Source organism: Salvia miltiorrhiza, chromosome 4 (genome assembly GCF_028751815.1).
Source record: "Salvia miltiorrhiza cultivar Shanhuang (shh) chromosome 4, IMPLAD_Smil_shh, whole genome shotgun sequence".
Classification (NCBI taxonomy): domain Eukaryota; kingdom Viridiplantae; phylum Streptophyta; class Magnoliopsida; order Lamiales; family Lamiaceae; genus Salvia; species Salvia miltiorrhiza.
In genome coordinates this window covers 17891769-17963857 of record NC_080390.1, presented here as the reverse complement: position 1 = coordinate 17963857, position 72089 = coordinate 17891769, and the positions used below count along the sequence as shown (strand labels likewise).

The window sequence follows — 72089 nt, the reverse complement described above, 5'->3', positions numbered from 1 at the left end:
AGTTTATCAATTGAAATAACACAAGTAAGAATATGAAACTGAAAGCTATAAACAACACAGAGACTTTTACGTGGTTCGGAAAAACCCATTCCTACATCTACGGTCGGTTGATCAGACCAACAATCCACTCCGGAAGTGCTTAACAGGTGCACTGCAAACCAAATCGTGTGCTTGCCGGGTGCACACAACCGTACCACTGAAGAAAACCCTTCTTCAGTACCCACGCTTCACTCGCGTCGGATTTCTCTTGCTCAGCACAACCCGTGCTAAGACTTCTCACTTAGAGTCAGAGTACCTTCCTGAACTCCGAATCACTCAAACACTCTTTTGGGGGTGAGGTTTGAACGAGTGCCAACTATACTACAAAGAACAAGTTCTTTGAAGCAAGTTTGACCTTTGACTTCTGGGTAAACAGAAGTTTGCCTAAGGTCTAAGAGAATATGTGTAATCAGCAGTGACTGATTTTGGCTTTGGAATTCTCTTCTTCGATTCAAGCTTTGGGGAGGTTAAACTTTAGGCTGAGTAGCAATTTCGGCAGAGCTTCAGCGTATGTCGTTGAATCGGTGAAGGTTGAAGTGATCCTCGAGCGCTATTTGTAGGAGAACTCTGGAATAGATCCGTTGGCGTAGAACGTCATCAAGATTTCTTCCGTTGGAGAGAAATTCGAATTGGGGCTGAGGCTTCACTCTTCGAGGTTCCTTGTCTGGGTGGAAACGGCTCTCTTGATGGACAGGAGATGTGACGTCTCTGAAAAGTAACCACCAGATAGGAATGACCTCTGCAGAGGTAAGATCCTGAGATCTCTGCATTTAATGCAGCTGTACTTTGTGAGTACGTGGCTTCCTCTGAACGTTGGAAGATCAGTCCGAGGAGGAATGTTCAACTGATACTTGACTTTAGTATCAGTCCTTTGCGCGCATTAAGTAATCAGTTCCTAACTAATTCTTCAACTGATACTTCAGTTGGTATCTGCAGTCTTCAGTCTTCAGTCCTTCGTTCTTCAGTCTTCAGTCTTCAGTCTTCAGTCTTCGACACCACAAGCTAAACGAGAACCGAACTCTAACACTTGAGTTCAAAATAATTCTAGTCTATTACAAATACGACCTATGAATTTTGGTATCATCAAAACAAGGATTAGGATATTCCACAAGGTTCCCAACACTCTGGTTCATGAACTGCTGCACTCTGGCTTCAGAGCTGCTGCGCTCTCCCTCTAGAGTTGGTTCTGGTTCTGAGCACTTTGGGCTTCGGCTCTGGCTCTGGGCAGTCTAAGTTTCGGCTCTGACTCTGAGCATTCTGTGCTCTGTCTCTGGAGATGTCTGAGCTTTGCTCTGTCTTTGAGCTCTACTCTGGCAGTGAGCTCTGCTCCGTCTTCGAGCTCTGCTCTGGCTGCGAGCTCTGTTCTGCTAGTGAGCTCTGCTCTGGCGTGTGAGCGGTCTCTGCTCTGTCTTTGAGCGGTCTCTGCTCTGTCTTTTGAGCGGTCTCTGCTCTGGCCAGAAACTGTCGCTGCTCTGTTTTTGCCAAGGCTGCGGAAGAAGTAGCGCTCGTATCTCGAAGCTAACCCTAGGGGTTCCCAAACCCTAGTTTTCAAAGATGGGCCTGATGGAGCTGTTTCGGGCTGTGTTTATGTTTTTGAGTTTTTTTTTCTGCTTTAACACGTAAAACCCTAGTATCACGAAGAACTTTTTTCTTTTATTATGTTCTTTGCATGTCGTGGTGTTAATCATTTATGCTTTTTGCCTGCTGTTTTGTCTTTGCTTGTTAATGTGTGTTTGTTAACTGCGCTTAAACAAGCATGCTAAGTTTATCATTTTCTTAAGCATTTTTAGAATTCTGCGAGCATGTTTTACGTGTTGCGTTCTAGAAGAGCATGTTTAGGATTATGTATTGAGCATGATCAAACCTTTTGAAAGAAAAAGACTAAGCTATTTTAATAACTTTTATGGTGTTTAAAAATTATTTTAGACATCCACAAGCGGTCTCTAGACAAAGTGATTGGTGATGTGAGTAAACGTCCACCCGCGTGGCTTATTTCATATTTGTTCTTTCATAAGTTTGTCAGATGAGGTTTCTATAAAAATATTTAAATCCATTAAAGTAGTGGGAGTTATGCAGTAAACCTAAGTAGTGGGAGTTATGCAGTAAAAATATTTGTTCTTACTTGTATGATTTTCACGAGTACTTTGGAGAATGGAATTAAATAAGATAACCAAGAAATTAATTGTCAAGGTTAAATTGTGGTCATTGCTTAGATATCATATCAAGTACAATGTACAACTCCCCGCGGAGTCCCTTCTTGATTATGATATGGTCTAGTTAAGGTCCAACTATTAATTTCCTTTGTCAAAAGGTCAAGTTGACATGGATGAAAATTAAACGACTAGGTAAATAGTCTGGTTGAGGAGTTCGTGTGTAAACGTCCACACGCGTGGCTTGCATATGAGATTCTTTGGGCGGTTGGAGGTTTCAATCAATATTGTTTTATCAAAGGGTTACAATATTATTGTTACGAATTATGTGCTTCATGTTCTTACTTGTTTATTTTGTTTTACATTCAGATATGTCTATGTTTTCTATAATTTCTATTCTTGCAAACAATCCTCTCACCGGTCTGAACTATGTTGAATGGAAACGCCATCTTATGTATATTCTTGACGCTGAGGAGCACAGTTTTGTGCTTACTACACCACGTTCCGCGGCCCTTACTATGAGTCAACTGATGTGGAACGAGAGGTGCATAGAAGGTGGCACAAGTCAAATAATATGGCCAAGTGCTATATTATGACGACTATGTCACAAACTTTGCAACTCCAGCATCAGATCATGAATGACGCGGCTGACATCATGTTGAACCTCACTGAGGTTTATGGGGGAGTCCGAGAGATCTGCTCGCTTTAACATAATGAGAGAAATCTTAGCATGTAAGATGAGCGAGGGCAGTTCTGTACACGAGCATGTCATGCACATGATAAATCTTTTTGACAGGCTCGAGTTACTCAGAGGAGGTATCGAAGGGGATGTCAAAGTCGATATCATCCTGAATACTCTCCCCAAGGCTTTGGAGAACTTTCGTCTCAATGCCATTATGAGCAAGGCCAACTATACTCTTAACGAGCTGTTGAATGCTTTAGTTATGGCAAAGAGAGTCATGGGCAATGGGAAAGAGGTACTTGTCGCTGCCAAGGGATCTGCTTCTTTGTCGAAAGGCGGGAAAAAGAAGTGGAAAGGTCCGAAGGGCAAGGGAGGCAAGAAATCTAGTAGGAGTAGCAAAGTGGGTGGCCCTATCGGCGGCGTGAAGAAGCCAATGGGAAAGGGAAAGTGCTTCAAGAGCGGCAAGACTGGGCACTAGAAGAAAGATTGTCCGGTGCTCAAGGCAAAGGGACAAGGTACGTCACAAGTTTTAGTAACTGAGACATGTTTAGCTTCGTTTTCTACTCATTCTTGGGTAGTGGATACGGGGGCAACTGACCATGTTTGTTACACCTTGCAGGGCTTCAAGCCGACAAGGGAGCTGAGAAGTGATGAAATCACCATCTCCATGGGCAAACGTCGAACCGACTTACAGTTTGAGTGTGGGGATAAAGTCTTTTTGAAGGTTTCTCCCTCTAAAGGAATTACAAGATTTGGCGTAAAGGGTAAGCTTAGACCCCGTTTTATAGGACCCTATGAGATCCTAGGAAGGGTGGGCCCCGTAGCTTACAGGCTGGCGTTGCCGCCAAACCTTGGCAATGTGCATAATGTGTTTCATGTGTCGCAGTTGAGGAAATATGTTTATGATCCAAAGCACGTGATCCAAAGGAACGACGTTATTCTTAGCCCAGATATGAGCTATGAAGAGAGACCCGAATCTATTCTAGATCGAAAACTTCAGGTACTAAGGAATAAGTCGATACCCTTAGTAAAAGTCCTTTGGAAGCACCATGATCAAGAAGAGGCGACATGGGAACTCGAGTCTAGCATGAAGGAGAAGTACCCAGAATTATTCCTTGAGGTACAAATTTCGGGACGAAATTTCTTTAAGGGGGATAGTATGTCATATCCCGGCTTTTAATCACTGATTAAAGGCCTAATTATTAATAAGTAGGGTTCGGCATCCATTAATAATAAAACTGGTTTGATTTATCTGATGTATTTTAATCGTTATACATGTGTTTTGATGTGCTTAGTTCTTATTAATATTTGAATCCGTTTGAGATTTAAAAATATTTTTATCATTATAGTGCATAAAGTTTAATTAGTGGGTTGAGCGATTCCCCTGGCGGAGTGTGATTCCTCTGGCGGAGTGTGATTCCTCTGGCGGAGTGTGATTCCCCTGGCGGAGTGTGATTCCTCTGGCGGAGTGTGATTCCCCTGGCGGAGTGTGATTCCCCTGGCGGAGTGCGATTCCTCTGGCGGAGTGCGATTCCCCTGGCGGAGTGTGATTCCTCTGGCGGAGTGCGATTCCTCTGGCGGAGTGGGATTCCTCTGGCGGAGTGGGATTCCTCTGGCGGAGTGCGATCCCTCTGGCGGAGTGCGTTTCCTCTGCTCTGCCGAGTTTTGATTCCTCTGCTCTGGCGAGTTTTGATTCCTCTGCTCTGCCGAGTTTGATTCTTCTGCTCTGGCGAGTTTTGATTCCTCTGCTCTGGCGAGTTTTGATTCCTCTGCTCTGGCGAGTTTTGATTCCTATGCTCTGGCGAGATTTTCATTTCTCTGCTCTGGTGCGGAACTGACGTGAGAGAGAGATGAGTCAAAGCAAGTGGATAAACATAGTTAACGGATAAGATATTTTATGCAAATGGATAATTAAACATGTGTTATTTATCCATTACTTGATGGCTAAGTAAATGGGGTTATATAAATAACACCCTTCTCTTTCATTCCTCATAACAGACGTCCTTTTCCTCTCTCTTTCCTCTTTCTTCTCTCTCTTCTCTCTCGACTGTCTTCACCCAATACCATTGATGAGTTAGTAAAAAGCTTCACAAGCAACTTGTATGCCATAACCACCGATTAAATCAAGCTGAAAACACTTTTAGATCCATAGAACAAAAGCTGGGTTGAAGGTTCGAGCTAGGAATCAAGAAGGTGGAGTTATACTTTTCTCTACACAAATCATAAAAGTAAGCTTCTAAACACATGAATCTACTTATATCTAAGCTTTGTGAGCATGTAAATGGAGGATCAAAGCATGAAAATAACTCCTAATTCAAGCTGGTAAATTTCGAAAATTACTAGGGTTGGAAAGTTGAAGTTCGTAAAGAAAGTGAAAATTGAGTGGTTATATGAGTTCTTGAGCATGCTATAATGTTAAGTGATGGTTTAGATTGATGATTAGAAGTGATGAAATGAGTTTTGGTATGAGTTTGTTGTTGAGAATTATGATGTTATACTCAGGTTAGAAATGTTTTTGAAATATATGAGTTTTAAGTACAAATTGGAGAATTTCGTAGGCTTACTGACCTACTGTGATCGACGGTTTGTAGATGTCTAATAGCTTTGAAAATTTTATAGCAAGTCCATACATGAGTCTTGAGTACCCTGGTAAACTTTCAAGCCATTCCAACTTTGTTTGATATTTCTTTAAAATACAATACCTAAACTGCACATTACTACCGAGAATTTCAGAGAACAGGGGAAAGAGTCATTCATTTCAGTGGCTTCCTCTGTGATCTAGCTTTCCAAACTTTTATGGTATTAACCTTATTGTGTTAGCTAAATATCCACCAAAGTTGAGCCCAGTCTGACAACGTTTACTATTTTTCAAAAATCCAAGTTTGCGATTGCTCAAAACTGCCGAACATGGTAGATCGTGGTAAAAACGTCATATCTCTCAAACCACTTGGAGTTTCGACTCTACGTTTTTGAAACTAGACACGAAGATCTTTCTTTTGGTATGAGTCTCGAGTCTAGGAGACTTCGGAGTCAGAACAGATTAAATTTTGAAGTTGAGCCAGTGTAAAATCAGAGCATGTTTTGATGATGTTTGATTGTGATTCTTATGTGCCTTATGTGTTAGTGTTGCCTATGTGTTTGAATGAGATTAAACGAGGTATGATGGTTTTTGACTATCTCTAATGGAACGAATTATGGATGCTAGAACCCTAAAACACTAAAATATACCCTAGACACGTAGAATTAGACTTTGTCTTGTGACAATTTTCTTCGCGAACTTACCGACTCTTCATCAATAAAGGTCCGGGCGACAGGAAGTGAAGTCGAAGAAGAAGCGACTCCACGCTAGCTTAAAAACGTTTGAGGTGGGCATTACTTTTACTACGTATATAGAGATCCCCTGCGTGACGTAGGCCTCATATACGAATATATTTGCATGACAAGTTTTAACCGTTATTCAGCTTTTATGAAATGCTTATATGTTCAATGCCATTATGAAAATGAAAATGTTTATGAAATGAAATGAAAAGTTTACGAAATGATTGACTGCCAAAAATGTTTATGTTTTTATATGTATCCTATCTGTGTTGGTTCGCCAACTTTAAATGAAATCCAATTGGGATCCTATGCTAGACAAAGGTCGCTAGCTAGGGTTAACGTGTACACTCATGGAGACCGCGAGTCGCTTGCGACCGGTCTAGGCGTCCGTGGTAAGGAGGCCTCCTTCCCGGCGCGTGACAGAAAAGAACAGATATGGATCATATGAAGGAAAATGATCGGCCGATTGACTTTATGAAAATGAAAGAAATGTTTTAGTAAGCGCAGGCTATTCAAGAAAACCCATGTGTGTTACTATTGGCAGTTCAATTTATATATGTATGTATGTTATTTTTTTCGGCTTATGCCACTGGGTATTTTTATACTCAGCCCTGCATGTATTTCTAAATGTGCAGGTTGAGCAGGCGATGGAATGGATCGGTGTTGAGCGGATTTCCTTTTTATGGTCATGTAATGAAACCTTGAGTATGCATCTCCATATGCATAACTCACACGTTTTTCCGCTGCAAACACTCTGACTTATTTATCAGTTCTACTTGAACTTATCACTACTTCAGCTTGTTTAATTTCCATTTGAGGTCTAGTCGTTATGGCAAGCTCGTTTGTAAACTACCCAAGCGGTTATATATATATATATCACTAGTTTGTTGTTGTTAATATTGATTACTTAACAAACCCCCTTTAGATTCTATTTTACATTGTTCACCCCAAGTCATAACCCCGGTTAACCCGTCATTGGGATAGTGGGCTGTGACATAATGGTATCAGAGCAGTTCGTTCGCTCTGGCCCTAGAAACCTTACTCTAAAAGCCAAGTCTAGTTTGATTCACTAGACATACGTGGGTTCATAAGACACCGCTCAACACTCCATTGCATCGTGCTCAATCAAGGAAAGAAGGTAACTATAGTTCAACGTTTTAAAGATGTTATTGTTCTAAGATGTTTTATGAATATGTTTATGTAAAGAGCATGCTGTGATGAAATGTTGAATGATTTGCCTTTCATGACATATCATTGCAGTTATGATGTAATGATATGAAGAATGATAGAGAATTGACACATGCTTTCCCAGAAAACATAGATTGTTGTAAGTGGCATGATCACTATTCTAAAAGAACATAGACTACTAGATTAGTAGGATATCTCTACAATCTAGATTCTTAAGGTAATGATTTAGAAGAATGAAAGAGGAATGAAAAGACATGTACGCATTGAAGGAAAAGCACGGAATGATAATACAAGACGAATTCAAGGCAAACACTGCATCAAGGGTTTGAGCATAGTCTCTACGTTCGAATGTGTACATGCGATGGAACATCAAATTGACTTTTACTACACGATAGATATTATGAATAGTTGTCCACGGCTTTCTAAGTTCGGGACGATGTTTCCCGTGTGACTGGGAGGTGATGATATTGGACCTGGCCAGTCCACATGATCCAAATCTCAATAGACGTCTTTTGGGTTGAAAACCCATGTGTTTCAACAGTTTCTACAACACCTTGCTTGTTGATGTAATGATTTTGAGCCTTTCAACTTTTGAGTTGTTATAGTATGTTTCCTTGATGGATAAAACTAAGAAGTATTAGTATACTGACCTAGTATATCACCCAAACCATAACTTTGCAAATTGATTAGTATGATAGTATGACCCTTATAGATTATTATCGTTACCGTTGTACTACACATCAGAAGTTATTGATGATCGTCTTGGTCTTTGAAGCACACAATGCCTCCCAGAAGAGCCCCAAGAAACAACATGGGTGCAGGAAATGAACCCCCACGAAGGGTTGAAGAACTTTTTCTTAAACAGAGCCCGCCAACATTCAACGGGACCGGCAACCCGACTGATGCCGAAATCTGGATTAGGGCGATGGAAAGGATTTTCGACTTTCTTCATTGCACTGACCAAGAGAGACTCTCTTGTGTTGCATTCCAACTCACTGGGTCGGCAGATTTTTGGTGGGAAACCAAGAAGAGGACAATGACCCCCGAACAACTGGAAAACCTGACTTGGGAAGACTTCAAGATGGAGATTTATGATAAATACATCCCCAAGAGCTACAGAAAGAAGAAGGAGATAGAGTTTTTCAATCTACAGCAAAACAAGATGTCCGTGACGGAATACGATCGCGCATTCTGCGACATGTCTCGCTATGCCCCTCATTTGATCGACACTGATGAAAAGATGGCCGAGAAGTTTCGTTCAGGCCTTAGGCACGAGATCAAGATGGCACTTGCTAGTCATGGTAATCTCACCCACTCTGAGGCACTTAGCAGAGCTCTGGATGTTGAGGCAGCTATGCCTGAAGACCGCTCAACCCAGACTCAAGCTCCGGGAAACAACGATCGTGGGAAGAGAAAATGGGAAGGCAACAACAACAATAATAGGGGTTACTACAACAACCAAGATAACAAGAGGCCATGGCAAGGAAATATGATGCCACAAGGGCAGTGGCAAGGACGACCAGTCAATCCAGGATCAGCTGGAAACAATCAGGGCCAGCTCAGGGCACCTTTGTGTCCCAAATGCTCCTAGTCACATCACGGCATATGCTTGGCTGGTAGCAATACCTGCTTTAAGTGTGGCCAGAAGGGCCATTTTGCCAGAGACTGCCAAGGAAAATCACAGGGAGGAATGAGAGGGCCGAATCAGCCAGGCCAAGTACAACCACTCAGGGCTATTCAAGGTCAACAGCTACTCTATCCACCACCACAACAACAGCATCGACCTATGGCACGTCCACCGCAAATTTCACAAGCAAGAGCCTATGCCCTGCACAAGAATAAGCAAGAAAACAACCAAGGGAATTTGGCAGGTATGGGCACATTACTCGACACACCTGTTATACTTCTGTTCGACACAGGTGCCTCGCATTCTTTTATTGCAAGTGCATGTGTAAAAACTTTAAAGCTCCAACCTGAAAAGACTAATCAGGACTTGAGAATTTCTTCACCAATAGGAGGGATGGCAGTAGTAACACATGCTTGCTCGAACCTAGAGCTAACCATAGGATTGTTTAAGGTTATAGCGAATAACTTACACGTCATATCGATGGAGGACGTTGATATAATCCTGGGGATGGACTGGCTAGCGGAGAACTATGCCACGATATTGTGTCAAGAACGGAGAATCGCTTTCCACTTTCCAGGAAGGGACGCTTTAAGTTTCCACGGAATATGCAGGAGGAACAGAATGCCGATTATTTCAGCTTTACAGGCAAGAAAGATGATGAACAAGAAAGATTGCCAAGCCTTCCTCGTATACCTGAACGGGGAAGTTGAGACCGAAAAGACAATGGAAGATGTAGAGATCGTGCGGGATTTTCAAGATGTTTTCCCAGAAAATTTGCCAGGTTTACCACCTGACAGACAAGTAGAATTCACCATCGATCTAGAGCCAGGAGCGGCGCCAGTATCAAAAGCACCGTACAGAATGGCTCCGAAGGAATTGGAGGAGTTGAAGATCCAATTACAAGAGTTGCTGGACCTAGGCTTCATCAGGCCTAGTGTGTTCCCATGGGGAGCGCCGGTGCTGTTTGTCAAGAAGAAAGATGGCACCTTGAGGTTGTGCATCGATTATCGAGAGCTGAACAAGCTAACGCTTAAGAACAAGTATCCATTACCCAGAATCGATGATTTATTCGACCAACTCAAGGACGCGAGTGTTTTCTCCAAAATCGATTTGAAGTCTGGGTATCATCAATTAAAGGTTAGAGATGAAGATATACCCAAAACGGCATTCCGAACAAGATATGGTCACTACGAGTTCGTAGTTGTGCCGTTCGGACTAACAAACGCGCCAGCTGTATTTATGGATCTCATGAACAGAGTATTTCATCCTTATTTGGATAAGTTCGTCGTGGTGTTTATTGATGATATTCTCGTCTACTCCAGGAATGAAGAAGAACACAGGGAACATCTGAGAACTGCGTTGCAAACGCTAAGGGATGAATGCCTTTATGCCAAATTCAGCAAATGTGAGTTTTGGCTCAAAGAAGTTACATTTCTGGGACACATTGTGTCTTCAGAAGGTATCAAGGTGGACCCCGCCAAAGTGGAAGAAGTACAAGGGTGGAGGTCGCCAACTACCCCAAACGAGATCAGAAGTTTCTTGGGATTGGCTGGCTATTATCGAAGATTTATTGAGGGATTTTCCAAGATAGCAAGGCCGATGACGCAGTTGCTCAGGAAAGGAATTAAGTACAATTGGACTAACGAGTGCGAAGAGAGTTTTCAACTGCTCAAAGAGAAGCTAACTACGGCGCCAGTGCTAACAATTCCGGAACTAGACAAGGAGTATGTGGTCTACACGGATGCATCAAAGAATGGACTAGGATGCGTTTTGATGCAGGAAGGCAAAGTGATTGCATATGCATCGCGGCAACTTAGGCCAGACGAATTGAATTATCCGACCCATGATCTGGAGCTAGCGGCGGTAGTGCACGCACTAAAAATCTGGAGACATCATCTATATGGTGTCAGGTGTGAGATTTACACCGATCACAAAAGTCTAAAATACTTTTTCGAGCAGAAGGATCTCAACATGAGACAGCGAAGATGGCTCGAATTAGTGAAAGACTATGATTGTGGTATAAATTATCACCCAGGAAAGGCAAATGTAGTAGCCGACGCGTTGAGCCGCAAGGTCCCATCGAAACTGGGATACATCCTTACAAAGGAAGAAGAGCTCATACGAGATTTTATTAGGATGAGATTAGAGGTGATAAAACCACCTGCTACAATAGCGGGGGTGGTCGCGATTATACCGAATTTGAGGAAAATGGTGGTAGAAGCTCAGAGGAAAGATGAAAAGTTGGAGAATTTACGAGTAAAGATAAGAGAAGGAAATCTCAAGAACTATCACGAAGAAGTCGATCATGCTATTTTCTTTGAAAAGAGAATATGCATCCCTCATGATGAAGAACTCAAAAACAAGATCATGAGCGAAGCCCATGACACTCCTTATGTTGCCCACCCAGGAAGCACTAAGATGTATCAAGATCTAAAAGAGAATTTCTGGTGGGAAGGAATGAAACGAGATGTGGCTTTATTCGTTGAAAAGTGCCTAATCTGCCAACAAGTAAAGGCTTTACACCAACGACCTTACGGTGAGTTACAACCTTTGGAGATTCCAGAATGGAAGTGGGACGATATTGCAATGGACTTTGTTACAGGATTTCCAAAAACAAGACGGGGTAACACGGCGATATGGGTCATTATTGACAGACTCACGAAGAGTGCACACTTTCTGCCTATCCCTATCACGTATGGATCAGATAAGTTAGCCCAACTCTATATCAAGGAGATCGTGCGTTTACATGGGGTGCCGAAGACAATCACGTCCGACAGAGACTCTAAGTTTACCTCCAGATTCTGGATAAGCTTGCAAAAGGAATTGGGGACAAGGCTGAATTTCAGCACAGCTTTCCACCCGCAGACCGACGGTCAGTCCGAAAGGACAATTCAAACGCTAGAAGATATGTTAATGACTGTCGTACTAGACAGAGGAGAAGATTGGGAGCGTGTGTTGCCACTAATCGAATTCGCTTACAACAACAGCTATCAAGCAACTATCGCCATGGCACCTTATGAGGCGTTATACGGGAAGAAATGTAGATCGCCGCTTTACTGGGATGAAGTGGGCGAGAGAAGAATCTTGGGGCCAGATACAGTAGGCGAGATGATCGAAATCGTCCGTCAGATTTGACAACGTATTAAAGAGGCCCAGGATAGACAAAAGTCTTATGCCGACAAACGTCGAACCGACTTACAGTTTGAGTGTGGGGATAAAGTCTTTTTGAAGGTTTCTCCCTCTAAAGGGATTACAAGATTTGGCGTAAAGGGTAAGCTTAGACCCCGTTTTATAGGACCCTATGAGATCCTAGGAAGGGTGGGCCCCGTAGCTTACAGGCTGGCGTTGCCGCCAAACCTTGGCAATGTGCATAATGTGTTTCATGTGTCGCAGTTGAGGAAATATGTTTATGATCCAAAGCACGTGATCCAAAGGAACGACGTTATTCTTAGCCCAGATATGAGCTATGAAGAGAGACCCGAATCTATTCTAGATCAAAAACTTCAGGTACTAAGGAATAAGTCGATACCCTTAGTAAAAGTCCTTTGGAAGCACCATGATCAAGAAGAGGCGACATGGGAACTCGAGTCTAGCATGAAGGAGAAGTACCCAGAATTATTCCCTGAGGTACAAATTTCGGGACGAAATTTCTTTAAGGGGGATAGTATGTCATATCCCGGCTTTTAATCACTGATTAAAGGCCTAATTATTAATAAGTAGGGTTCGGCATCCATTAATAATAAAACTGGTTTGATTTATCTGATGTATTTTAATCGTTATACATGTGTTTTGATGTGCTTAGTTCTTATTAATATTTGAATCCGTTTGAGATTTAAAAATATTTTTATCATTATAGTGCATAAAGTTTAATTAGTGGGTTGAGCGATTCCCCTGGCGGAGTGTGATTCCTCTGGCGGAGTGTGATTCCTCTGGCGGAGTGTGATTCCCCTGGCGGAGTGTGATTCCCCTGGCGGAGTGTGATTCCCCTGGCGGAGTGTGATTCCCCTGGCGGAGTGCGATTCCTCTGGCGGAGTGTGATTCCTCTGGCGGAGTGCGATTCCTCTGGCGGAGTGGGATTCCTCTGGCGGAGTGGGATTCCTCTGGCGGAGTGCCATCCCTCTGGCGGAGTGCGTTTCCTCTGCTCTGGCGAGTTTTGATTCCTCTGCTCTGGCGAGTTTTGATTCCTCTGCTCTGGCGAGATTTTCATTTCTCTGCTCTGGTGCGGAACTGACGTGAGAGAGAGAGGAGTCAAAGCAAGTGGATAAACATAGTTAACGAATAAGATATTTTATGCAAATGGATAATTAAACATGTGTTATTTATCCATTACTTGATGGCTAAGTAAATGGGGTTATATAAATAACACCCTTCTCTTTCATTCCTCATAACAGACGTCCTTTTCCTCTCTCTTTCCTCTTTCTTCTCTCTCTTCTCTCTCAACTGTCTTCACCCAATACCATTGATGAGTTAGTAAAAAGCTTCACAAGCAACTTGTATGCCATAACCACCGATTAAATCAAGCTGAAAACACTTTTAGATCCATAGAACAAAAGCTGGGTTGAAGGTTCGAGCTAGGAATCAAGAAGGTGGAGTTATACTTTTCTCTACACAAATCATAAAAGTAAGCTTCTAAACACATGAATCTACTTATATCTAAGCTTTGTGAGCATGTAAATGGAGGATCAAAGCATGAAAATAACTCCTAATTCAAGCTGGTAAATTTCGAAAATTACTAGGGTTGGAAAGTTGAAGTTCGTAAAGAAAGTGAAAATTGAGTGGTTATATGAGTTCTTGAGCATGCTATAATGTTAAGTGATGGTTTAGATTGATGATTAGAAGTGATGAAATGAGTTTTGGTATGAGTTTGTTGTTGAGAATTATGATGTTATACTCAGGTTAGAAATGTTTTTGAAATATATGAGTTTTAAGTACAAATTGGAGAATTTCGTAGGCTTACTGACCTACTGTGATCGACGGTTTGTCGTGAAGGAATATTAAACTGAATTAACGTTCCGCTTTGCCCGATGATCGTTTCTTGGATTATTATTAATTTATCATACAACGATTAATCCTAACATGCTCCTATGAATTTAACAGCTACACGTTGGAGTTCAGAAATACCTGAAGAATTCAGAAGAATTCGCAGATTCGCATCTGAACAGACTAGTCAGCTTCAAGCCTTCGTTTGAAGCCTCAAACGTCCTCAAATCGTATTTCGCCCAGAAATACGACTTCTTCGTCTTGGAGAGAGCTTTCCGTGGCCGCCTGATTCGTCTGAATCGGAGTTCTGTGGAGGAAGGTATGGCGGTTTTACGGAGACTGCCAGAACTTGGTTTCCTGCGAAAATCTGACTCCAGCTCTGATCTTCTCGACTGTATCCCGCTCAGCTTTCACCGTTGGATGGACAACGATCTATGAAAGTCCCAAGAGAGAAATAAGTCCCACACGTTTTTCTTCCCTGCGCCCCACAGCTCTCAAAACCCTAATATTTTATCAGTGTGTTTTCCCTGAGAGCTGACAGCTGTATTTAAATAAAATTAAATACGTGTGGGCACAGAATTAGTGTAGGAGGCGTCTTTCTCTCCTTCTAGGGCTAGGAGACATTGGGCCAGTCCAGGGACCAGATACAAGGAATAAAGATGGGCCTCAAATAAATTAATTTATCTATGGTCAGCCCAGACCATAATTAATTTATAAATATCAGTTCATTCCACTAGAGAACTGATACTGACTTACCCCTTTATTGCCGGTGATGAGTCGGGGCTTGTATTTAGACTTATTAAATCCCCGTATTTAAAATATCCGATATCCATTAATTAATTAGAGCTCTGACAGCTTAAATTAATTAATCTCTTTATAATTCCTTAAGCAGTACCACTCAAACTTTATTATTACGCCTGAACTTAATCAACCTGCAGGGTTTAGCGTAATAAACCTTATTGAGCTCCTTAAGGGGATGTCATTATCCTATACCGGATACGGGTACTAATACAGATAATCAAATATCATATATTAACCGCTATCACCCAAGATACAGAGTACTCGAGTTAGTATATAACTTTCACCCATAGTAAGTCAAAGTGATATACGAATTAATATATATATCTGAATACTTATTAGTATTAAGATTTATAAGTCACCGAGATCTTGATTCTTCACTTAAGTCAGATAGAAGAATACATCTCAACTGTGGTCCTATCAATACGTAATGACGTACCAGTATAGACAAGTAGCCAAGACAAACTACTTCCATCTATACTGCAGCCTAAACCAATAACTTGTCCTAGAGTTATTTCGACTGTGATCATATTATATCTCTTAAGGTTATTCCAATTATATGGTCTTCTGTGATCTACAACACACCATATAATCTACTTATATAGAGATAAAGAACATACATATGCAATCATGAACACAATCAGATAGGAGATTAGATAGTAAACTTAGGAAACATTGTATACAAGCATAAAACGTTCTTGCTTTCAGTATACAAATCCAACAATCTCCCACTTATACTAAAGCAAACTTTTAGTATACAATGCGTCTATTTACCAATCACCTAACACTTCTCCCACTTATACTTAAAGTTTCCTAAGTGGGTGGCATCAATCGCATTCCCATCTTTCAATGACCATTTGCGATAAGCCTTTTGTGAAAAGATCAGTATGTTTCTCCAATATGTGAGAATTTATTCTTTGAGCACATAACCTCGATTTACGAATAATCGTATAACTTGGTACTTACTCTCCATGTGTTTGACCCCTTGTGGTTCTAGGATTCCTTAGAGTTTGCAACTGCACTTGAGGTACCACGAAGGTGATGCTCTCACGCAAACTAGGAATCATTCTTAGACCCTGGAGGTAGTGGTCAAACTAAAAGGTTTTACCTCCCAAGGAAAACACATAGCTCGAGGTAATTATTCTTTGTTCCGGTCAGCCTGGAAATCCGAAATCGTATAATCCAAAAAGGAACTAAACTGTCTAACTAGTAAACTATCCTTATTCTCTAGTCATGGACTTGAGAATATAATTTACCACAGTTTAGTATCCTTAACTAGGACTATACAGGTATCTTACAATCATGCTAACTGCATAGCAAATATAAGATCTAGTACATAGTAATCCATACATGAAGCTATCTACTGCGGAAACGTAGAATACTGCCTTCATTTCCTCAACCTTAATAGGCATCTTAAGACATATGTCTTTAGATAAAGGAACGCCATAGCTCAAAGGTTGCAAACCTTTCTTGGAGGTATGCTAACTAAAACGAGTATTCTCAGTATCAATGTAAGACACTCGAGATAAGCCCAACATCGTTTTCTAGTGATCCCTTATAACTTTGATCACAAAGATGTATACTGTACCTCCTTAGTCTTTCATATGAGACTGTTCGGATAACCATTACTTTATGTCTTGACAATAGCTCCATATTGTCACCAATTAGGAGAATATTATCTACATAAAATGCAAGATAAACCACATCACCGATGACACGAGAGCGATTGACACGAGATGCTTCTCTCCCTTCCTCACGTAACCTCGATGGTTTAAGTGAGCTGCTATGGGTAAAATCATCCGAATGTTCTGAGCATGGCACTGGCGAAAATATCATCATAACCTATACCCTTACATTGGGCATAACCTTTCGCCACCAGTCTAGCTTCGGAAGCTACGACCTTGCTCATTCGGGCCTGTCATTATCTTGTATACTCACTTACAACCTAAGGCATGACTGCCTCCTGGTAGCAAGATTTTCTAGTATACACCCATATCTTTAATGGATTGCTCCATTAAGGTGTGCCAAGAATCTACATTCTCGTCTTCCACTAATTCCAAGTAGATATCTGGGTCGATTCTCATATATTCACCACCAGGGACTGAATCCAAAGATTCTCCCAAGAATATAAATCGATCGGGTTGTCCCCAACCCTCCCACTACAATGGATCTGTGGTGGCACATGTGTATCAACAGTGCGTGCAGTGTCTTGTGGTACAAAAAACTCTTGCACACTTGGCTTGGGTGATGAAATCGCCTGTCTAATGTCTTCAATTTCTTGAAGCACACTACCTGACTTGGATTAGTGATTATTCCCATAGCCCACTTCTAAGAATCGTGTGTCATTGCTAATAACCACCTTCTGATTCTTTAGGACTAATTGCAAAGATGCATAACTCATCATCGGACATATTTTTTTTAAGAGTGACCTATTTCTTCTCTCCACCACACCATCTTATATAGGGATTACATGGTGTAGTAAACTGGGTTGGAATCCCAAACTCTGATAATGAATCAGAAAAGATCATTCCTAACACATTATTGGCCTTTTATCCCCTTTGTCATGAATGACCCGGTCTCCATCTTTTCCTCTATACAGGATTCGCAGGTTCCAAATGGTACAACCTGGACTGAATCCAATGTACTATTTAGACAAGAGCCTTTGGATCCTGTTAAGATAGATGTGACCTAATCTAGGGTATCAATATATGTGTAAGATCCTCATGAGAGATTAGCCTTAACTTTTCTCTTTCTTTTGTTCGATGATGTAAATGCAATATAAAGGTATTTTGTAGACAAGTTATAGTATGAAGAGAGATGTTCAAAATACCAGAATAGACAACTTTGTCATTTCTTATGATAGAAACACCACTATCAAAAATGACATAAGATCCATCTATTCAAAATTTTGAAACATGATAAGGAACTCTCAAAAACTAAACTATGTCTTTAGAACTTAAAGACAAGTCTCCAATTGCAATAACTGCGACTCTAGTCACGTTGCCTAGGAAGACAATCATCTCATCACTTCGCAGCTTCCTTGTCAGCTTACAAAAAGCCATGCAAGGTGTAACAATCATTATCAGTTTCTCTCGTTATCCACTACTCACAATTGAGTAGAAAACGAGCTGACATGTCTCAGTTACTATAGCAAGTGAAGTACCTTAACCCTTTGCCTTGAGTATTGAAATAAGAAATCTCCAATACTCAATCTTATCACACCACTACTCCCACTATTTCCCTTGTCTTTCTTGCCCCTTGGATCCTTCTTCTTCCCATCTTTTGACGGAGAAGATGGCCATCCTTTGGCAATAACAAGTGTTTGCACATCTTTTTCCCACAACTTCCTTAGCTGTAACTAGAGCATTCAACAACTCAAAAGAGTATATTCTTTCTTGCTCACAACAGCGTTGAGGCGGAAGTTCTTAATTAAAAGACTTGGGAAGAAAGTTCAGGATAATATCGACTTTTGCCTCACCGTCGATACTTCCACTGAGCAAGTCAAGTCCGTCAAAATTTGCATGACATGCTCGTGCACTGAGTTGTGCTCACTCATAAAAATAACAAGATTACTCTCATCAAATTTAAATGAGCAGCTCAGTTCGACTCTCCGAACACTTTCTTGAGATTCAGCATGATGCTAATAGCATCGTCCATGCCCTGATGTTGGAGCTACAAGGTTTGTGACATTATACTCATAATAAAGCATATAGCCACATTATTCGTCACATGCCACCTTTTATGCAGTTCCTTTTTCCCATCAGTTGTCTCATTGTTCAATAGAACGTCGAGTAGTAAGCAACACAAAAAATTGTGTTAGTTTGTGATAAAGATGAAAATCCAAAACTGCGTTTCCTTTTTTTTTATAGGTGGACCGGTTAAAAGACTTTGTGCAAGAATAAAGAAACAGGAGACATAGACATATCTGAAAGTAAACAAAAAAAAAAACATGTAAGAACATGAAAAGCATATAGTTCGTAACAATAATATTGTAACCTTTTGATAAAACAATATTAGTGAAACCTCCAACGGCTCAAGGAATTCCATGTGTAAGCCACGTGGGGTGGACAGTTACACACGAACTCCTCAACCAGACTATTTACCTAGTCATTTAATTTCTATCCATGTCAACTTAACCTTTTGACAAAAGAAATTAATAGTTGGCACCTTGACTAGACCATATCATCATCAAGAAGGGACTCCGTGGGGGAGTTGTACATTGTACTTGATATGATATCTAAGCAATAACCACATTTTAACCTTGAAAATTAAATTCTCGAAATTAACATACTCACGCGGACCATGTCGCTTTCAATTTAATTTTCTTGGTTATCTTATTTAATACCATTCTCCAAAGTACTTATGAAAATTACACAAGTAAGCCACGTGGGGTGGACCGTTACTGCATAACTCCCACTACTTCAATGGTTTAAATATTTTTATAGAAACCTCTTCTGACAAACTCATGAGAAACAAATACGAAGTAAGCCACGTGGGGTGGACCGTTACTCATATTGCTAAACACTTTGTCTAGAGACCGCATGTGGAGGTCTACATAATTTTAAGAATAAAATTAATTAGAAATAACCACAATTTAACTTTGAAATTAAATTCTCGAATTTTGACATACTCACTCGGACCATGCCGCATTCAATTTAATTTCTTAGTTATCTTATTTAAATCCATCATCTAAAGTACTCGTGAAAAATTATACGAGTAAGCCACGTGGGGTGGACCGTTACTGCATAACTCCCACTACTTTAATGGATTTAAATATTTTTATAGAAACCTCATCTGACAAACTTATGAAAGAATAAACATGAAGTAAGCCACGTGGGGTGGACCGTTACTCATATTGCTAAACACTTTGTCTAGAGACCGCTTGTGGCAATCTAAATAATTTTTAATCATCCATAAAATTATCAACAGCTTAGTCTTTTTAATTCAAAAGGTTTGATCATGCTCAACACATAATCCTAAACATGCTCATCTAGAACGCAACATGTAAAACATGCTCAGAATTCTAAAACATGCTTAAGAAAACGATAAAACTAGCATGCTTGTCTAAGCGCAGTTAATAAACACATATCAACAAGCAGAGACAAAAACAGCATGCAAAGAGCATAAAGGATTAACACCACGACATGCAAAGAACATAATTAAAGAATTAAAATTCTTCGTGACCCATTCGTGGAATCCCATTTCTAATCTATTACAATAAAACAATAGAAAAGAAATTTAAAAAAAATGGGCAAATACAGCCCAAAACAGCCACTAAATAGGCTAGAAAACCTCTCCAGTCCAGCAATTGGGCCCAAAAACCGCAGCCCAGCCGCCCAGGCCCGTTCAGTAGCCCAAAACCGCAAGGACAAGCCCAGGCCCGCAAGGAGCAGCCCAGACCCGCGAACTGTACCCGGATCCGCGCCTCGGATCCGGGTCTTCACCCCTCTGACCCGCGAACTGCTAGGGCTTGCGAGAAACAGGCGCCGCCTAGGGTTTCGCCGCTTAGCACGGCGCCGCCACCTTCCAACACAGCCGCCGCACAGCAACCCTCGGCGCCGCACAGCAGCACGCCGGTGCTGCAGCAGCCATGGTGCGCGCAGCGTCCCGGCGCTGGCAGCAGCCCGGCGCTGTATCAGCACGGTCCGGCACCTCCAGCAGCGGCAACGGTCGGCAGCAGCTCTCGCCTGACTCGGCCTTGGCGTCCCCGGGAGCAGCAACGAATGGCGACAGCAGCGGCTCTAGCGTGCGGCAACAGCAGCGGCAGCAGCGGCAGCGTGCCGCCTGCCGGGCGCGCAGCGCGCAGAGCGCGCAGGCGCAGCCCCGTGCGCGCACCGCCCCTGCCCGCTGCTTCCAGCCCTCGCCCAGCCTCGCCACGCCTCGCCAGCAGCCCTCGGTGACAGCAGCACGCAGCAGCGCGGCCGCCTGACCAGGCGCGCGCAGCGCACGGTGCCGAAGCGCCCGTGCGCGCGGCCCTCGGCGCCGCGGCTGCCCGTGCCACACCGTGTCCGTGGCAACCTCCTTACACCTTCCTCGTCATTGATTCGTCGTCATCCTCGTTTCGTTCCTCGATTTTACAGATTTACAACGAAAAAACAAATACAATTGAAAACCTAATCTAACCACGGATATTCTCGTGGTGAAAAATGATTACAACGTCAAACGACGTATTCCACGAATCAACGAACCACGAAGAACAATAGCAGTAAAAACAACGCACATTATTAATCGTACATAAATTAATAATAGAGCCAAGAAATTAATCCTGGGCTCTGATACCAATTGAAGGAATATTAAACTGAATTAACATTCCGCTTTGCCCGATGATCGTTTCTTGGATTATTATTAATTTATCATACAACGATTAATCCTAACATGCTCCTATGAATTTAACAGCTACACGTTGGAGTTCAGAAATACGTGAAGAATTCAGAAGAATTCGCATATTCGCATCTGAACAGACCAGTCAGCTTCAAGCCTTCGTTTGAAGCCTCAAACGTCCTCAAATCGTATTTCGCCTAGAAATACGACTTCTTCGTCTTGGAGAGAGCTTTCCGTGGCCGCCTGATTCGTCTGAATCGGAGTTCTGTGGAGGAAGGTATGGCGGTTTTACGGAGACTGCCAGAACTTGGTTTCCTGCGAAAATCTGACTCCAGCTCTGATCTTCTCGACTGTATCCCGCTCAGCTTTCACCGTTGGATGGACAACGATCTATGAAAGTCCCAAGAGAGAAATAAGTCCCACACGTTTTTCTTCCCTGCGCCCCACAGCTCTCAAAACCCTAATATTTTATCAGTGTGTTTTCCCTGAGAGCTGACAGCTGTATTTAAATAAAATTAAATACGTGTGGGCACAGAATTAGTGTAGGAGGCGTCTTTCTCTCCTTCTAGGGCTAGGAGACATTGGGCCAGTCCAGGGACCAGATACAAGGAATAAAGATGGGCCTCAAATAAATTAATTTATCTATGGTCAGCCCAGACCATAATTAATTTATAAATATCAGTTCATTCCACTAGAGAACTGATACTGACTTACCCCTTTATTGCCGGTGATGAGTCGGGGCTTGTATTTAGACTTATTAAATCCCCGTATTTAAAATATCCGACATCCATTAATTAATTAGAGCTCTGACAGCTTAAATTAATTAATCTCTTTATAATTCCTTAAGCAGTACCACTCAAACTTTATTATTACGCCTGAACTTAATCAACCTGCAGGGTTTAGCGTAATAAACCTTATTGAGCTCCTTAAGGGGATGTCATTATCCTATACCGGATACGGGTACTAATACAGATAATCAAATATCATATATTAACCGCTATCACCCAAGATACAGAGTACTCGAGTTAGTATATAACTTTCACCCATAGTAAGTCAAAGTGATATACGAATTAATATATATATCTGAATACTTATTAGTATTAAGATTTATAAGTCACCGAGATCTTGATTCTTCACTTAAGTCAGATAGAAGAATACATCTCAACTGTGGTCCTATCAATACGTAATGACGTACCAGTATAGACAAGTAGCCAAGACAAACTACTTCCATCTATACTGCAGCCTAAACCAATAACTTGTCCTAGAGTTATTTCGACTGTGATCATATTATATCTCTTAAGGTTATTCCAATTATATGGTCTTCTGTGATCTACAACACACCATATAATCTACTTATATAGAGATAAAGAACATACATATGCAATCATGAACACAATCAGATAGGAGATTAGATAGTGAACTTAGGAAACATTGTATACAAGCATAAAACGTTCTTGCTTTCAGTATACAAATCCAACATGTCGATGTCTAATAGCTTTGAAAATTTTATAGCAAGTCCCTACATGAGTCTTGAGTGCCCGGTAAAATTTCAAGCCATTCCAACTTTGTTTGATATTTCTTTAAAATACAATACCTAAACTGCACATTACTACCGAGAATTTTCAGAGAATAGGGGAAAGAGTCATTCATTTCAGTGGCTTCCTCTGTGATCTAGCTTTCCAAACTTTTATGGTATTAACCTTATTGTGTCAGCTAAATATCCACCAAAGTTGAGCCCAGTCTGACAACGTTTACTATTTTTCAAAAATCCAAGTTTGCGATTACTCAAAACTGCCGAACATGGTAGATCGTGGTAAAAACGTCATATCTCTCAAACCACTTGGAGTTTCGACTCTACTTTTTTGAAACTAGACACGAAGATCTTTCTTTTGGTATGAGTCTCGAGTCTAGGAGACTTCGGAGTCAGAACAGATTAAATTTTGAAGTTGAGCCAGTGTAAAATCAGAGCATGTTTTGATGATGTTTGATTGTGATTCTTATGTGCCTTATGTGTTAGTGTTGCCTATGTGTTTGAATGAGATTATACGAGGTATGATGGTTTTTGACTATCTCTAATGGAACGAATTATGGATGCTAGAACCCTAAAACACTAAAATATACCCTAGACACGTAGAATTAGACTTTGTCTTGTGACAATTTTCTTCGCGAACTTACCGACTCTTCATCAATAAAGGTCCGGGCGACAGGAAGTGAAGTCGAAGAAGAAGCGACTCCACGCTAGCTTAAAAACGTTTGAGGTGGGCATTACTTTTACTACGTATATAGAGATCCCCTGCGTGACGTAGGCCTCATATACGAATATATGTGCATGACAAGTTTTAACCGTTATTCAGCTTTTATGAAATGCTTATATGTTCAATGCCATTATGAAAATGAAAATGTTTATGAAATGAAATGAAAAGTTTATGAAATGATTGACTGCCAAAAATATTTATGTTTTTATATGTATCCTATCTGTGTTGGTTCGCCAACTTTAAATGAAATCCAATTGGGATCCTATGCTAGACAAAGGTCGCTAGCTAGGGTTAACGTGTACACTCATGGAGACCACGAGTCGCTTGCGACCGGTCTTGGCGTCCGTGGTAAGGAGGCCTCTTTCCCGGCGCGTGACAGAAAAGAACAGATATGGATCATATGAAGGAAAATGATCGGCCGATTGACTTTATGAAAATGAAAGAAATGTTTTAGTAAGCGCAGGCTATTCAAGAAAACCCCTGTGTGTTACTATTGGCAGTTCAATTTATATATGTATGTATGTTATTTTTTTCGGCTTATGCCACTGGGTATTTTTATACTCAGCCCTGCATGTATTTCTAAATGTGCAGGTTGAGCAGGCGATGGAACGGATCGGTGTTGAGCGGATTTCCTTTTTATGGTCATGTAATGAAACCTTGAGTATGCATCTCCATATGCATAACTCACACGTTTTTCCGCTGCAAACACTCTGACTTATTTATCAGTTCTACTTGAACTTATCACTACTTCAGCTTGTTTAATTTCCATTTGAGGTCTAGTCGTTATGGCAAGCTCGTTTGTAAACTACCCAAGCGGTTATATATATATATATATCACTAGTTTGTTGTTATTAATATTGATTACTTAACAAACCCCCTTTAGATTCTATTTTACATTGTTCACCCCAAGTCATAACCCCGGTTAACCCGTCATTGGGATAGTGGGCTGTGACATAATGGTATCAGAGCAGTTCGTTCGCTCTGGCCCTAGAAACCTTACTCTAAAAGCCAAGTCTAGTTTGATTCACTAGACATACGTGGGTTCATAAGACACCGCTCAACACTCCATTGCATCGTGCTCAATCAAGGAAAGAAGGTAACTATAGTTCAACGTTTTAAAGATGTTATTGTTCTAAGATGTTTTATGAATATGTTTATGTAAAGAGCATGCTGTGATGAAATGTTGAATGATTTGCCTTTCATGACATATCATTGCAGTTATGATGTTATGATATGAAGAATGATAGAGAATTGACACATGCTTTCCCAGAAAACATAGATTGTTGTAAGTGGCATGATCACTATTCTAAAAGAACATAGACTACTAGATTAGTAGGATATCTCTACAATCTAGATTCTTAAGGTAATGATTTAGAAGAATGAAAGAGGAATGAAAAGACATGTACGCGTTGAAGGAAAAGCACAGAATGATAATACAAGACGAATTCAAGGCAAACACTGCATCAAGGGTTTGAGCATAGTCTCTACGTTTGAATGTGTACATGCGATGGAACATCAAATTGACTTTTACTACACGATAGATATTATGAATAGTTGTCCATGTCTTTCTAAGTTTGGGACGATGTTTCCCGTGTGACTGGGAGGTGATGATGTTGGACCTGGCCAGTCCACATGATCCAAATCTCAATAGACGTCTTTTGGGTTGAAAACCCATGTGTTTCAACAGTTTCTACAACACCTTGCTTGTTGATGTAATGATTTTGAGCCTTTCAACTTTTGAGTTGTTATAGTATGTTTCCTTGATGGATAAAACTAAGAAGTATTAGTATACTGACCTAGTATATCACCCAAACCATAACTTTGCAAATTGATTAGTATGATAGTATGACCCTTATAGATTATTATCGTTACCGTTGTACTACACATCAGAAGTTATTGATGATCGTCTTGGTCTTTGAAGCACACAATGCCTCCCAGAAGAGCCCCAAGAAACAACATGGGTGCAGGAAATGAACCCCCACGAAGGGTTGAAGAACTTTTTCTTAAACAGAGCCCGCCAACATTCAACGGGACCGGCAACCCGACTGATGTCGAAATCTGGATTAGGGCGATGGAAAGGATTTTCGACTTTCTTCATTGCACTGACCAAGAGAGACTCTCTTGTGTTGCATTCCAACTCACTGGGTCGGCAGATTTTTGGTGGGAAACCAAGAAGAGGACAATGACCCCCGAATAACTGGAAAAACTGACTTGGGAAGACTTCAAGATGGAGATTTATGATAAATACATCCCCAAGAGCTACAGAAAGAAGAAGGAGATAGAGTTTTTCAATCTAAAGCAAAACAAGATGTCCGTGAAGGAATACGATCGCGCATTCTGCGACATGTCTCGCTATGCCCCTCATTTGATCGACACTGATGAAAAGATGGCCGAGAAGTTTCGTTCAGGCCTTAGGCACGAGATCAAGATGGCACTTGCTAGTCATGGTAATCTCACCCACTCTGAGGCACTTAGCAGAGCTCTGGATGTTGAGGCAGCTATGCCTGAAGACCGCTCAACCCAGACTCAAGCTCCGGGAAACAACGATCGTGGGAAGAGAAAATGGGAAGGCAACAACAACAATAATAGGGGTTACTACAACAACCAAGATAACAAGAGGCCATGGCAAGGAAATATGATGCCACAAGGGCAGTGGCAAGGACGACCAGTCAATCCAGGATCAGTTGGAAACAATCAGGGCCAGCTCAGGGCACCTTTGTGTCCCAAATGCTCCAAGTCACATCACGGCATATGCTTGGCTGGTAGCAATATCTGCTTTAAGTGTGGCCAGAAGGGCCATTTTGCCAGAGACTGCCAAGGAAAACCACAGGGAGGAATGAGAGGGCCGAATCAGCCAGGCCAAGTACAACCACTCAGGGCTATTCAAGGTAAACAGCTACTCTATCCACCACCACAACAACAGCATCGACATGTGGCACGTCCACCGCAAATTTCACAAGCAAGAGCCTATGCCCTGCACAAGAATAAGCAAGAAAACAACCAAGGGAATTTGGCAGGTATGGGCACATTACTCGACACACCTGTTATACTTCTGTTCGACACAGGTGCCTCGCATTCTTTTATTGCAAGTGCATGTGTAAAAACTTTAAAGCTCCAACCTGAAAAGACTAATCAGGACTTGAGAATTTCTTCACCAATAGGAGGGATGGCAGTAGTAACACATGCTTGCTCGAACCTAGAGCTAACCATAGGATTGTTTAAGGTTATAGCGAATAACTTACACGTCATATCAATGGAGGACGTTGATATAATCCTGGGGATGGACTGGCTAGCGGAGAACTATGCCACGATATTGTGTCAAGAACGGAGAATCGCTTTCCACTTTCCAGGAAGGGACGCTTTAAGTTTCCACGGAATATGCAGGAGAAACAGAGTGCCGATTATTTCAGCTTTACAGGCAAGAAAGATGATGAACAAGAAAGATTGCCAAGCCTTCCTCGTATACCTGAACGGGGAAGTTGAGACCGAAAAGACAATGGAAGATGTAGAGATCGTGCGGGATTTTCAAGATGTTTTCCCAGAAAATTTGCCAGGTTTACCACCTGACAGACAAGTAGAATTCACCATCGATCTAGAGCCAGGAGCGGCGCCAGTATCAAAAGCACCGTACAGAATGGCTCCGAAGGAATTGGAGGAGTTGAAGATCCAATTACAAGAGTTGCTGGACCTAGGCTTCATCAGGCCTAGTGTGTTCCCATGGGGAGCGCTGGTGCTGTTTGTCAAGAAGAAAGATGGCACCTTGAGGTTGTGCATCGATTATCGAGAGCTGAACAAGCTAACGCTTAAGAACAAGTATCCATTACCCAGAATCGATGATTTATTCGACCAACTCAAGGACGCGAGTGTTTTCTCCAAAATCGATTTGAAGTCTGGGTATCATCAATTAAAGGTTAGAGATGAAGATATACCCAAAACGGCATTCCGAACAAGATATGGTCACTACGAGTTCGTAGTTGTGCCGTTCGGACTAACAAACGCGCCAGCTGTATTTATGGATCTCATGAACAGAGTATTTCATCCTTATTTGGATAAGTTCGTCGTGGTGTTTATTGATGATATTCTCGTCTACTCCAGGAATGAAGAAGAACACAGGGAACATCTGAGAACTGCGTTGCAAACGCTAAGGGATGAATGCCTTTATGCCAAATTCAGCAAATGTGAGTTTTGGCTCAAAGAAGTTACATTTCTGGGACACATTGTGTCTTCAGAAGGTATCAAGGTGGACCCCGCCAAAGTGGAAGCAGTACAAGGGTGGAGGTCGCCAACTACCCCAAACGAGATCAGAAGTTTCTTGGGATTGGCTGGCTATTATCGAAGATTTATTGAGGGATTTTCCAAGATAGCAAGGCCGATGACGCAGTTGCTCAGGAAAGGAATTAAGTACAATTGGACTAACGAGTGCGAAGAGAGTTTTCAACTGCTCAAAGAGAAGCTAACTACGGCGCCAGTGCTAACAATTCCGGAACTAGACAAGGAGTATGTGGTCTACACGGATGCATCAAAGAATGGACTAGGATGCGTTTTGATGCAGGAAGGCAAAGTGATTGCATATGCATCGCGGCAACTTAGGCCACTGACTCATCCAAAAACACCTAGCGGATGGACTCGTATTTACACGAGGTCGTCCTAGGGTGGTAAGGTGACTCAAGTCGTCTCTCAAGGAAGACTTAGCAGGGCTTCAATTGTGCTACTCACAAGTACATAAATAAAACCTAAACACTCTAATCGGTAATTGGGTCTGACACTATCTCGCACTCTACTCACCAAGACATAAACAGAAAAGTACTAAACATTAACTAATGCAGGAGACATGAACAACTAAGAACACAAGTATTAGACATGAAGATTATCAACTAGGGTTTCAATTGAAGCACTCTAACCAAACGATCATCAACTTATGAACCATCAATGAATAATTATTACCTAGGCATGAAACTAAATCAAACATCAATTCAATTGCAAAGAAAGCTTAAATCACCAAGAAAGAATTCTCTAAACATTCATCAACAAGAGCGGAAACGTAGGCAACAATAACCAAACAACGATTCACGTAATTTATGAAGATTCAACGACAATAATCTAAAATCATAACATTCATCAAAAGCATCAACTAAAGGATTCAAATAACCAAAGATTCAAAGTAACTAAGAGAAACAAATGAGTTCTTACAAACGTAGTGATCCGAGTAAAACAAATCCAACGGAATGAAACGATCAATCAACGACAATCCAATGAACCGAGCACGAATATTGATGTTTAGAATCTCTAAAAACCAAAGGAAAATAGTGGAAATCGCCCTAGAGGCTGCTGTGTTCGAGAGTGGGGTGAAAAACCCTAAAATTCGTCTTTTAAACGGAAAAAACGCGCCCAGGGACGGCGGCCGCCGTCCCACGGCGGCGCCGTGTATGCCCTTCGCAGACTGCAATGCGCAGCGTTTTTGTTTTGGTCCGTTCTCCCTCGTTTCAAGTCGGATTTTAGATCCGTTTTCGCCTACGAACTCGTATCGAGACGAACTTCGATTCTTCTTCAGACAAATCAACTAAATTCTGACTTTACTTTTGTTCACATATCAATCAATGTGAGCACAAAATCCTGAGACAACAAAATTAGCACAAAAGCTCAAATCATTCAACTCTTGAGTGAAAGGGACCAAAATAAAAGTCAAAATAAGTCGTAAACACCCACAAATTCATCACAAAATAGGGCTAAACAACCCCCCCACACTTAAATCCTTGCTTGTCCTCAAGCAACAGTCACAACATCAAATGGAAATCCATAAGCGATTCTACTCACCAAGCCAAAACACCAACCAATCCAAGTCTTCCAAGATATCAATGTCCCCAATCAGGTGTTCAAATTTAAGGTTTATAATGCAACAACAAGGTGATACAACTCAATCCGATCAGACCCAATTCTCCGCTAGGGGTGAATTTCCTAATGCAATTTCCTTTATAATCATATCTTGTTCCTTTTTCACATTCTTTCATTTTTTTTTCACATTCCACTTCTCTTTTTTTTTGGGGTCAAGTTATTTTTCGCTCTTAATAGATGGGCCGTAATTCACGAGATTGACACTTTTGGAGGTGATCCAAAATATTCTCGCGTGGTTTCCCATGCTCATAATGATGCCATTAGAGGAGCAGAGACCCAGAGCTATCAAAAACTCAAGAACCAACCAAACATTTCAACTCAGAGAAAGATATTAGGAAATTGCAATGAAAACACTCCCCCTAGCCTCTATTGGACAAATCACATCAAGAGTTGCTCATCAGGGTGTTGCATCCAAACATTAAACTACTTACACCAAATTGGGAACAACTCAATCACAAAGAACAAGGACAACAAACCACTCAAAACACAAACCAGAATCGCTAGTGAACCACCATCAACATGCGAGGTGCACTAAAAAACAAACAAGAAATCAAGACAAGGGGACCATTCGCCCCACACAAGAAAGCCCAAGAACAAAGCAAGAAGACACCCACAGGATTCACAACTACCAACAAACACCCCCCTCCCCACACTTAAACTCTGGCACTGTCCTCAGTGTAAACAAAAAGAGGGGTGAAGGAGGAAACTTCCCTAAATACCGATCCAGTGGTGAGTCTGTAGTGTCCCACGATGTCTGCCTCTCTCTCATCCAAAGAACAAGCAGTCTCCAACGCAACAACCTGCACCGAACAACAGATGCAACAAAACACCACACAAACAAAACGACAGAAAAACGAAACCAGAAAAAGCAAGAAAACATGGGTTGCCTCCCATGCAGCGCTAGTTTTTAAGTCGCCAGCCCGACTAAGAAGGTCCCTTAACCAAAATCCGATTGAAGCTCCAGCTGCCTTAACGCCCTTGTAAACTCATCTTCTTGAATTGCAGCTGCGGGTCCTCCAAATGAGTGCTCCATGCTCATATCCTGGGATGGCCCTCTATCCACACATCCAACGAAATTTAGTGACCCAACCTCATCCAGCTTCTCTTCCAGTAGCAAGGCACACAGAAGGCCTTGCTCTTTATCATCTTTCTCTTGTAGCTTATCCAGGAATTCTCTCTCAATCTCACTTTCATCTTGCAAGTTAGCAAGAAATTCTTCCACGATCTCGTCCTCTTCCTGTAGCTTATTAAGGAAGTCCTGCACAATACAATCCTCATCCAAAGCATCAAATATTTCAACATAAGAGCAGATTTGAATTAAGGGAGTGGGGGTAGTAGGTTTTTTAGCAAAAACTGAGAATGTTACCGCTCTACCTGCCCCTACCATACTTACAGTTCCCGTACCCACATCGATGCGAGTATGGGTGGTAGCCATAAAGGGTCGGCCAAGTAGCACTAGATGCCCATTCTCGCCTCTAATCCCTTTTCCCACATCCAGGACAACAAAATCAGCCAAGATCCTAATCCCCCTCACAACCACCTCAACATCCTCAACAAGACCTCGTGGGCTGCTAATGGAGCCGTCAGCTAGCTCTATCTTAATATTCGTGCATTTCAGGTCTTTATTACCCAATTTCTCAAAAATATCAAGTGGCATCAAATTCACTGCCGCGCCCAGATCAAGCATTCCAAAAACCTTTTCAACCCCACCTAAGCTAATATCAAAAATAAAGCTACCTGGATCTCCTTGCTTGGGTGGTGGTTGGTCTGGTGCAACAGTGACAGGTGGCAGTGGCTCACTGGGGCATTGGGTAGCCTTGATTGCTTCCACTGTTTTGCTTCTCCATTTCCCCATGGTTATTGGGGCATTTTCCTTGACTACCGCTACGGCATGAGCTTGATGCGGTTGTTTGCCCTGGTTTGGGAACTTCCCAGTTGGCTGTTCTTGCTGCAGCTGATTCAAGGCTCCTGTTAGTTGCCCCACTGTAGTCTCGAGGCGCTTGATGGTAGCACTCTGAGCCTCCATCGCCTGTTTGCTAGCTTGCATGAAAGCTTGCATCTGATCCTCAAATAAGGGGCCTGGAGGTTGGTGCTGCTGAGGTGGGTAGAACTGCTGCTGGTTCTGATAACCCATAGGCTGCTGGAATTGACAGTATTGAGAACTCTGCCCGTGTCCTTGCATGTGACCCTGGAGTTGCCTACTTGAATACCCTTGTGCAGCAAAGACTTCTACTCCTCTTTCATAAGTACGCTCGCCCATCCTATGGCACTCGTTGGCTCCATGGCCATACTCGCCACATATGCCACAACCTTCTGCTGGTGGTGCGTGAGCGGGTGGAGCCTCCACCTGGTTCATCCTGAGGTGCTGTACTTGCCTCATCAAGTCCGCTACTTGCTTCTGAAGCTCATTGTTTGGATCTGCTGCATTAGCTTCAACCCTCCTTCTTCTTACCGACTTTTGTTGGGAACTCACGGCAAGTGTGTTGAAGATCTCCTTGAGTTCATCAGCTGTCTTCCGGGCAATGTTGCCTCCTGCCGTGCTATCCACCATAAATTGAGAAGTCTGCAGCAACCCGTCATAAAAGAGTTGCATCAACATCACTGGGGTTAACTGATGCTGCGGGCACTGGCGGAGGAGCTCCTGGAATCTCTCCCAAGCCTCATGAAGTGGCTCGTCGACTCCTTGAACAAAGTTCATGATTTGAGTTCTAATCTCTCGTGTCTTGTGATTTGGGTAGAACTTCAACATAAACTTCTCACAGGCCTCTCCCCAAGTAGTGATAGAACTAGGCGGTAAGGAGAGAAGCCAAGTCCTTGCCCGATCCTTAAGTGCATACTGGAAACATTTAAGCTTCAGCTGATCATCTGTGATCTCCAACAGTGGAAAAGTTTGCACTTGGGTGCAGAAGTCCCGGATAAACTGCAGGGCATCTTCATTCGGCAGCCCATAGAAGAGGGGGAGCAAACTTGAATCATTGGGCTTCAGGTTGTAATTCCTGACTGCAGTGGGGAGCACAATAGCTGAGTTCGTGGCCTCTATGACAGGCCGGGTAAAATCCCCCATGTACTGCAAATTTCTTCCTGCCATCTTCTCAACTCCAACGCTAGATAAAAGAGACTCGGTACCCTCTCCTAGGCTTCAAGCACCTCGCGTGCACGGTGAGTGTTGTCAAGTAGAATGCCAAATTCCTGTTAAGACTTTAACTCCCTAGCAACACAACACTCAACAAAACAGATCAAACGCACCGGTGGGAGAAAGAAAATAACCGAGCAAAAATAAAAATAAAATAAACACGGAAAACAAAGTAGCACAACCAAATGCCTAAAGCCTTCCCCGGCAACGGCGCCAAAATTTGACTCATCCAAAAACACCTAGCGGATGGACTCGTATTTACACGAGGTCGTCCTAGGGTGGTAAGGTGACTCAAGTCGTCTCTCAAGGAAGACTTAGCAGGGCTTCAATTGTGCTACTCACAAGTACATAAATAAAACCTAAACACTCTAATCGGTAATTGGGTCTGACACTATCTCGCACTCTACTCACCAAGACATAAACAGAAAAGTACTAAACATTAACTAATGCAGGAGACATGAACAACTAAGAACACAAGTATTAGACATGAAGATTATCAACTAGGGTTTCAATTGAAGCACTCTAACCAAACGATCATCAACTTATGAACCATCAATGAATAATTATTACCTAGGCATGAAACTAAATCAAACATCAATTCAATTGCAAAGAAAGCTTAAATCACCAAGAAAGAATTCTCTAAACATTCATCAACAAGAGCGGAAACGTAGGCAACAATAACCAAACAACGATTCACGTAATTTATGAAGATTCAACGACAATAATCTAAAATCATCACATTCATCAAAAGCATCAACTAAAGGATTCAAATAACCAAAGATTCAAAGTAACTAAGAGAAACAAATGAGTTCTTACAAACGTAGTGATCCGAGTAAAACAAATCCAACGGAATGAAACGATCAATCAACGACAATCCAATGAACCGAGCACGAATATTGATGTTTAGAATCTCTAAAAACCAAAGGAAAATAGTGGAAATCGCCCTAGAGGCTGCTGTGTTCGAGAGTGGGGTGAAAAACCCTAAAATTCGTCTTTTAAACGGAAAAAACGCGCCCAGGGACGGCGGCCGCCGTCCCACGGCGGCGCCGTGTATGCCCTTCGCAGACTGCAATGCGCAGCGTTTTTGTTTTGGTCCGTTCTCCCTCGTTTCAAGTCGGATTTTAGATCCGTTTTCGCCTACGAACTCGTATCGAGACGAACTTCGATTCTTCTTCAGACAAATCAACTAAATTCTGACTTTACTTTTGTTCACATATCAATCAATGTGAGCACAAAATCCTGAGACAACAAAATTAGCACAAAAGCTCAAATCATTCAACTCTTGAGTGAAAGGGACCAAAATAAAAGTCAAAATAAGTCGTAAACACCCACAAATTCATCACAAAATAGGGCTAAACAGCCACACGAATTGAATTATCCGACCCATGATCTGGAGCTAGCGGCGGTAGTGCACGCACTAAAAATCTGGAGACATCATCTATATGGTGTCAGGTGTGAGATTTACACCGATCACAAAAGTCTAAAATACTTTTTCGAGCAGAAGGATCTCAACATGAGACAGCGAAGATGGCTCGAATTAGTGAAAGACTATGATTGTGGTATAAATTATCACCCAGGGAAGGCAAATGTAGTAGCCGACGCGTTGAGCCGCAAGGTCCCATCGAAACTGGGATACATCCTTACAAAGGAAGAAGAGCTCATACGAGATTTTAATAGGATGAGATTAGAGGTGATAAAACCACCTGCTACAATAGCGGGGGTGGTCGCGATTATACCGAATTTGAGGAAAATGGTGGTAGAAGCTCAGAGGAAAGATGAAAAGTTGGAGAATTTACGAGTAAACATAAGAGAAGGAAATCTCAAGAACTATCACGAAGAAGTCGATAATGCTATTTTCTTTGAAAAGAGAATATGCATCCCTCATGATGAAGAACTCAAAAACAAGATCATGAGCGAAGCCCATGACACTCCTTATGTTGCCCACCCAGGAAGCACTAAGATGTATCAAGATCTAAAAGAGAATTTCTGGTGGGAAGGAATGAAACGAGATGTGGCTTTATTCGTTGAAAAGTGCCTAATCTGCCAACAAGTAAAGGCTTTACACCAACGACCTTACGGTGAGTTACAACCTTTGGAGATTCCAGAATGGAAGTGGGACGATATTGCAATGGACTTTGTTACAGGATTGCCAAAAACAAGACGGGGTAACACGGCGATATGGGTCATTATTGACAGACTCACGAAGAGTGCACACTTTCTGCCTATCCCTATCACGTATGGATCAGATAAGTTAGCCCAACTCTATATCAAGGAGATCGTGCGTTTACATGGGGTGCCGAAGACAATCACGTCCGACAGAGACTTTAAGTTTACCTCCAGATTCTGGATAAGCTTGCAAAAGGAATTAGGGACAAGGCTGAATTTCAGCACAGCTTTCCACCCGCAGACCGACGGTCAGTCCGAAAGGACAATTCAAACGCTAGAAGATATGTTAAGGACTGTCGTACTAGACAGAGGAGAAGATTGGGAGCGTGTGTTGCCACTAATCGAATTCGCTTACAACAACAGCTATCAAGCAACTATCGCCATGGCACCTTATGAGGCGTTATACGGGAAGAAATGTAGATCGCCGCTTTACTGGGATGAAGTGGGCGAGAGAAGAATCTTGGGGCCAGATACAGTAGGCGAGATGATCGAAATCGTCCGTCAGATTTGACAACGTATTAAAGAGGCCCAGGATAGACAAAAGTCTTATGCCGACAAACGTCGAACCGACTTACAGTTTGAGTGTGGGGATAAAGTCTTTTTGAAGGTTTCTCCCTCTAAAGGGATTACAAGATTTGGCGTAAAGGGTAAGCTTAGACCCCGTTTTATAGGACCCTATGAGATCCTAGGAAGGGTGGGCCCCGTAGCTTACAGGCTGGCGTTGCCGCCAAACCTTGGCAATGTGCATAATGTGTTTCATGTGTCGCAGTTGAGGAAATATGTTTATGATCCAAAGCACGTGATCCAAAGGAACGACGTTATTCTTAGCCCAGATATGAGCTATGAAGAGAGACCCGAATCTATTCTAGATCGAAAACTTCAGGTACTAAGGAATAAGTCGATACCCTTAGTAAAAGTCCTTTGGAAGCACCATGATCAAGAAGAGGCGACATGGGAACTCGAGTCTAGCATGAAGGAGAAGTACCCAGAATTATTCCCTGAGGTACAAATTTCGGGACGAAATTTCTTTAAGGGGGATAGTATGTCATATCCTGGCTTTTAATCACTGATTAAAGGCCTAATTATTAATAAGTAGGGTTCGGCATCCATTAATAATAAAACTGGTTTGATTTATCTGATGTATTTTAATCATTATACATGTGTTTTGATGTGCTTAGTTCTTATTAATATTTGAATCCGTTTGAGATTTAAAAATATTTTTATCATTATAGTGCATAAAGTTTAATTAGTGGGTTGAGCGATTCCCCTGGCGGAGTGTGATTCCTCTGGCGGAGTGTGATTCCTCTGGCGGAGTGTGATTCCCCTGGCGGAGTGTGATTCCCCTGGCGGAGTGTGATTCCTCTGGCGGAGTGTGATTCCCCTGGCGGAGTGCGATTCCTCTGGCGGAGTGTGATTCCCCTGGCGGAGTGCGATTCCTCTGGCGGAGTGTGATTCCTCTGGCGGAGTGCGATTCCTCTGGCGGAGTGGGATTCCTCTGGCGGAGTGGGATTTCCTCTGGCGGAGTGCGATCCCTCTGGCGGAGTGCGTTTCCTCTGCTCTGCCGAGTTTTGATTCCTCTGCTCTGGCGAGTTTTGATTCCTCTGCTCTGCCGAGTTTGATTCCTCTGCTCTGGCGAGTTTTGATTCCTCTGCTCTGGCGAGTTTTGATTCCTCTGCTCTGGCGAGTTTTGATTCCTCTGCTCTGGCGAGATTTTCATTTCTCTGCTCTGCTGCGGAACTGACGTGAGAGAGAGAGGAGTCAAAGCAAGTGGATAAACATAGTTAACGGATAAGATATTTTATGCAAATGGATAATTAAACATGTGTTATTTATCCATTACTTGATGGCTAAGTAAATGGGGTTATATAAATAACACCCTTCTCTTTCATTCCTCATAACAGACGTCCTTTTCCTCTCTCTTTCCTCTTTCTTCTCTCTCTTCTCTCTCAACTGTCTTCACCCAATACCATTGATGAGTTAGTAAAAAGCTTCACAAGCAACTTGTATGCCATAACCACCGATTAAATCAAGCTGAAAACACTTTTAGATCCATAGAACAAAAGCTGGGTTGAAGGTTCGAGCTAGGAATCAAGAAGGTGGAGTTATACTTTTCTCTACACAAATCATAAAAGTAAGCTTCTAAACACATGAATCTACTTATATCTAAGCTTTGTGAGCATGTAAATGGAGGATCAAAGCATGAAAATAACTCCTAATTCAAGCTGGTAAATTTCGAAAATTACTAGGGTTGGAAAGTTGAAGTTCGTAAAGAAAGTGAAAATTGAGTGGTTATATGAGTTCTTGAGCATGCTATAATGTTAAGTGATGGTTTAGATTGATGATTAGAAGTGATGAAATGAGTTTTGGTATGAGTTTGTTGTTGAGAATTATGATGTTATACTCAGGTTAGAAATGTTTTTGAAATATATGAGTTTTAAGTACAAATTGGAGAATTTCGTAGGCTTACTGACCTACTGTGATCGACGGTTTGTCGATGTCTAATAGCTTTGAAAATTTTATAGTAAGTCTCTACATAAGTCTTGAGTACCCTGGTAAACTTTCAAGCCATTCCAACTTTGTTTGATATTTCTTTAAAATACAATACCTAAACTGCACATTACTACTGAGAATTTCAGAGAACAGGGGAAAGAGTCATTCATTTCAGTGGCTTCCTCTGTGATCTAGCTTTCCAAACTTTTATGGTATTAACCTTATTGTGTTAGCTAAATATGCACCAAAGTTGAGCCCAGTCTGACAACGTTTACTATTTTTCAAAAATCCAAGTTTGCGATTGCTCAAAACTGCCGAACATGGTAGATCGTGGTAAAAACGTCATATCTCTCAAACCACTTGGAGTTTCGACTCTACTTTTTTGAAACTAGACACGAAGATCTTTCTTTTGGTATGAGTCTCGAGTCTAGGAGACTTCGGAGTCAGAACAGATTAAATTTTGAAGTTGAGCCAGTGTAAAATCAGAGCATGTTTTGATGATGTTTGATTGTGATTCTTATGTGCCTTATGTGTTAGTGTTGCCTATGTGTTTGAATGAGATTATACGAGGTATGATGGTTTTTGACTATCTCTAATGGAACGAATTATGGATGCTAGAACCCTAAAACACTAAAATATACCCTAGACACGTAGAATTAGACTTTGTCTTGTGACAATTTTCTTCGCGAACTTACCGACTCTTCATCAATAAAGGTCCGGGCGACAGGAAGTGAAGTCGAAGAAGAAGCGACTCCACGCTAGCTTAAAAATGTTTGAGGTGGGCATTACTTTTACTACGTATATAGAGATCCCCTGCGTGACGTAGGCCTCATATACGAATATATGTGCATGACAAGTTTTAACCGTTATTCAGCTTTTATGAAATGCTTATATGTTCAATGCCATTATGAAAATGAAAATGTTTATGAAATGAAATGAAAAGTTTATGAAATGATTGACTGCCAAAAATGTTTATGTTTTTATATGTATCCTATCTGTGTTGGTTCGCCAACTTTAAATGAAATCCAATTGGGATCCTATGCTAGACAAAGGTCGCTAGCTAGGGTTAACGTGTACACTCATGGAGACCGCGAGTCGCTTGCGACCGGTCTTGGCGTCCGTGGTAAGGAGGCCTCCTTCCCGGCGCGTGACAGAAAAGAACAGATATGGATCATATGAAGGAAAATGATCGGCCGATTGACTTTATGAAAATGAAAGAAATGTTTTAGTAAGCGCAGGCTATTCAAGAAAACCCCTGTGTGTTACTATTGGCAGTTCAATTTATATATGTATGTATGTTATTTTTTTCGGCTTATACCACTGGGTATTTTTATACTCAGCCCTGCATGTATTTCTAAATGTGCAGGTTGAGCAGGCGATGGAATGGATCGGTGTTGAGCGGATTTCCTTTTTATGGTCATGTAATGAAACCTTGAGTATGCATCTCCATATGCATAACTCACACGTTTTTCCGCTGCAAACACTCTGACTTATTTATCAGTTCTACTTGAACTTATCACTACTTCAGCTTGTTTAATTTCCATTTGAGGTCTAGTCGTTATGGCAAGCTCGTTTGTAAACTACCCAAGCGGTTATATATATATATATATCACTAGTTTGTTGTTGTTAATATTGATTACTTAACAAACCCCCTTTAGATTCTATTTTACATTGTTCACCCCAAGTCATAACCCCGGTTAACCCGTCATTGGGATAGTGGGCTGTGACAGATATGCCTTGGAAACAACGGTTTACTTGCTGAATCTAGTGTCGTCCAAATCGGTTCCTAAAACACCTGTCGAGTTATGGTTTGGGCGTCAGCCCAGTTTGAATCATATAAAGATATGGGGTTATCCTGCATACGTGCTAGACAAGGAAGCTAAGAAACTGGAGCCTAGATGCGAAGTAATGTTGTTTGTAGGATATCCTAAGGGAACGAAAGATGGTTATTTCTATAATCCTAAGGATCAAAAAATGGTTGTTAGCACCAACGCACAATTCTTGGAACAGGATTACATAGATAAACACAAGTCTAAGTCCGAGATTGTCCTTCAAGAAATCGAAGGTAATGGACAGGCGATTCCATCACTCTAGCCAAGTGTCCAAGTGAATGCACCACAGGACAGTGCACAAACCATTATCACAGCTGTACCACCACCGCTTCGTCGTAGTGGGAGGGTTATCGTCCAACCCGATCAATTTATATTCTTGGGAGAATCTTCAGATCTTCTTCCTGTTGATGAACAAAAGGATATCGACCCTGACAACTTTATACAAGCGTTGGAAGATTTTGATGCAGATACTTGGTACGACGCCATGGTTTCTAAAATAGAATCCATGACTGCTATGGATATATACGAGAAAACTGAATTACCAGATGGCTTCTTGGCCATAGGTAGTATGTGGGTATACAAGAGAAAAAGAGAGTCGGACGGCGAAGTCGCGGCTTTTAATGCCAGACTGGTGGTGAAAAGCTATACCTAGGAATGGGGTATAGATTATGATGAAACCTTTTCGCCGGTTGCCATGCTTAAGTTCATCCGAATACTCCTTGCCATAGCAGCCCACATGAACCTTGAGGTTTGGCAAATGGATGTCAAGACCGTTTTCTTAAACGGTTTCCTTGAAGAAGGAAGGGACATCTATATGCAGCAACCTGAAGGGTTTGTGAAGAAGGGCAAAGAGCATCTTGTATGGAAGCTAAAGAAGTCCATTTATGGACTTAAGCAAGCTTCGAGGTCATGAAACAAACGTTTTGACGAGGTCATTAAATCCTATGGATTTACTCATTGTGAGAACGAGAGTTGCGTGTACCGTTTAGATGCGAATGGTGACATGGTTTTCCTTGCACTTTATGTAGATGATATCCTCGTCATTGGCAACAATGTGGCGCCAGAAAAGGATGTTGAGCTTATCACAAGTGTCCTACATTTATACTGTGATTGCTCGTTTTAGCATGTAAACTGCCAAGAAAGGGTTGCTACCTTTCAGACAAGGCATTCCTCTGTCTAAGGAATGTCTCCTAAGACGCCTAGTGAGGTTGAGAAAATGAGGAAGGTACCATATGCTTCCGCTGTAGGTAGCCTCATGTATGCGATGCTTTGCACGAGACCTAATATTTCCTATGTCGTTGGCATGATTGCAAGATATCAGTCAAACCCTGGACTAGGACACTGGACTGCGGTAAAGCATATTCTCAAGTACCTGAAAAGGACTCAAGACTATAAGCTAGTTTACCAGTCAGACAGTCTAACTCTTTTGGGTTATACCGATTCGGAATTTCAGGCTGACCGGCATGAGAAAAGATCTACCTCTGGTTATGTGTTTACCTTGGGAGGTGGAGCCGTATCATGGCGGAGTGCAAAGCAGAAGTGCATTGCAGACTCCACCATGGAAGCTGCTAAAGAGGCTGTATGGTTCCGGAACTACCTCTTGGATCTAGGAGTGGTACCTAATTTGCCTAAGAATATCATAATTTATTGTGATAACTCGGGTGTAGTGGCAAATTCTAAGGAACCCAGGACCGACAAGGCAACCAAACACATAGAGAGAAAGTACCACATCATACGAGAAATCGTACACAGAGGAGATGTGTTGGTTGAGAAGATCAATTCCTTGGAGAACTTAGCTGGTCCTTTCACAAAGAGTTTACCGTAGAAGGCCTACGAGAAGCATGCTCGAGGGATGGGATTGCGGTTGATGCCACCCACTTAGAAAAACTTTCAGTATAAGTGGGAGAAGTGATAGTGTTGTAATAGCTAGTATTTAGACACATTGTATACTAAAAGTTTGCTTTAGTATAAGTGGGAGATTGTTGGATTTGTATACTGAAAGCAAGAACGTTTTATGCTTGTATACAATGATTCCTGTGTTCACTATTTAATCTCCTATCTGATTGTGTTCATGATTGCATATGTATGTTCTTTATCTCTATATAAGTAGATTATATGGTGTGTTGTAGATCATAGAAGACCATATAATTGGAATAACCTTAAGAGATATAAAAATGATCACAACCGAAATGACTCTAGGACGAGTCATTGGTTTAGGCTGCAGTATAGATGGAAGGAGTTTGTCTTGACTACTTGTCTATACTGGTATGTCATAACGTATTGATAGGATCACAGTGAGATATATTCTTCTATCTGACATAAGTGAAGAATCAAGATCTCGGTGACTTAATAGAATCTTAATATGTGACGCCCCAATTTTCCTTAAAATAATAAAATGCAACTTGAATAAAAATAATAAGATTTCAATACTTAAATAACTAAAACTCAAATCCAACTGAGAAATGTGATTAAACATCATAAACTGAGTCTTTACTCTAATTGAAAAATAAAATATTATTTCTTCTTTTATCTTGACCATCACTTGCCCCGCCTCTCATCGCCCGAGTCATCTTCTGAAAAAGATATTGTTTTGGGGTGAGTACAATAAACTCAGTGGGGTGCATTTATCCATATTATAAGAATCACAACAAAATATAAGTGCAATAAAAACTGTCTGCTCTTTCATATTGCCCGAAAGCAATAACTTTCTGTCTCTTAGCCCGAAGGCTATATAACTTTCTATCTCATATAGCCCGTAAGCTATAACTTTCTTTCTCATATGACCCGTAGGCTATAACTTTCTGTCTCATATAGCCCGTAGACTATAACTTTCTTTCTCATATAGCCCGTAGGCTATAACTTTCTGTCTCATATAGCCCGTAGGCTATAATTTTCTGTCTCATATAGCTCGTAGGATATAACTTTCTGTCTCATATAGCTCGTAGGCTATAACTTTCTGTTTCTTATAGCCCGTAGGCTATAACTTTCTGTCTCATATAGCCCATAGGCTCTGCCTGCATCTCACACATATAATTTGAGTAAAACGTATAATAAGGATAAATGTTAAATGCAACGTTATAACCCCACCTTAACCTTTCTTGATCAATAAATCTTGCAATTAAATAATTAAGTCTCGCGCGCCGTTCCTAAAATGAATTATGAAATCATAATTAAAAATATGCTTAAACAATGAATGCACATGAAGATGGATCTATAAATGTAAATAAAATCTTTTTCTATTATTACTAATAATTTACTAATCAAATATATTTTAAATACTAAACATATACAACAATTACAATATGTATTTGGTAGAATAAAATCACAACTCACTAACATAAATAACTAGGAAGACTTATATATATAGTTATTATTACTTAAATAAATAAATAAGGACTACGTATGCATTATCTTGTAATAGGAAAATATTAAATAATATATATGTATATATACATATGACTACTATATATATATACGTATATGTATCTAAAATGAAAGATACATAATTAATACATATGTTAAACTTCAACAAAAAAATGTTAAAATAAATAAACATATATTATACATAATAAAATACCTAACAAATCATACACATGTATTTGCATATATAAATGCATATATTTAGAATATTAAATAGACAAGTTTGTAAACATAAAAGAATAGATTTTGCCATAGCTTGCCAGACGTCCAGTATATAGGTGTAAATATATATATATATATATATATAGTTAAAAAAATGGTGGATAAGGTTCTGACAACTTTAAAAAGAGACGATCATTGCTTAAAGAAAATACTATATATGTATATCTAATAACACGAAAATGAGAAAATAAGAGAACAGTAAAGAGGCAATTATTAGTGAAAACTTTACTGCATTTTCTGCGAGAGCAAAGAAGTGGAAGAAGAAATTTACCTCTCTCTCAGAACTCGATGACTGAATATTGGGAGTGAGGAAAAGAATGAAGATGACTGCTATTTATACTAGGAGCTAGGGGTTTATTTTTGACAATAAAATCAATCAAGGAAAATCTTTCCATAATTTTAATATTATCAATAGGGAAAGGTGAATTAGGGTTTCCAATCAATTGGTGCTGAAAATTCTAGAGAAAAATTACTTTGGGCTCAAGCAATGGGCTCCAAGAAAGAATTGGGCTGAAATAAAAATATAATTGTTTGGGCTTAAATATGTAGTAACTTATAACAAAATAATAATAATAATAATAATAATAATAATAATAATAATAATAATAATAATAATAATAATAATAATAATAATAATAATAATAATAATAATTATAATAATAATAATAATAATAAATGCTTGAAACGATTAAATGCTCATGCTCATGCAATACTAGGCGTGGCTTATAAGACTTAAAAATTTAATTATTGAAAAGAAATAAAGAAGGGATTTTCTTTTGTAGTTAAAAATATTTTGGGGCACTACAACCTTACCAACTAAAAAAAATTTCGTCCTCGAAATTATTTATTTGAATCAAACAAAAGAGGGTATCTAGATCTAATGTCATATTCCTTTTCCCATGCAGCCTCGCTATGATCATGTCTACTCTATTGGACTTTGACTTGAGGGATTTCTTAACTTCTTAACACATGAAGTTTTCTATTTAAAATGGCTATCGGGTGCTCATCATAAGTTGGGTCCCTATCTAGTTCGACGTGATTTACAATGTTGCCTGGGTCATGGACAAATTTTCTCAAAGACGAGACATGAAAGACGTTATGTATCGAAGTCAAGCTTGGTGGCGACGCTAACCGATATGCTACCTCACTAACTCGTTCGAGAATATCATAGGGCCTGATGTAACGAGGTCTTAGTTTTCCTCTCTTGTCAAACGATCTATTCCCACCACCTTTCCTGAGGGAATTCTTACCTTCAAAGGTTGTATCAGCTTTTCGTAAAATCTCCTTGCGATAAACGAATGCGAAGCACTGGATTCAAAGAGTACTATAGAAAACTTGTCCAGAACGGGTAAGATACCTGACATAGTTCGAGCCTCTCCATCCATCTCTTCCTGGTTCATGGCATAAACTCGTGCCTCTCCCTTGCGGGCACCATTGTTGTTGAAGTTCTGGTTCCTTCCCATATTGTTGTTGTTGTTGCCGTGATTTCTTCCCCAGTTATTGTCCTTATTCCGCCAAGTTGGGACGTTGTTGTTGTTCGGGACATTCGTACTCCGTGCTTTTGGGCAGTTCATCGCCATGTGTCCTCCTTTGTGACATTGGAAGCGTACGTTCTCGCCAGATTTGCACTCTCCGAAATGGTAACGCTGACAACGTGGACAAAGAGGTTTGTGCGGCGCCAATTCTTGGTCGTCTCCCACATTACTCCTTGGTTTCTTTTTTGACTGGGAGTTCCTCATTTTGTCTCGATCATCCCAGTGCCTCTTTTCTCCAGTATGTTGAGGTCGAGCCACAGAGTTGTCCAGTTTCAGGCGTGATGCGACTGCTTGGGCTCGTTCTAAGATTTCCGAGTACGATGTGATGTTTAGAGCTGCTAAGTACCCTCCAATCTCAGGGCGTAACCCATTCTCAAATCTCCAAGCCTTTTTTTTCATCGGTGTCCACCAAGTGGGGAGCAAAACGGCCTAGTTAGGTAAATTTCCGCTCGTATTCCAAAACGGTCATGTTTCCTTGCTCCAAGTTCATGAGCTCTATCTCCTTTTGTTTGCGAAAAGCCCTAGGGAAATACTTTCCCATCACTTTTTCTTTGAACGTTCTCCAGGTGATGGCTCTCATCTGCTCTTCAGTAAGGGCAGCAGTTTCCGACTCCCACCAGTGTCCTGCATCGTCTGTTAGTTGGAAGGCTGCACATGTCACTTTCAAGTCGTCCTTGCAACGCATGTAGTTGAAAATGCGTTCCATCTGGCGCATCCACTCCTCGGTCCCTAAGGGTCCTTCATTCCCTCTTAGAATTGGCGGTGCCATGCTTCGAAATTGAGCTACTACTCCATTTCCACCTTCTGCTTGAGGTTGATGCGGTTGTTGAGGCAATACTCCTCTCAGTGCTTGTGCAAGCACATGGGCCATCGTATTAACATCATTTCGATTTCGATTCCTATTCCCCATCGATTGAGTGGCTTCGCTATCAGATTCTTCGTCTGCTGGAGGTCTCCTGTTGCCCCTTGTTCTGGCCATAATCTAAAATATTGCGGTAAAAAGTAAGAGTTGTGTGACAAAAACAATGATAGGTACTAATTCTCATTGATTCTAAGAGATTCGTCGTCCCAATTCTTGTACACGTGTTGGTACCGCTGTACTTATTCTACAGGTTTTGCGTGTTCTAATGATCTAGATAAGTAATCTCGAGGACATGAGAAGAAAAAAAAATGAAATAAAATCTAACTTCATCAAGAAAACTTAAAGCATCATAAATATACTTTTGACTTTTACCTCACTCGGTAGCGATGTGGCGGTTGCGATGATGGTCATTTTTTTCTTAAAAAGATTTTTATTGCAAGTCTACAGAAACGTAGACCTGCTCTGATACCATACTGTGACGCCCCAATTTTCCTTAAAATAATAAAATGCAACTTGAATAAAAATAATAAGATTTCAATACTTAAATAACTAAAACTCAAATCCAACTGAGAAATGTGATTAAACATCATAAACTGAGTCTTTATTCTAATTGAAAAATAAAATATTATTTCTTCTTTTATCTTGACCATCACTTGCCCCGCCTCTCATCGCCCGAGTCATCTTCTGAAAAAGATATTGTTTTGGGGTGAGTACAATAAACTCAGTGGGGTGCATTTATCCATATTATAAGAATCACAACAAAATATAAGTGCAATAAAAACTGTCTGCTCTTTCATATTGCCCGAAAGCAATAACTTTCTGTCTCTTAGCCCGAAGGCTATATAACTTTCTGTCTCATATAACCCGTAAGCTATAACTTTCTTTCTCATATAACCCGTAGGCTATAACTTTCTGTCTCATATAGCCCGTAGACTATAACTTTCTTTCTCATATAGCCCGTAGGCTATAACTTTCTGTCTCATATAGCCCGTAGGCTATAATTTTCTGTCTCATATAGCTCGTAGGATATAACTTTCTGTCTCATATAGCTCGTAGGCTATAACTTTCTGTTTCTTATAGCCCGTAGGCTATAACTTTCTGTCTCATATAGCCCATAGGCTCTGCCTGCATCTCACACATATAATTTGAGTAAAACGTATAATAAGGATAAATGTTAAATGCAACGTTATAACCCCACCTTAACCTTTCTTGATCAATAAATCTTGCAATTAAATAATTAAGTCTCGCGCGCCGTTCCTAAAATGAATTATGAAATCATAATTAAAAATATGCTTAAACAATGAATGCACATGAAGATGGATCTATAAATGTAAATAAAATCTTTTTCTATTATTACTAATAATTTACTAATCAAATATATTTTAAATACTAAACATATACAACAATTACAATATGTATTTGGTAGAATAAAATCACAACTCACTAACATAAATAACTAGGAAGACTTATATATATATTTATTATTACTTAAATAAATAAATAAGGACTACGTATGCATTATCTTGTAATAGGAAAATATTAAATAATATATATGTATATATACATATGACTACTATATATATATATACGTATATGTATCTAAAATGAAAGATACATAATTAATACATATGTTAAACTTCAACAAAAAAATGTTAAAAAAAATAAACATATATTATACATAATAAAATACCTAACAAATCATACACATGTATTTGCATATATAAATGCATATATTTAGAATATTAAATAGACAAGTTTGTAAACATAAAAGAATAGATTTTGCCATAGCTTGCCACACGTCCAGTATATAGGTGTAAATATATATATATATATATATATATATATATATATATATATATATATAGTTAAAAAAATGGTGGATAAGGTTCTGACAACTTTAAAAAGAGACGATCATTGCTTAAAGAAAATACTATATATGTATATCTAATAACACGAAAATGAGAAAATAAGAGAACAGTAAAGAGGCAATTATTAGTGAAAACTTTACTGCATTTTCTGCGAGAGCAAAGAAGTGGAAGAAGAAATTTACCTCTCTCTCAGAACTCGATGACTGAATATTGGGAGTGAGGAAAAGAATGAAGATGACTGCTATTTATACTAGGAGCTAGGGGTTTATTTTTGACAATAAAATCAATCAAGGAAAATCTTTCCATAATTTTAATATTATCAATAGGGAAAGGTGAATTAGGGTTTCCAATCAATTGGTGCTGAAAATTCTAGAGAAAAATTACTTTGGGCTCAAGCAATGGGCTCCAAGAAAGAATTGGGCTGAAATAAAAATATAATTGTTTGGGCTTAAATATGTAGTAACTTATAACAAAATAATAATAATAATAATAATAATAATAATAATAATAATAATTATAATAATAATAATAAATGCTTCAAACGATTAAATGCTCATGCTCATGCAATACTAGGCGTGGCTTATAAGACTTAAAAATTTAATTATTGAAAAGAAATAAAGAAGGGATTTTTTTTTTGTAGTTAAAAATATTTTGGGGCACTACAACCTTACCAACTAAAAAAAATTTCGTCCTCGAAATTATTTATTTGAATCAAACAAAAGAGGGTATCTAGATCTAATGTCATATTCCTTTTCCCATGCAGCCTCGCTATGATCATGTCTACTCTATTGGACTTTGATTAGAGGGATTTCTTAACTTCTTAACACATGAACTTTTCTATTTAAAATGGCTATCGGGTGCTCATCATAAGTTGGGTCCCTATCTAGTTCGACGTGATTTACAATGTTGCCCGGGTCATGGACAAATTTTCTCAAAGACGAGACATGAAAGACGTTATGTATCGAAGTCAAGCTTGGTGGCGACGCTAACCGATATGCTACCTCACTAACTCGTTCGAGAATATCATAGGGCCTGATGTAACGAGGTCTTAGTTTTCCTCTCTTGTCAAACGATCTATTCCCACCACCTTTCCTGAGGGAATTCTTACCTTCAAGGGTTGTATCAGCTTTTCGTAAAATCTCCTTGCGATAAACGAATGCGAAGCACTGGATTCAAAGAGTACTATAGAAAACTTGTCCAGAACGGGTAAGATACCTGACATAGTTCGAGCCTCTCCATCCATCTCTTCCTGGTTCATGGCATAAACTCGTGCCTCTCCCTTGCGGGCACCATTGTTGTTGAAGTTCTGGTTCCTTCCCATATTGTTGTTGTTGTTGCCGTGATTTCTTCCCCAGTTATTGTCCTTATTCCGCCAAGTTGGGACGTTGTTGTTGTTCGGGACATTCGTACTCCGTGCTTTTGGGCAGTTCATCGCCATGTGTCCTCCTTTGTGACATTGGAAGCATACGTTCTCGCCAGATTTGCACTCTCCGAAATGGTAACGCTGACAACGTGGACAAAGAGGTTTGTGCGGCGCCAATTCTTGGTCGTCTCCCACATTACTCCTTGGTTTCTTTTTTGACTGGGAGTTCCTCATTTTGTCTCGATCATCCCAGTGCCTCTTTTCTCCAGTATGTTGAGGTCGAGCCACAGAGTTGTCCAGTTTCAGGCGTGATGCGACTGCTTGGGCTCGTTCTAAGATTTCCGAGTACGATGTGATGTTTAGAGCTGCTAAGTACCCTCCAATCTCAGGGCGTAACCCATTCTCAAATCTCCAAGCCTTTTTTTTCATCGGTGTCCACCAAGTGGGGAGCAAAACAGCCTAGTTAGGTAAATTTCCGCTCGTATTCCAAAACGGTCATGTTTCCTTGCTCCAAGTTCATGAGCTCTATCTCCTTCTGTTTGCGAAAAGCCCTAGGGAAATACTTTCCCATCACTTTTTCTTTGAACGTTCTCCACGTGATGGCTCTCATCTGCTCTTTAGTAAGGGCAGCAGTTTCCGACTCCCACCAGTGTCCTGCATCGTCTGTTAGTTGGAAGGCTGCACATGTCACTTTCAAGTCGTCCTTGCAACGCATGTAGTTGAAAATGCGTTCCATCTGGCGCATCCACTCCTCGGTCCCTAAGGGTCCTTCATTCCCTCTTAGAATTGGCGGTGCCATGCTTCGAAATTGAGCTACTACTCCATTTCCACCTTCTGCTTGAGGTTGATGCGGTTGTTGAGGCAATACTCCTCTCAGTGCTTGTGCAAGCACATGGGCCATCGTATTAACATCATTTCGATTTCGATTCCTATTCCCCATCGATTTAGTGGCTTCGCTATCAGATTCTTCGTCTGCTGGAGGTCTCCTGTTACCCCTTGTTCTGGCCATAATCTAAAATATTGCGGTAAAAAGTAAGAGTTGTGTGACAAAAACAATGATAGGTACTAATTCTCATTGATTCTAAGAGATTCGTCGTCCCAATTCTTGTACACGTGTTGGTACCGCTGTACTTATTCTACAGGTTTTGCGTGTTCTAATGATCTAGATAAGTAATCTCGAGGACATGAGAAGAAAAAAAAATGAAATAAAATCTAACTTCATCAAGAAAACTTAAAGCATCATAAATATACTTTTGACTTTTACCTCACTCGGTAGCGATGTGGCGGTTGCGATGATGGTCATTTTTTTCTTAAAAAGATTTTTATTGCAAGTCTACAGAAACGTAGACCTGCTCTGATACCATACTGTGACGCCCCAATTTTCCTTAAAATAATAAAATGCAACTTGAATAAAAATAATAAGATTTCAATACTTAAATAACTAAAACTCAAATCCAACTGAGAAATGTGATTAAACATCATAAACTGAGTCTTTATTCTAATTGAAAAATAAAATATTATTTCTTCTTTTATCTTGACCATCACTTGCCCCGCCTCTCATCGCCCGAGTCATCTTCTGAAAAAGATATTGTTTTGGGGTGAGTACAATAAACTCAGTGGGGTGCATTTATCCATATTATAAGAATCACAACAAAATATAAGTGCAATAAAAACTGTCTGCTCTTTCATATTGCCCGAAAGCAATAACTTTCTGTCTCTTAGCCCGAAGGCTATATAACTTTCTGTCTCATATAGCCCGTAAGCTATAACTTTCTTTCTCATATAACCCGTAGGCTATAACTTTCTGTCTCATATAGCCCGTAGACTATAACTTTCTTTCTCATATAGCCCGTAGGCTATAACTTTCTGTCTCATATAGACCGTAGGCTATAACTTTCTGTCTCATATAGCTCGTAGGCTATAATTTTCTGTCTCATATAGCTCGTAGGCTATAACTTTCTGTCTCATATAGCTCGTAGGCTATAACTTTCTGTCTCATATAGCCCATAGGCTCTGCCTGCATCTCACACATATAATTTGAGTAAAACGTATAATAAGGATAAATGTTAAATGCAACGTTATAACCCCACCTTAACCTCTTTTGATCAATAAATCTTGCAATTAAATAATTAAGTCTCGCGCGCCGTTCCTAAAATGAATTATGAAATCATAATTAAAAATATGCTTAAACAATGAATGCACATGAAGATGGATCTATAAATGTAAATAAAATCTTTTTCTATTATTACTAATAATTTACTAATCAAATATATTTTAAATACTAAACATATACAACAATTACAATATGTATTTGGTAGAATAAAATCACAACTCACTAACATAAATAACTAGGAAGACTTATATATATAGTTATTATTACTTAAATAAATAAATAAGGACTACGTATGCATTATCTTGTAATAGGAAAATATTAAATAATATATATGTATATATACATATGACTACTATATATATATACGTATATGTATCTAAAATGAAAGATACATAATTAATACATATGTTAAACTTCAACAAAAAAATGTTAAAATAAATAAACATATATTATACATAATAAAATACCTAACAAATCATACACATGTATTTGCATATATAAATGCATATATTTAGAATATTAAATAGACAAGTTTGTAAACATAAAAGAATAGATTTTGCCATAGCTTGCCACACGTCCAGTATATAGGTGTAAATATATATATATATATATATATATATATATATAGTTAAAAAAATGGTGGATAAGGTTCTGACAACTTTAAAAAGAGACGATCATTGCTTAAAGAAAATACTATATATGTATATCTAATAACACGAAAATGAGAAAATAAGAGAACTGTAAAGAGGCAATTATTAGTGAAAACTTTACTGCATTTTCTGCGAGAGCAAAGAAGTGGAAGAAGAAATTTACCTCTCTCTCAGAACTCGATGACTGAATATTGGGAGTGAGGAAAAGAATGAAGATGACTGCTATTTATACTAGGAGCTAGGGGTTTATTTTTGACAATAAAATCAATCAAGGAAAATCTTTCCATAATTTTAATATTATCAATAGGGAAAGGTGAATTAGGGTTTCCAATCAATTGGTGCTGAAAATTCTAGAGAAAAATTACTTTGGGCTCAAGCAATGGGCTCCAAGAAAGAATTGGGCTGAAATAAAAATATAATTGTTTGGGCTTAAATATGTAGTAACTTATAACAAAATAATAATAATAATAATAATAATATTAATAATAATAATAATAATAATAATAATAATAATAATAATAATAATAATAATAATAATAATAATAATAATAATAATAAATGCTTGAAACGATTAAATGCTCATGCTCATGCAATACTAGGCGTGGCTTATAAGACTTAAAAATTTAATTATTGAAAAGAAATAAAGAAGGGATTTTTTTTTTGTAGTTAAAAATATTTTGGGGCACTACATAATACTAATAAGATTTCAAATATATATGTTGATTCGTATATCAATTTGACTTACTATGGGTGAGAGTTATATAGTAACTTGAGTACTCTGTATCTTGGGTGATAGCGGTCAATATATGATATTTGATTATCTGTATTAGTACCCGTATCCAGTATAGGATAATGACATCCCCTTAAGGAGCTCAACAAGGTTTATTGCGTTATACCCTGCAGGTTGATTAAGTTCAGACGCAATTATAAAGTTTGTGTGGTACTGCTTAAGGATTACAAAGAGATTAATTAATTTAAGTTGTCAGAGCTCTAGTTAATTAATGGATGTCGGATATTTTAAATACAGAGATTTAATTAGTCTAAATACAAGCCCCGACTCATCACCGGCAATAAAGGGGTAAGTCAGTATTTATTTTCTAGTGGAATGAATTAATACTTATGAATTAATTATGATCAGGGCTGATCATAGAAATTAATTCATTAGAGGCCCATCTTTATTCTTTGTATCTGGTCCCTAGACTGGCCCAAAGTCTCCTGTGCCCTTGTAGGAGAATTTTCACCTATCACAGTTCCTGGTGCCATACGACTGTACTTTGTCTTTAAATACAGCTGTCTGTTCTCCGGAAGAAATACACGATATTTAGGGTTTCAAGAGAGCAGCAGAAGGGCGCAACTTTGAGAAGGCTAATTTCTCCTTGGGAACTCTCACAGCTCGTTGTCCATCCAACGGTGAAAGTTGAGCGGCATATAGTTTAGAAGATCAGAACTGGAGTCTTTCAACTCAATCATCGGCAACCTCTGCATACAATTCTCAAGTAAGTGTTTCTAACTCCAATGTGCAGCACTTAAATTCATAGGATCATGTTAGTGATTAATCGTTGTATGGTGAATTAAGATATCTGAGAAACGATCCTATTGGGGCTATAATCCTTCAAGGGCGTCCTCGCTCAGCATCCCGTGGAAAAGAGGTAACAAACTTGAATCGTTCGGCTTCAAGTTGTAGTTTCTGACTGACTCAACTAGAACACTTCTAGATTGACTTGCAATAGGACAAGGACACTCTAACAGTGGTAAGCTAACCCAATGTCGTCTCTCAAGGAAGATCTTTAAGGGCTTTTAATTATGTCACGAGAAAGCGGTAAACTTAGATTATTAAACTAAAACTTAGAAAAGTAAACTTAACGTGAAATTAAACTTAACTAGGAGAAAATGAATTATTAACTAATACTTGTAACTTAAACATAACTAAAAACTTAATCTTAAAATTAACTATGCGAGAAAGAACAAACGTAAATACTTAAGCATAATTAAACTATAAAACCTAGGTATGATTAAACGCATAAAGTAAAGGCATAATTTAAATACTTGAATTAAAGCTTCTAATCTAATGAACATAAACTAAATTGCATAAATTAAAAGAAAGCAATAAACGAAAGTAAAGCATAAACATAATTAAATTGCAGAATTTAAGGAAAGCAAGTAAATAAACGTAAATACGAAATACCATAAATCGTCTTGAGAAGCAACCTGTCACTTGATTACAACTCTAAACGAAGAACTAATCTAAAACATGAATTGAAAGAACTATAATAAGCTAACTAGAACCGAATTCGAAACTAAGAACTATGAAAGCAATAAACCTAAGTCTTTGGCTGCCTGGTCGAAACTAAGATTAGGGCAAAGGAGTTGATTCTAACTAAGTGCTGGAGGCAAAAGATTGATCTTTTGATTCACGCTCAAGCCCCCTTTTATAGACTTCAATCCAATCCTAATCATCATCAAACTCGCCTTGTAAAACTGGACTGTTAAGGAAATAAAATCGTGCATCCAAAGGTAAGTCCAGTTGTATCGTGCTCTGCAAGTCATCTTAGCTCTGGCGAGAATTGGCTAACTCTGGAAATTCGGCTCTGGAAAGGTAAGGCAGAGCTGAGAGTCAGCTCTGGTGAATATGGCAGAGCTGAAAATCAGCTCTGTAAAGTTCAGATCTGGAGATGTTGACTCTGGCAAATATGTTGACTCTGTCGATCTTTAGCTCTGCTCTGTCAAGTTTACTCTGGCGCGTAAGTCAGCTCTGATGATTTAGCTCTGCTCTGACAAGTTTGTTATGCTCTGGAGATTTTAGCTCTGCCTAGATAAGTTCAGCTCTGGAGATTTCAGCTCTAACTATGAAGTCAGCGCTGCTCTGGCATTTACGCTCTGCGCGCAGCTCTAGCGCGGGCTGTTCAGCTCTAAACACCAGAGTGCGCCTAAAAACGCCATTCTAACCCAAAATCTCCAACATTACACTCTTCCATCTATAAAACCTAAATCTCCTGCAAAGCATAAAACAAACCATAAACGCACCACTTTCCAGAATATTTAACTTAAAATAAGCACATACAAACCCTTAAAATAAGAACAATTAGGCATAAATCACTGATGGCGGTAGGGAGAACAATAGCCGAGGTGTTAGTGTCCCCTATGATGGGCCTGGTGAAGTCTCCCATGTATTGTGGAATATTCTGCGCCATCTCTTCTTCTTACTGATTTAAAGTATGCTCTGGACGGTCAGAGTCAGAGTCGGCTTTTTCCTTCCTTTCTATGGTCTGCTCTGTATGGTCAGAGTCAGAGTCAGAGCACGTTTTTTCGTCAGAACCAGACTCAGAGTAGAGCTCATCTACTCTGTCACGCGCCTCTCCTTCAGAGTCAGAGTAGAGAACATCTGCTCTGTCACGCTCCCTTCCTTCAGAGTCAAACTCAGAACCGTCTGCTCTGTCACGCGTGCGAGTGTTATCCAGAGGAGACGTTAGTTTTCTTTTCAAACTACGGCGTCCCTGCATACACAACACTTAACACATGGATTAAACGCACCAGGGGGAGAAAAAGTAAGCAAAATAAAGCAAGTAAAAATAGAAAGAAAAGTGACACAACTAAAAAGCCTAAAACATTCCCTGGCAACGGCGCCAAAATTTGACTCAACCTAAAACACCTCTAGATTGACTTGCAATAGGACAAGGACACTCTAGCAATGGTAAGTTGACTCAATGTCGTCTCTCAAGGAATATCTTAAAGGGCCTCTAATTGTATCACGAAAAAGCAGTAAAGGTTGGATTGAAAGCAGTAAAATTAACTAACACTTGGAATGAAACTTAACTAGAAACTTAAACTTAAGAATTATCTAGGCGAAAAGAATTATTAACTAAGGCTTGTAATTTAAACTTAACCAAAAACTTAATCTTAAAATTAACTAGGCAGAAAAAGAATTATTAACTACTGCTTGTGCGAAAATTAACCATTAAAACCCTAGGCATAATTAAAAGCATAAAATAAAGGAATTAACTAGGCGAGTTGAATTTAAATAACTTTAATTAAAAGCTTCTAATCTAACCAGGCAGAAACGAAATTGCATAATTGAAAGTAAAGGATAATTAAAGTAGAAGCAAGTAAATAAACGTATATATAATAAATACCAAAATCGTCGAGAAGCAAAACTGTCACCTGATTACAACTCGAATGAAGAACTAACTAAAACTTGAATTGAAAGCTAACTAGAATGAAATCTAGAAAACTTAAAGAACTATGAAAGCAATAAAAACCATAAAGTAATTTTGATGCCTAAGATTAACTAAGTGCCGGAAGCATAAAAGATTGTCTAACTAAATGCCGGAGGCAGAAGAGTGTCTCTTGATCATGCACGTTCATACCTTCTTATAGATTGCCTTCATCAACCCTAAAATCCATCAAGAACGGCCCAGCCAAGCTGGGCCTAAGAGATAGAATCGTGACTACAAAGGAAAGTCAGGTTGGAGTAGAATCGTAACTGCAGAGGAAAGTCAGATTTGGAAACGTGCTCTGCAAGCATCGGCAGTTTTGGAGACGTAGGCGACTCCGGTGAGTCAGCTCTGGAGTCGTATCTCTGAAGAATTAGGCAGCTCTGGAAAGTTATGACAGAGCTGGAAGTCAGCTCTGGAACAGTCTTGGCAGCTCTGGCAAGTGTTGGCAGAGCTGGAAGTTATAGCATTCCAGAGCTGGCGAGTTATGGCAGAGCTGGAACTCAGCACTATAGAGGTAGTCAGCTCTGTATAAGTAGTCAGCTCTGGAGAATTAGCGTGCTCTGGAATGTTCAGAGCTGGAACTTTAGCTCTGTCGAGTCTGGAATTCAGCTCTGGAGAATGAGTTATGCTCTGGCGGGACCTTTTCTGCTCTGGGCACCAGTTTGCGCCAGAATACACAAATTTTGATCCAAACACTCCAACTTAGCATTCTTTCTCCTGTTTTATCTAAAGCTCCTACAAAGCATTAACAAACTCATAACCGCACCAATTTCCAGAATATTTCGCTCAAATATAACATAATCAAACCCCCAAAATACGAACAATTAAGCCTAAATCAATCTCTCCCAAGCCTAATGAAAGGGCTCGTCCATTCCTTGGATGAAGTTCATGATTTGAGCTCTGATCTAATGTGTTTTGTGATTAGGGTAATACTTTTTCATGAACTTCTCACATGCCTCCCCCCAAGTGGTTATGGAGTTACGCGGCAGAGATAGCAGCCACGTCCTTACCCGATCCTTAAGTGCATAAGGGAAACACTTAAGCTTTAACTGATCCTCGGTAAGATTCAGCAGTGGGATGGTTTGCACTTGAGTCCAAAATCGCGAATGAACTGCAAGGCGTCCTCATTCGGTATCCCATTGAAAAGAGGTAGAAAACTTGAATTATTTGGCTTCAAGTTTTAATTTCTGACTGCGGTGGGGGTGCACAATAGCTGAGGTGTTAGTGTCCCCTATGACGGGGCCGGGGGAAGTCTCCCATAAACTGCAGATTGTTTTGAGCCATCTCTTCGTTTTCCGCCTTCAAAGTTTGCTCTGAACGGTCAGAGTCAGTGTTGCTTCTTCCTTCCTTTCTATGGTCTGCTTTGAACGATTAGAGTCAGAGGCAGAGTTCGCTGGATCGTCCAGATTGATGTCAGAGTAGAAAGCTTCTGCTCTGTCACGCGTGCGAGTGTTATCCAGAGGAGACACTAGTTTTCTTTTCATACTACGGCGTCCCTGCATACACAACACTTAACACACGGATTAAACACACTGGAGGGAGAGAGTAACAAAAACAAGAAAAAGGAAATAAATAAAGCAAGTAAAAACAGAAAGTAAAGTGACACAATTAAAACGCCTAAAACCTACCCCGGCAACGACGCCAAAATTTGACTCAACCTAAAATACCCCTAGATTGACTTGCAATAGGACAAGGACACTCTAGCAATGGTAAGTTAACCCAAGTCATCTCTCAAGGAAGATTTTGCAGGGCTTCTAATTGTATCGCAAGAAAGCGGTAATGATTGTTGTTTGAAAGTAGTAAAATTAAACTAAAGTTTGGAATTGAAAACTTAACTTAAAACTAACTTATAATTAACTAGGCATAAAAGAACCAATAACTAGGCAGAAAAGAACAAAACGTAAATACTCATGCGAAAATAAACCATTAAAACCCTAGGCAGAATTAAACGAAACATAAATACGAAGCAGAAATAAACTATTAAACCTAGGCGGAATTAAAAGCATAAAGTATAGGCTACTCGCAATTAAATACTACTACGCTAAGAATTTAAATACTTGTAAATAAAAGCTTCTAATCTAATTGACATAAAAGAAATTGCAAATTGAAAGCGTAAACATAATTCATAACAAGGCAAAGAAATTAAAGTAAATACGAAATTCCATAAAACGTCGCGAGGATGAAATCACTGTCACTTTATTACACCTTCGAAATAGAAAACGTAACTAGAAAATGAAGATGAAATCTAACTAGAACAAAACTCGCAAAAACTTAAAGAATAATGAAAACTAGAAAACCCTAAACGTTTTGGTTGCCTGACGGAAGATCAATAATTCCCAAAGGCAAAAGAAGTTGTTCTAAAAAGGAACAATTGACCCGTTTTTATAGACTACCGATCAACCCTAAAAGCCATAAAAAACGGCCCAGCCAAACTGGGCCTAAGAGATACATATCAAGGAAGCGTGCGCGCACAAGAGATTGCAGCGAAGGATAACTTATTTGGCAAGTCATGGTAGCTCTGGAAAGTCATGTCAGCTCTGGATAAGGAGGTTGCCAGCTCTGGAACAGTGTTGGCGTAGGTAGCTCTGGAGATGGTCAGCTCTGGAGCTCAGCTCTGTCGACTCTAGAATTCAGCTCGGGCTTGGGATTGTTAGCTCTGGCTTTGGCACGGGAAATCCACTCTGAGGAATAGACTTCAGCTCTGTCAGCGCGGCAGCAGAGTATGCACCGTCAGCGCTGGGCACCACTTTGAGTTAAAAATAGCAATTTCTGATCCAAAAACTCGAACAAAGCATTCTTCCTCCTATTATATCAAAATCTCCTACAAAGCATTAAACAAATCCATAAACGCACCAACTTCCAGAATATTTCACTCTAATTTAGCACACTCAAACCCCCAAATTAAGAACAATTAGGCATAAATCAGTTCCCAATGCATGCAATGATCACTTTTGTCTCCATTTGAATTTAAAAAGATGGCTGATGTATTAAGTGGGTTTTGGGGCTGATTTAGGCTGCATTTGGGCTCTAAAATAGGGCTTTAAAACCGGCCGAAGTCCCTCTAAAAATTAGCTTACCCTTGGCCCTCTATACGGGCCCATAATAGCTCAAACTCGAACTAAAAACAAACTCGTATTAAAATAAATATGCACTTTGCTTTTCATACTTTGAAATGAAAAATATACATGTGTATATATATATATATATATATATATATATATATATTGATTTAAATCAATATTACATAAGAAAATAAAAAAATAATTCCCTCAAAAAAATCTATTTTCCGTTTTTCTTTAAGAGAAAACCTAGGCATCATGTCTTATTAAGTTACCGCGAGGAAAATTATTCTTATTAACCAGGAATTAGGGACCTATCACATCCTAATAATATCAATAAGACCATATGAATCCTAGGATCAAAAATCTGGGGTATTACACTTCTGATTTAGGAGAACCTCTTAGTAATAGGATTCTAGTGTCAAAAGCATTAAGATCCTTACGTGATAAATTTAATGTTAAAGTCTCATCTATTGAAGAAACTCATAATGCAGCCACGACGGATCTTAATAGGCTAATGAGCATCCTAATGACATGTGAGATGAACATGGATTATCAGAAAAATCTTTACAATAGTAGAGAGGTCTATAAGCCCATTGCTCTAAATGTTGGAACATTTGATACAACATCACTGCAGAACGAGGATGAATTGGAAGAACTCGATGATGATGCTGCTATGGTACTGTGGACTACAAAAATTAACTTCATGCTCCAAAAAATTGAAAACAAATGAGATAATTTCAAACCAAGAGAATCATCATCCGAAAGTACACCAAAGAAACACTTCACTCCTCTAAAAGCTTTGTTCACAAGGAAAGCTTATACCGACAAATTTAAAGGTTCAAGAGACTTGGATTATGTCCAATGTCGTACTTGTAAAGGATTTGGATACTATGCAAATAAGTGTGCAAATACCTTGAGAAAGTACAGAAAGAACCTATCAGTGAGCTTGAGTGACGAAGATGGTGAAGTTGACAATAAAGAAGAAAAAGATGAGACAATTACTATGATGGTATCTTACAAAGAACCTAGTACACCAAGCCAAGAGAACTTGAACAAAGCTCTTCAAGTTATAGAGGAACGAAAGGAGATCATTGAGCATCAATCTCAATTTTCAGGAACACTGATTGTTAGGAAACGCTCGCTTGATGAATATTTTGGCATAGATTAGAATGTTGAAGCCGATGTGTGCACATATACACCAACAATTGAAGAAAACAACAATATTGTTAGCAATATTGTGCAAACCGAACAAATCATTGTAAGTAATGAATATCCAGATTATTCAAACTTATTTTGTTTTGCTTCTTCGTTGAATGGTGAATTAGATTTAATACAAGAGAAGGAAACCGATCTCTTAGTAGGGAATTTGAAACAAGTGTACTCTGAATTCTTGCACTAATAAAAGATTCAATCCATACGGCTCGAATCTCTCACACAAGAGAATGTTAATCTTCAACAAACTCTTGAAAAGATGGAGATAAACCTTACAAAAAGAGATACCAAGATGGAGGAGATGAAATTTCAACTTGAGATTGCAACCGAAACATTTAAGAAATTGAATGCAGGTACAACTAAACTTGATGAGGTATTATCTATTCTGCATACTAAGACTGACGGTTTAGGGTTTTATAAAACTTTACAAGTCGTTTTTCCTAAACTTGTTACTATAAATAAAAAATCTTTTGTCAAAGAAGGAGAAACATCATTTATGACTTATGATCATGCACATCATGTTGAATAATCTAAAAACACTAAGTCTAGATGTAAATTTTGTAAAACCCAAGAGCACTCTAACCCAAATTATTTTAAGTGGAAAAATATAAAAGCCATGTCCAACCAGATATTTCCACATTCCAAAAAGAACATATCTTCTACTCCATCGGGAAAAACATGGGTTCGAAAGTGCAATGTAGTTTGTAATGTTGCTTTTGCTGTTCTAAAACCTAACATTTCAAGTATATGGTACTTTGATAGTGGATGTTCACGACACATGACAGGAACACGAGATTTTCTCGTAAACTGTTAACCTATTGATGAAGGATATGTTACCTATGAAAGTGGAACAAAAGAAAAGATAGTTGGCAAAGGAACCCTAATTATTAAAGGTTTACCAAATTTGAAGAAAGTATTCCACATCGAAGGTCATAAAACAAATCTTGTTAGCATTAGTCAACTTTCAGATGATGATCTACAAGTCAAATGTAATAAAATTTCTTGTGATGTGTTTGATAAATTTGGCAAATGTATTTTGACTGGCTTAAGATCTCCTAATAATTGCTATCTTGTGGATGGACTTACTTGTAATCATATCATGATCGACGACACTATCTTATGGTATCAAAAGTTAGAAAATTTCAACTTTCGAAATATAGAGAAGCTCATCAGGTATGAAGCTGTTGAAGGTAAAGGTAGAGATTATGTGAATTTTTCATATTAGTGGGAGACATGTGATAACTAACGGTCTAACCCTAGCTGTCGCCATTAACTGTCGGCGCTTCATGGCGCCCTCAACCAACTCCGCCCTATTTTCGAAGGTTTCTACTAATTTTGATCGTCCAATAACTTCCCCATGTTCAGCAATAGTTTGCGATTCCAATCCTGCAACCCTGCCGCAGGCCACCCTTAAGCTCTGGCTGCGACGCTCAGGTCAGCCACCGCCGCTGACATGGTTTTGTTTCCTAAAATTGGAGCCCTTCCGCCTAGGGTTTCGTTGAATACTTCTTTGAGTGAGGCAACGGCTTACCCTAATAGGGGCTCGATCACCACTGCAGCGCACATCCCTACCCTGACCGTCGGGTATATCTCTACACCGACCCCCTCGATTGATGATGGGGCGGGGCCGGCTACTACCTCTGGAGTGGTGTCGGCCTTCAAGATTTTGCCGTAGCCAACGATACAGCCCGAAAACCCTAAAGTTCCACCTACGGTTCCGCCAGTTCCTAGTGTAACCGATGCCCAGGCGGTTCCCTTTTCCTCCGGCATAATCACCGTGCTTGAGTCACCGATGGGGGGTGCCAATCAGCTGCAGGACCCCTCGACTATGGCTGAGCTACCTCCACGCCGGACGATGAGGCTCAAAACTAAGCATCACCCGCCTCTCCATGGTCTGCATGGGGGAGATAAGTTAGGTCTCACTTTTGCAGATACTCTGAGGTCAAAGGAGAGCTGTCCGACTGACATTCCAGCACACGATTTTACTGTGCTCACTCCGACGATCGTCAATGATAAGCCTTGTCTTATCCTTTCGGAGGCCTTCCACCAACGTCAGATTCATTCTTTCACTCACGCTATTCATGGTCGTCTCATCTTCCGCAAGGGTGATCAGCCTAGGTTCGCTACTGACCTCTATGCTGAACTTCAACAACTTTAGCTTCTTGAGCAATCTTGGCGGATCATACCGCTAGGGACAGAGTATTTTACTCTTAAATTTTTCTCTACTGCTGACATGGCAGTTACTTTTGCGAAGTCCACATGGCTTTTGCGGCCTAGTATTCTTCATCTGCAGGAGTGTGTTCTGAACTTGTATCTTTAACTTGCCGCATGAAGCGTATTAACTTGTTTGGCCCAGGTATGGAGGAACGAAGTCCACATGGCTTTTGCGAACTTCTCTGGCCCAGGTATGGATTCGTATCTTTAACTTGCCGCATGAATTTTAGCATCTGGAGGTGCTTTCGGGTATTCCTAGACACGTAGGCGCTCCTTTAATTGTTGATGGATTATCTGCGCATGCTGTTGTGGGTCATTTTGCTAGAGTCTTAGTTGAGATGAATGTCTCTAAGTCTTTGCCTGATTACTTTGATGTTAGATGTGGTGATCGTGTTTTTACGATTGAGTTTGGTTATGAGGATCTTCCCTACTTTTGCCATGTTTGTTGTGTTGTTGGCCATGCTTCTAACACCTGCAGGTGGTCTAAGTCGGATAATGACACAACTGTCCAGGAAAAAGCTAAGGCTAGAGATGTTGATAGACAGCAGAATAGGTCTGATTGGTGTCCTGTGGTTCAGAAGCTGCCTACGGCGGTCCCTTTTTCTGGCCTGAAGACTGTGGCCAACAATGCTACGATTGAGGTGGATGTCACGGCGTTTGGGGTGGGGGTGTCAAACCCCCCCCAGAGACATGGACCAGGGTGCTCAGGTGGCTCAGAATGTCTATTTTGGACAGAGCCTTTCTTTCTCAGGACTTCTGTGATCTTTGGACTTCTACTTCGGTCTTGGTACTTCCCAGATTAGAATCGGATGATTCACTGATTCTTCTTCATTGTTTGGACTCGGAGGTTGCCCCTCTGGCAGACGGTTCTGCTTCCTCACTATGTGGTGTGGTCATGAGGATTTTCTGGACCAGGTGAGAGCCTCTTGGACTCCTCCTGTTGATCTTCAAGGTCATGAAGAAGCTGAAGCTCCTCCGCCCCGCTCTCAAGACCTGGAATAAGGAGGTGTTTGGCAACTATAACACTGCCTTGGCTGATCTTCTGCAGGATTTCAGTGCGTTGCAATAGAATATCGATGAGATGTGCTATTTGGATGTGCTTTTTGATCAGGAGGTCACCCTTCAGGCTGAGATGGGGACGTTATTAATGCGCAAGACTGAGCATCTCAGGCAGCAGAGCAGGATCACTTGGCTATTTGATGGGGATCGGAACACCAGGTTTTTCTATTCTACGGTCAAGTATCAAGCATTTCAGCATTTCAGCATTAATGGGGTGCTTTCTGATGACACGATAGCTGCTCACGTGGTTGATTTCTACAGTAGCTTATTTGCTGAGCCTCCTTCGGACCCTGTGGATAGATCTTGGATTTCTCAGTATATCCCCGCCTTGGTGTCTGAATCCTATGCGGGGATGCTCATTGCTCAGCCGTCTGCCATAGAGATCAAGGACACGGTTTTTTTCGATGGATAAGGATAGCGCGCCTGATCCCGATGGGTTTTCTAGGGCATTCTTTCAAAGTGCTTGGGAGATTGTTGGGGAGGACACTATTGCTGCTGTCTCTCACTTTTTCACGCATGGTTACATCCCAAATGGACCCAATGCCAACTTGTTATGTCTTCAGCCCAAAAAGTTGGATGTGGTGGCCATTTTTGTAACACCCCGTACTTTTCATCATTAGTAATAGTGTCGATTCGAGGTACTATTGAGAGTACTGCAATTTTTGATATGATAGATTTTTGATTATTTTAGATGAGACAGAGTTTCTTTATAGATAGTGATATGAGTTGTTAGAACCAATGACAGAGTTAGAAAGTGAATAGCTTTGAGAAAACGAGTAAAGTTAGAGATGATGATTGAAATTGAGAAGAGATTATATTTTATTTCTGATATCGAATATAGAACTACGGGTGAGACTGACTGTCCTATTATGTTAATAGAAACAACGGGTTAGAAATGAAGTTGAGGAAAAAGAGTGAGATCCCCTATAGAGAAGAGTCGATTTGAGAGATGATTCGTTTGTCTGTAAATGTCGATTGTTTTTTACGTGACGTTATGTGAGACTATTTGTTTGACTGATTATGTGGATTTTTATTACGTGTGTATTTATGATTAAGTGATTATGATTTTTCTTGAGAATGATAGCACGTGAGTTTTATTTTGAGTTTTTTTTATACAACGAGATTTATTTTCATCGAGAAATAGTGAAGTGCCGATTTATAAAGAAAATTTTCTAACAATATGTTTCAAATTTATTTTTCTTGAGATGATGTAAAATTGATTGTGTGATTAATTGCACTAATGATTACTACTATTATTTTTATCTTTGGCCACATAAGTACATACTATAGTCTTTACTTTAATTAATGAGTAATACTACATGATTAAAAGCTACTACACACTATCATTCTCACATCTAATATTTTATTTCATAAAGCATTTGCCTAATTAGCCAAGTGGACAAGTGGATTAGGATGTAGAGGCTTTGGGAGACAATGATGAAGAATATTACATTTGATCTTGTGGATCAAAGTGTGTATCAAAACAAATCAAATTTTCTCTCACTTCTCACCTCTCACCTCTACCTCTCCCCCCCCCCCCTCTCTCATTTATCTTTCCTCCATGAACCTCCATTAGAGAGACCTTCCAAGCTTCTCAAAATCACATCTATGGCATAATCCTTCACTAAATCAAGACCTAAACACTTTCTACACATGAATTCAAAGAGATTAGTAGAGTTTAAGAGTAGAGTTTAAGCTTGAAGCTAGAGAGAGGAAAATTTGTGCTTTTACTTTGTCTTGGGTAAGTGGTGTTCTTTTTAAAAAAATCTAGATTCTATTATATTCTATGTGTGTTAATATGTAAGGTTGAAGTAAGAAACACCCCCTCCCATTTTCCTCAAATTTTCGAAAATCAAGGGGTTTCCCCTTCAAAAAAATTTCAAATTCTTTTCTTAAATTGGGATGAGATTTATGCTTACTAAGATGTTGTGAGATGATTGCTATGTTGAAAAGCTTTGTCAAGTGATGCAAATTTTTACTTAGGTTAGTTTGCCTAAAATTGGGAATTTTTGACTCTATGGTTTGAATGATAAATTGATGATTAGTATGAGATTATGAGATGTCTAAGATGATGATTGAAGGAGTAGATTGATGATTTGATGTGGATTTTTTATTTTGATGTGAGTTAGTTTGATGAAAATTAGGTATATGTGTCTCTATGCCTAAAATGGTTAATTGATGGTGTATATGTGTAATTCAGTGACTTAATTTGATAAACTTAAGGATAGATTAATGTTTCATGTGCATTTGTAAAATTTCAAAAAGTTTAGTTTAACAAAAATTAGGACTTTCATGCCTATGTGTTAACTATATGAATTGGCTTAGGATAAATGATATTGAGCATGCTAATATGTGAGATTTTACTTGAGTTTAGTTTACGTAAGTTTTTGGTATTCTCATATTATGAAGTCAATATTTGGTTTGAAGATGTTTGTATGCTAATTAGATATTATATAAGCGTTTGTCATGCTTTAATTGAGAGTTTACATTGATAAATGGTTTTGCTCCGAATGTAGTTTGCATGAAAAAAAGGATTCAATGCTAATATGTTAAGTAATGTGATACATGTGACCATATGAGGCTAATTGAGAATCATTTGAGCATGAATATGTGATGAGAGATGAAACGAGTCATTCTTTGAAATTTCATTTGAGAATCGAGTATGATGTGAAAGAGGAAAGTCGAAATTTAAGTTATAATGAGTCAAATGATTATCTATATATGTTCTTGAGTGTTATAAGAGCTTAATATAAATTTTTGATGAGTTTTCAGCGAAGAAGTCCGGAGTTTCGGCACAATTGCTTTACGTTCAAATTTGGAGTAATTTTATAACCTTTTCTACCTACTGTTTCGTTGGGTTCTTGATACCTACAGACCTTGAAACTTTTCTGGTAAGTATATATGAGAGTCTTTAACATTCCGGTAAAATTTTAAGTCATTTAGATCTCGTTTACTATTTTTCTAAAATGTAAAACCCCAACTGCGACATTCTATCGAAAATGTCGAAGAGCAGCCAATAGAGTCACCTTTTTCAGTATCTTTCCGTAACTTTATGATTCCCAAATTTTTATGAAGACGACATTTGTGTGTTATCTAACAACCCACCAAATTTCAAGCCTTTTCGGAAACGTTTACTAATATTTAAAAATCAAAACGTGCGATTGCTCAAAACTGCCGAATTTGGTAGACTGTAGGAGAACAGCCATATCTTTTGAACTACTTGGAGTTTTTCATGCTACTTATTTTTAAATGAAACTAGACTCAAAGAGGTTTCCAATGATATGAGTCTCGACCCCAGTGGAGTTTCGAAGTGAAACTGGTTAAGTTTTTAATTTGAGAAAATGCAGTCAGAACCGTTATGTAAAAAAGATAGATAAAGTAAATAATTGTGTTATGTATTTGGATTATAACGTTATGTAAAGTACTATAGATAACAGATTTTCTCCGTTATGTATTTGGATCATACCGTTATGTAAAATACTATAGATAACGGATTTTCTCCGTTATGTATGCGCGCCACATACATAACACCACTATACTTAACGCAAGTTTTTCCGCATAGATAACGGATAAAATCCGTTTTGTATACGTGTTTTTGGCGTAGTGCTTATTGTGGCTATGCATGTTTATGAGCTTGATTGCTATTAGTCTAATCTTATTTGAGTGTTAAGTCGAGAGTAGGATTTTTGATTTCTTAAGATATAAGCATATACCTAGGAATTTGAGATTTAATTGAGTAAATAGAGGATGAGTGACGGGATATCGTTGAGATAGGATTGGAGTCTTTAGTAATTGAGTTTCTAACTGAGGGTTATTTTTATCTCATGAACCTTCGACGATGATGATGATATCTGAAGACACGAGCGGAGTGAAGAACTAAGCTGTCTCCTTTCTATCCAGAGTCTGAGCAAAGACCTTCAGGTGGGCATTACTTTCACTACCACTATTATGTGGGCATTATTTTGAGTACACATATTATACGAGCTCTTTAAACTGTTTTGATGATATTTATGAGTTATTTTACTTCTTTGAGATGAATGATGTTTGAAAACTTTTGACTTGCCAAGTTTTATGATGTTGAGCTTGTATGACTACCCTCTACTGATGAGACAAATTCAGTCCTGCCACAAGCAGCATTTTGTGCACAGAGGTGACTGTGAGCAGTCTATCGGGTCAGCCGGTCACGGTACTTGAGAGGGAGGCCTACTTCTCAGTACCTTTAATGATGAGTTGTAGATGTGGTACATACATAATGAGTATTTTGATAGCGCTATCGTTTATTTATGTTGTGTATGATTTAAAACTGCTTGCACAGGTTCTTTTACATTTAATCCATGTGTATTGCTGAGATGGGAAAGTTCAATCTATAGCTCTAAGAGCACCTTTCTTGTTTTTTCTGCGTTTGCCCACTGAGTATTCTATACTCACGCCCTGCATGTATTTCTAAATGTGCAGGATAAGTAAGGAGCGAGATTGGTCTGGTGCTGGTGGGGAGTAGTTTCGTTTGGAGTATTTACTTTATCTCTTTTCCTTTGTGTTGATAAAGTCTTGATGTGGAGTTACTTTATTTTTGAATCAAGCAATCTACTCACGGTTATGTGTCTTCATACATATAATCGGTTCACCTTTTGCTGCGATACACTGAATAATATGTTTCCTTGTGAATATTTAGCTATACCTGGTTTGTATTTGTTCTTGAAAATCTTTCTATTTCTGGAGTTATGATGATGATGACGTTTACACCTTGAGATGATATTATGATGTTTTGCCTTAGCATGTTTTCATGTGAGCTTCCGCTTGATGTTCAATCTATTCTTCTTGTCTTTTCTTATTCTTTTATTTAGTCGTATCGATACTCGGTCTACGCATCGGGATCGGGCTGTGACAATTTCGGACTTTCGTCCCATTGTTTTCGGGAACTTTTCCTTTAAGATTGTCACCAAGATCATTGCTTCTCGTCTCAATTTGGGGGCTACCTCTATTTTCTCTGAGCATCGCTTTGGGTTCATCTTTGGGCACTCTATTCATGAGTGCATTTTCTCCTGGCTTCAGAGGGGTTTAATTACTTGGAGCAGTCTCTGCGCGGTTGAAATTTAGCTATTAATAATGACATCAGGAAGGCCTTTGACACGCTTAACTGGGACTTTGTGGACACTTTGCTGGACTGTTTTGGTTTTCCTGCCCTATTTAGACAGTGGATTCAAACCATCTTCTGTTCTGCTCGTATCTCTCTCCTGCTGAATGGGGAACAACATGGGTATTTTAGTTGTTCCAGGGTGTTGGGAACCCCATGGAATATCAGGTTTTATTTTGATGACACCAAAATCCTTAGGTTCAATTTGTAATAGACTAGAACTGTTTTAAACTCAAGTGTTAGAGTTTGCTTCTAGTCTAGTTAGCAGTTCTGAAGACTGAAGACTGAAGATACCAACTGAAGTATCAGTTGAAGAATCAGCTCAGAACTGATTAGATAATGCGTGCTCCGTGGACTCAACAGACTGATACTAAACTCAAGTATCAATTAAACATTCTTCCTCGAATTGAACTTCCAATGTTCAAAGGAAGCCACGTGTTTACACAGTACAGCCGCATTAAATGCAGAGATCTTAGGATCATCCCTCTCTGCAGAGGTCATTCCTATTTGGTGGCTACTTTATCAGAGACGTCACGTCTCCTGTCTTTCAAGAGAGCCGTTTCCACCAAACAAGGAACCTCAAAGATTGAAGCCTCAGCCCAAATTCGAAATGCTCTCCAACGGAAGAAATCTTGAAGACGTTCTCCGCCAACGGATCTATTCAAGACCTCTCCAATAAATAGCGCTCGAGGATCAACTTCAATCTTCACCGATTCAACGACCTAAGCTGAAGCTCTGCCAATATTGCTACTTAGCTCAAAGCTTAAACTCCCCAAAGCTTGAATCGAAGAAGAGAATTCCAAAGCCAAAATCAGTCACTGTTGATTATACATATTCTCTTAGACCTTAGGCATATATCTGTTTACCCAGAAGCCCAGGTCAAAACTTGCTTCAAAGAACTTGTTCTTTGAAGTCCACTTGGCAAGTTTTTCAAACCTCCTTTCGTAAGAAAGAAATCGAGTGTTTGAGTGGAAAAGGAGTTCAGGAAAGTACTCTGACTCCGTGAGATCCTATTGCAAGGTCGTACTAGGAGTGAGAAATCCGACACGAGTAAAGCGTGGGCCATCTCCTTCTTTTCTTCGTTTAAATTCTGCTCAGGGTTGAAATTTGCGGAGTTGGCCTCTTCCTCCTTAGCTTGTTCTGTCGTGTCTGTTGTCTGCTCTGTACGGTCAGAGCTGGCTTCAGAATGCACCTCAGAATCAGAGTCAGAGTATAACACGTCTGCTCTGGTATGTGTGCGAGTATTATCCAGCGGGGAAGTAAGTTTTCTTTTCAGACTACGGGTCCCTGCATAAACAACACTTAACACACGGATTAAATGCACCGGGTGGGAGGAAAAGAAAAGTAAAAACGAGAGAAACAGAATTTTAAATAAAGCTAGAAAAACGACACAACTAAAACGCCTAAAACTTTACCCGGCAACGGCGCCAAAATTTGACTCAACCTAGAACACCTCTAGTTTGACTTGCAATAGAACAAGGACATCCTAGTGATGGTAAGTTGACCCAGTGTCATCTCTCAAGGAAAGTCTTTAAGGGCTTTTAATAGTATCGTAGGAAAAAGCAATAAAAGAAAGCAATAAAGAAATCGATTATTAAACTAAAACTTAGAATGAAAAACTTAATTAAAAACCGAACTTAAAATTAACTAGGCGAATTAAACTACTAAATCCTAGGCAAGAATTTAAACAACTCAAATTAAACCTAACTTAAGAAATTAAATACTTGTAATTTAAAAACCAACTAATCTAGGCGTGAAACTAAAGTGCATAATTTAAATTGCATAATTAAAAAGAAAGCATGAACATGAATGAAAAACGTAATCATGATTAAATAAAATAAATTGAATTGAAATACGAAATACCGTAAACGTCTTGATCGTGTAATTGTGTCACTCAATCACAAACCAAGAATGAACTAAACAAAACTAAATTGAAACCTAATTAAAAATCGACACTATGAAAGCAATTAAATTCCTAAGCTTCGGATGCCAACAGATCTCTAAGATGGCGTCTAAAACTAGGGCAAGGGATTGATCTATTACAATGAAAAGTATGGCCCTATTTATAGACTTCAAATCCTTCTGGATCACCATAAAAGTTGCCATGCAAAGCCGGACTCTAAAAGCAATAAAATCGTGCAAAAGAAGGCAAGTCCAGCTGTGATACGCGCTCTGGAAGTCATCTCCACCCTAGCGGAAATCGCGGCTCTCGCCAGCGGAATGGCTTCTGCTCTGGCTCTCGCCAGCGGAATGGTTCGCCAGCGGAATGGCTTTCGCCAGAGGAATGGTGATTTCTCTGGCTATTGCCAGAGGAACGGTGATTTCTCTGGCTTCTCGATTCCGCTGTAATAGACTTCTATCCCCTCTGCTCTGACTCTTGACTCCTCTGGTGATTACTTGGCTACACTGGCTTCTTGATTTCGCTGACTCCAGAGAAATGGTGATTTCGCTGACTCCAGAGAAATGGTGATTTCTCTGACTCAAGAGAAATGGTGATTTCTCTGGCGTTTGATTCCTCTGCACTTATGATTCCAGCAGCGAAGTGATTTCTCTGGCGTTTCCGCGCTCGCTTCGATTCCTCTGGCGCTTTCGCGCTCGCTTCGATTCCTCTGGCGCTTCCTCGCTCGCTTCGATTCCTCTGGCGCTTCCTCTGCTCTGGCTTTGGGGCATTTCTCTGGCTTCCCATTTCGCTGCTCTGGCAAGCGGGGCTTTGCTTCTCTTACATGCCAGAGTATGCATTAAAACGTGATTCTTAGCCCAAACTCTCCAAAATTTGCACTCTTCATCTCGAAAACCTAAATCTCCTGCAAGGCATAAAATACACCATAAAACGCACCAATTTCCAAAAGATTTAACTTGAAATATGCACATGCAAACCCCTAAAATTAGAACAATTAGGCATAAATCAATCATCTCTGTTTTAGCAAACTCGACTGAAGCCCTTACGTGCATCAGTTAAGTTCCAGTAACTTAACTGACAACTCCTTACTGAAGAGTTTTCAGTATCAGTCGTCCACCCTGTTTGGTCAAAACTGTTTTCAGTCAACAGGTGTCTTAGTTTGCGTGTAAAGTTTTGTTTTGATCTCATTCTTGAGATCCCTCTATTTTTAGAGAAGAAAGTGAAAAATAGCCCATAGGTGTATTCCTTCCCCCCCCCCATACACCTATTCGAGACCCTCAGGACCTAACAATTGGTATCAGAGCAGGTTGTTCGCAAGAACAGTCTGTTTCTGACTAGGTTCTAATTGAACTAGATTCTACTGAGGGTTATTTGTTTTTGATCAAAATCTTATCTCAAGATTCATCTTGAGACTGCATGCTCGGTGTGTTCTTCTTGTTTCCTGTGTGTTTCTCCTTTTCTTTTTAATGAACAGGATCAAGAAAGACTCCTCCAGCGATTATGTCCATACATACTTTCGAGGAATCAACGGACTTGAGATTGGTACATTGGATTCTGACCACGATGACAGATTCATCTTTCCTGAAGAAAATCAGAGTCCAACCCACTCACAGTCAGAAGAAACGAGCAAATATGATCAAATTCGACAAGAGTATCAAGACCTAAGATTGAGATTTGAAAATCTCCTTAGGGAGCACAGACAGATCATCAGAGAGATCGATCATGTGCGAGATGCTCGAAGGATCATCATGCGCTACTACATTTCAGACGAAGACGAAGCTGATAAAAGGGATGTACGAGAGCGCAGACTGTTCAACAGACTGAAACTGCTTCAATCTCAGAAACAAGAACTTCTAGCACGTCTTGAAGAAACAGAAACAGAATTCAAAAGGACGTCTGAAGTATTTGAAGAAGTGATTCATGAAGAAACACTTCAGTTCAGAAGGATGATGAAACGAGAAAAGAACGTGCAGCAATAGTCGACAGATCAATAACGAAAGTAGAACTAGTCATCACTTAAGGGGGAACTTACACTACAGTCAACTACTTATCTAAGTGCTAGTCACTATGTAAGCTTCTCTCAACAAACTCACTTGTTTATGTGACTGGATTTCTTTATTTACTTCGACTGAAATTTGCTTTTAGGCTGACATGTCATTAGAATTTCCTTTTCCTTTCTTTTCAAATGACACGTATTAATTTCATTCTAAAATGGACGACACACGATCACACGATCCCGCCCTTTTTACTAACAAGCGGATTGCTCCACGTGCCACGTCTCCATTTGCACGGATTTCAAAAGTTTATTGAAACTGCCTTGTGCACAATCTCTCACATTCTTTTCAAAAATCGCTTCATCTTCTCAAAAAGATTTACTCAATCTCAGAGAA

At 39.8% G+C, this 72089-nt stretch overlaps 3 protein-coding genes across 3 annotated transcripts; 1 reads left to right on the top strand and 2 right to left on the bottom strand.

Annotated features, from left to right (window-relative positions):
• Window positions 1-27370: 27370 nt before the first annotated feature.
• LOC131023096 (uncharacterized mitochondrial protein AtMg00860-like) lies at window positions 27371-31611 on the top strand. The gene is made up of 2 exons (XM_057952639.1): window positions 27371-27862; window positions 31387-31611. Exons 1-2 carry the CDS (start codon window positions 27371-27373, stop codon window positions 31609-31611), a joined length of 717 nt encoding a protein of 238 aa, XP_057808622.1.
• Window positions 31612-44481: 12870 nt separating this feature from the next.
• Window positions 44482-45027, bottom strand: LOC131023095 (uncharacterized). Its single transcript, XM_057952638.1, has one exon. It carries the CDS (start codon window positions 45025-45027, stop codon window positions 44482-44484), a length of 546 nt encoding a protein of 181 aa, XP_057808621.1.
• Window positions 45028-48604: 3577 nt separating this feature from the next.
• Window positions 48605-49150, bottom strand: LOC131023094 (uncharacterized). The gene has a single exon (XM_057952637.1). It carries the CDS (start codon window positions 49148-49150, stop codon window positions 48605-48607), a length of 546 nt encoding a protein of 181 aa, XP_057808620.1.
• Between the last annotated feature and the right edge of the window lie 22939 nt (window positions 49151-72089).

Excerpts from the sequence above, each read along its gene's own strand:
- LOC131023095 (XM_057952638.1), bottom strand. The coding sequence starts at position 45,027 with ATGGCCAGAACAAGGGGCAACAGGAGACCTCCAGCAGACGAAGAATCT.
- LOC131023094 (XM_057952637.1), bottom strand. The coding sequence starts at position 49,150 with ATGGCCAGAACAAGGGGTAACAGGAGACCTCCAGCAGACGAAGAATCT.
- LOC131023096 (XM_057952639.1), top strand. The coding sequence starts at position 27,371 with ATGGATCTCATGAACAGAGTATTTCATCCTTATTTGGATAAGTTCGTC. Across the intron at positions 27,863-31,386 it reads AACTAGACAAGGAGTATGTG|GCTGCTGGAATTGACAGTAT; the intron begins GTCTACACGGAT and ends GATAACCCATAG.